The sequence below is a fragment of the Lactuca virosa genome, chromosome 4 (genome assembly GCF_052849685.1).
Source record: "Lactuca virosa cultivar CGN04683 chromosome 4, Lactuca_virosa_CGN04683_v6, whole genome shotgun sequence".
NCBI lineage: Eukaryota > Viridiplantae > Streptophyta > Magnoliopsida > Asterales > Asteraceae > Lactuca > Lactuca virosa.
In genome coordinates, this window is record NC_136429.1 from 247,446,250 (window position 1) to 247,518,338 (window position 72,089).

General features: G+C 38.2%; 1 protein-coding gene across 1 annotated transcript; it reads right to left on the bottom strand.

Moving 5' to 3' along the window:
* Positions 1–39,783: 39,783 nt before the first annotated feature.
* Positions 39,784–40,227, bottom strand: LOC145105790 (uncharacterized). Its single transcript, XM_079042868.1, has one exon. The coding sequence runs from the start codon at positions 40,225–40,227 to the stop codon at positions 39,784–39,786; it is 444 nt and encodes a 147-aa protein (XP_078898994.1).
* Between the last annotated feature and the right edge of the window lie 31,862 nt (positions 40,228–72,089).

Consider the following 72,089-nt stretch of genomic DNA (forward strand, 5'->3'; position numbering starts at 1 on the left):
TGGATTTCTCAAGCTTACACACTTTATTAGGATACTTAGCATCGACAAAACCCTCTGGCTGACTCATGTAAACATCCTCACCGAACTTTCCATTAAGGAAAGCGGTTTTGACATCAATTTGCCATATTTCATAGTCATGACATGGAGCAATGGCTAGTATAATCCTAATAGACTTAATATTCGCCACTAGTGAGAAGGTCTCATCATAGTCAACTCCTGGAGTTTGAGTAAAGCCCTTCGCAACCAATCGTGCCTTATAAGTGTGCACCTTCCCATCCATTTTGGTCTTCTTCTTGAAGATCCATTTGCACTCGACTGTCTTACGACCCGATACATTTTCAACCAAGTTCCAAACTTGGTTGTCATACATGGACTGAATCTCGCTGTCCATAGCCTCTTTCCACTTCGCAGACTCAGGGCCTACCATGGCTTCCTTTTAAGTATTAGGTTCATCCAAATTTACTAGTGTACTATCACTTATAAATGTATCATCTTCTGTAGTAATATAGAAACCATAAAACTCAGGTGAGTTCCTAACTCTTATGGAATGCCTCAGAGGTACAGATTAGTCAATCGGCTCAACAAGAGTTTCTTCCTCAGGGTGATCACTAGTGTTAGAGGTTCCCTCACCGCTTGACTCTTGAAGCTCTTCAAGGTCAATTTGCCTCCCACTATTTCCTTGGCTTATGAATTCTCTCTCACGAAAGACTCCTCTCCTCGCAACGAAGACAACATTGTCGCTCGGTCTGTAGAAGAGATAACCAAAGGATTTATGTGGGTAGCCGATGAAAATACATCGCTCACTCTGAGGTTCAAGTTTGTCATGAGTCTCGCGCCTCACGAAAGCCTCACAACTCCAAACCTTGATGTGTGCTAATGAGGGAACCTTCCATGTCCATATCTCGTGAGGTGTATTGGCAACCTTCTTAGTAGGGACTCGATTAAGGAAGCTCGACTTATCATGGAACGAACCATATCCAATAAAGTTCGATTGCGCCTCTCAGACACACCATTTAGTTGTGGTGTCCTAGGAGGTGTCAATTGTGAAATAATTCCACATTCCTTAAGATAGTCTAGGAACTCGATACTAAGATACTCACCAGCTCGATCGAATCGGAGCATCTTTATCTTCCTGCCCAGGTGGTTCTCTACTTCCTGCTTAAACTCTTTGAATTTCTCAATGGTTTTTGAATTATGCTTGATTAAGTAGATATAGCCATATCTGCTGTAATCATCATTAAAAGTCACATAGAAGCGGTTAGCATCCCTTGTGGACGTTCTAAAAGGTCCACACACATCTGTGTGTATGAGGTCCAAAAAATCTTCACCCCTCTCACAAGTACTAGTGAAGGGTGACTTAGTCATCTTTCCAAGCAAACAAGATTCGCAACCATCATCTGACTTTAAGTCTAGTGATTCCAAGACTCCAGCCTTTTGGAGTTGGCCTATGCACTTCTTGTTGACATGTTCAAGACGACAATGCCACAAGGATGCTTTATCCAAACTAGTGGAAGAATCAATATGCAATACATTATTTCCTAAGTTATCTACAACCATCACAATTTCATATACACCATTACAAGGTAATGCTTTAAACTAAAAAACACCATTATAATAAGAATATATTGCACCAATTTCATTATCAAAAGAAAATGTGAAACCTTGTTTGTACAAACCATGAAAAGAAATAATATTTCTCACCATTTCAGACGAGTAACGACATTTATTCAAATCTAATTTTAACCCACTACAAAGCGATAAAGAATAAACTCCAATCTTGGTGACAAATGAAGCTTTCCTATTCCCCATGATTATGTTTATCTTCCCGTGTTCCACATCCTCACTTCTTTTTAGTCCCTGGAAATCAGTACAAATGTGAATACCACAATCTGTATCAAGGACCCAAGAATTAGTATGTGGTGAGTTATTAGACAATATAGTGTAAATACCTGCATGGGTGGGTTTTACTTTCCCATCCTTAACATCCTGCAAGTACTTTGGGCAGCTTCGCTTCCAGTGCCACTTATCATGACAATAGAAGCACTTTACTTATTTTGGGTTGGAGGAGGAGTAGCAGGACTGACTTTAGTCTTGCTAGAAGAGGACCCATCTAGAGACTTTTGCTTGTGACCCTTGGAAGGGGTCTTCCTCTTCTTTCCCTTGCCTTGCCCGATTGCCAGAACAGGGGCATTAGCAGTAGGAGTGGTTACAAAAGATTTACCTTTGAGACTACTTTCGGTAGTCCTCAAAAGGCCCTGAAGTTTGCTCAGAGTGATTTCCTCCTTGTTCATATGATATGTCATGCAGAACTGATCATATCATGGAGGTAAAGAGTGTAGAATAATGTCTATAGCCAGCTCCTCATCAAAGTTCACATTCAATTGGAGCATACGGTCCACAAACCGTTGCATTTTATGCAAGTGGCCCGTGATGGGTTCACCATCCTTCATCTTTGTTCTAATCATGGAAGAGATGATTTCATACCGCTCTTGACGAGCACTCTGATGGAATCTTTCCATCAGGTCCTGGTGCATTTCAAAAGGGTAGAAGTCCTCATAGGACTTTTGGAGTTCAGGAGACATGGTGGCAAGCATGATACAAGCTACCTTGGTGTCATCTTTCTCATGCACTCTAAAATCAGCAATCTCCTGAGGAATGGCAGAAGACTCATCGGTGTCCTTAAGCTCCTTGTCTAGGACATATTCCTTGTCCTCATAACGAGTGACCATCCTTATGTTCCTAATCCAATCATTGAAATTAGTTCCATCAAAGATGACTCTCCCACAAAGATTCATGAGAGAAAAAGAGCCGATAGGGTTTGAGCCAGAAGCAGCATTGTTGGAAGAAAGACAAAGTTTAGATTAGTTATAGATTCCTTAATATAACACCCAAAATGAAATATTAAGGATAGAACCCAACACAATATTTTACAATTTGGAAGGGGGATGCCGTAATCCAAGCTGCAAAATATTTGAAGGTAGGTACATGACGATTTACCAATTTCCACCATGAAAAACTAAATTGATTTATTAGGTTTTAGATGAATTGAAATTCCTAGATTCTTTTGAGATTCATTGAACTCTTCAATGGCATGTTTAAATCTCGATTATGCCCTTCAATTTTGTGATTGGGATACTGAGGATCACAAACAAGGTGTGAATAACCATACAAATATACTTGGTACTCTTAATGTCATTTATCACCTAATCGATGTGCCGGTTAACCACACACGCTCCATCGATCTATGACAAACATTAATCTACCCTTTCCCACCCTTACTAGTCCATGTTAGTGTGCCGGTTAACCACACATGATCCACTAACGACTTGGTAAGGTACAAAGTGTAATTTTATGGGTTAGCATCAATTTTACATTTTCCTAAAGTAACTAAGATTGGGAATTTATAAAACATTTAGTTACTTTATATTTATCATTATACTTTTAACGAGAATTATAGTCTTTGTCCTACCCGTTCGGCTAACGACTCTCCACCAGTCAAGAAAGCGGTGGGTGAGAGTGGACACCCATTAAGCTGCCATTTTATAGGCAACAACCTTATACCCCCCTTATAGACCGACTTCGTGAATGAGGCCTACTAACGGTAAGACTTACTTGTTCTTATACATATATATATATATATATATATATATATATATATATATATATATATATATATATATATATTATTAAACTTATAATATTATAATAGTATAAGGCTTGAATTTTAAACTTCTAAAATTCTAGTGTTTCGAATTAAAGTTTTAATGTGTGACTTTATAAATTCCAAAACTTGAGGGCAAGTTTTTAAACTCATCAAAACTTTTCAACTTCATAACATATGAGTTTAATGGTCTTTTAAAATGAGACTCTTCATTTTTCTATAACCTATGATTTTTAATGATTCATTTAACTGGAAAAACTTTTGGAATTCCATAACTTGAGGACAAGTTATGGAGTCCATTAAAATCATCAAGAACAACAATTCAACTAACAAGAATGTTCAAGTTCTAGATTAAACTCATATGATCAAGGCAATTCAAATCAAACAAATTCCATGTAATTTAGACTAATCATATAAACTAAAACAAAACATGAAATTTTGACAATCACCTTACAAATGGATTAACATGTTCATTACCATTCTTAAAAACATATTTTTTATGATTCAAAGTAGTTTGGGATAATGATCCTATCCATTTAAGGCCAAAAAATTGTTTTTCTGCACCATGCCCAGCCAACTCGGCGACAACATGAACTGGACTCGTCGAATAGCTCAATTTGTACATGGACTCGTCGAGTCTAGTAGTGGACTCGGAGAGTTCATCAGTCAGGAAGCAAAAAACTCGATTTTTCCAACTTAAAGCAGCAAGTAGAATCAAGTATAATTGAAATCAAGCCTAGGCTCTGATACCACTGAAGGGTTATGAGCATACTAACACTCCTGTTAGGGTCGAATTATGTTGTAATGTGTCGAAGTTTGTTTTACCCTTCGTATGTTTTATAAAGTTTATTTACTAAGGTGTATTTCGTACGAAACTTAATTGTCAATGCCTTAGTATTTTTTGTATGCTTTCACTGTTCCTATAAATATGGAACTTTACTATAGTTAGATAAGAGTCCTTTACAGAACCTGTCTATTTTCTCTGTAAAATTTGGAAGCATAAATGAGCAGAAACCAGATCTTATTTACACCGTTTGTTCAATCTACATTCGTTTAACTCTGATTTTGATTAATACTTGATTTTACGATTCTTCAATTAGTATCAGACCAAGAATCAAGATCTGAGATCTAATTTTCATTCAGTTTCAAAAGGTTTTTGAATCAAAATTTTGGTTCAAAAAGTTTCGCATCTTTTGACGTGAAAAAGTTTTCTAGATCTTGAGTTGTGATTCGATTCTGCAACAGATTTGTTGAATCAAGTATTCTACTTTGTTTTTCTGTTCAGTTCAGCAATTTGCTCTCAAATTCTCTTTTATTCATCATAAATTCTCAAAAAATTTCATCCATACATTAATGGCGAACTTCAATCTCAACTCGATGACTTCATACTCTCATCTGCTAGGATCTTCAACTAAGATTCCTATGCTCATTCCTGAATACTATGATCAGTGGTCTGATCGTATGCAAGATTATTTGAATGGAATCGATGAAGAGCTCTGGACTTGGATCTCTGGGAATGTTACTCTTCCAACGAACCTTCAACCAATTGGATCTTCATCCAGTACTACGAGTGTGGAAAATCAAAATGATCGTATGAAGAAACTTGAAAAACGATGCATAAGGGATTTGCGTGGTGCATTGCCTCCAGTGGTGTATAACTATGTCAGAAGTTGTACAACTGCAAAGGAAATTTGGAATAATCTCAAAGAAAAGTTTCAGGGCAGCGAGAAGACGAAAATCAATTCAGTTAAGCAATGTTTGATTGAATTGAAGGATTTCAAGCACAAAGATGGTGAAACGATTGAAAGTTACTATGATAGGCTGAATGAGCTAATATACAAATGCAATCGTTATGGAATCACAAGGTCTGCCATGGAATTCAATCTCACCTTTGTTATGGGACTCCGTAAAGAATGGAGAAGTGTTAGCATGATGGTGAAAAATCAATAGAGTTTCGACACATCTTCTTTGAATGATTTGTACAATCAACTGAATACTCACGAAAGTGAAGTGAATGAAATGGCAGAAGAGTCGAAGCTCAGTCTGGGAGGTCCATTAGCACTTGTCTCAAAAGTGACTAAAAAGGAAACTGTCGAAAAAGATGATTCTGATGATGAAGAGGGGTTTATAATGAATTCGGATGACGAGGCAATTGCTTTTTACTCTAACAATCGAGTCAAAAAGTTTTTCAAGAAACCGTTTAATTCGAAGGTGAAGCAAAGTGAAGGAAAAGGAAGTTTCGTGAACAAAGCTGCAGGAGAAGAGAAGAAGAAGTATGAGAAGAATGATGTGAAGGGTACTGAGGAAAAGAAAGAGAAGAAATTGAAAGGAGATTCTGGTATGGATTGTCACTATTGCAATGGAGCCAATCATTTAGCAAATGATTGCATGCTTCGAAAGAAAGATGAGAAGAAGAATAGAGTGAAGGATGAGGCATATTATGTGGAGAGGTTGGAAGAAGTACGTACGAAGGCGAAAAATCTGTCTTTGGTGGCTCAAGGCGAACATGAGAATAGTGGCACATATCAAATCTGGTCTTCGGGCTCCGATGATGAGGAAATGCGTAATCCTACGCATGGGGCAATGTATGCGAAGATGGAGGAAGATTCAGACGAAGAGGTCAAGGGCCGTTGCTTTGTGTCAAAATCTGCTGATAAGTCTCCAATGACAACAAAGGTACGTAACATTCTTCAATATTTCAATATTCCGTTAAGTGCATATGATTCTGAAATTGTTGCTTTTGATGATACTGTTGCTTATTTCGATAATTTGGTTGTTTCTGCTAGCAATGAAGCTAAGAAATTAAGCAATCAGTTGTTAGAGACACATAAGAAGTTAGATTCGAAAGTGGTCAAAATAGAATGTTTAGAATTGCAAATAACAGACATTATGTGTGATCGTGATTCATTATCTAGTGATGTAAAACTGTTGTTAGCTCAACAAAATATCTACTGCAATTCTGCTAAACGTCTATATGTGAAATTAACTGCATTGCATCATTCGTGTGATATTAGCAAGGACCAACATAGGAAATTATTACCTTTTCTTACATACGAAAGAGCGAAGGTAGATAATATTTCGTATGATTGTGAGCAAAATATTGTTGAGTTTGATAAAATTCCTGATGATAGATATGCTTATGGAATTGTCAAATTTGATGAATGTCTTGATACAAATAAATTGGTTAACATTGTGAATGATACTTTGACAAAGTCAGAACAAATAAAAATTTTGAAAAAGACTGAGAAGTCGACATCTGATTCTCAATCTAATTTTGCCGATATTGAAGATAACTCTGACAATATTAGCGACATTAGTGATATTGAGGATGTTGATTGTTCTCAGTTGTCTGTCATTAATGTTGCATCAAAATTTAAAGGAAAAGAAAAACTTAAGGATTTGGAAGTTAAGATTGACACTGACAAACCTTCAACTTCAAAAGATTGTGATTCTGAGTTTGTGGATATCCGAGATAGTCAAACGGATAGCAGTGATGACGAAAATGATGATGACGAATCGGACAGAAAGGTCTCTTCAAACAAAGATTCGATAGAAAAAGGAATTCCTCATGTTGTTGTTGATCAAGTATTTTGAGACACTGAAAATTTCGACAAAGTCTTGTCTGAAAAAGGAGCCCATTATTTGGAAACAAATCAAGTGGTGTATCCTAATTTCAAGTGTACTGATGATGTTGTCTTTCCAAATCAAGTGTTTGTTACAACTGGAAATGTTGAAAACATTAAACCAGAATTCACCAAAATGGTCGAAGATGATAACAAGAAGACAACGAATGAATGATTCTTTTCAAATCAAAGCACAGTCGAAAATACCTTAACAAAGAATTCATATGTTTTTCAAAGACAAAAACCACAACGTAAGTAGGTTGAAAAATCGAAAATTGTGAAAGAAGTTACAAAAGAAGTTGTTGTGGAAAAAGAAACGATTGTCAAATTCAATTCCAAAGAATTTAAAGAACAAATTGACAAGTTTTCAAAAGAAAATGCTATTTCAAAAAGACAAGCTTGAAAGAAATTTTTTTGGCAAACCATGGAATTTCGAAAACAACAAAATGGGTTGAATTTGAAAACAACTGAAAACAAAAATACTAAATTTGTTGAAAACAAGTCTTCTCATTCAGAAATTTATTCAGCTCTTAAGCAAAATCCCGTTCAAACAAATAAATCTAAATCTGAATTTCAACCAAAAACAAATTTTTCGAAAGTTTCAAACTCATCATTTTCAAGAGATAACAAAAATACATCAAAGAATGTTCAAAATCAATCATCACATCAACGATTTTATTCTAATCAACAAACAAGGTTTTCTCAAAAGCAAAAATCTCCAAATCGATTTTCTCAAAATCTAAGTGTTGGTAACAATGATGGAAGTCGATACGCTATGGCATTTCGACCTAAATCAAATGTTGATTTCTTTCCAAAAAAACCGAATTTTCCAAATCCTACAGGCAAACAAAACTTAAAAGTTTCATACACAAAAGGGTTGTCTCGTGACAAAAACATCGATCATTGGCTTGAAGGAAAAGGTCGAAAGTATCAATCAAGGAAATATTCTCAACAACAAATTCACGAAGCCTATGAGAGTTATGTGAATTCTTCGTCAACTGCAAGCTCATCTTCAAAAGATTCGAATGTTTCGGTAAAAACTTGGTAACCGGTTTCGAAAGAAAAGCTTGATCATACTCAATCTAAAAGGACGAAGGCATGTGTCAGTGACAATCCTAAACTAACAAAAACTTATGTTTCTGTTTCTTTAAATAATGATGTGGACTTAATTGATAGTCTCAAAACTAAAGTTTGTGATTGGGTTAAAAGTTCTTCATTTCATTCTGTGTTTAAAACTAATTTCCAAGGACCTAAACAGCCTTGGGTACCTAAATTCTTTCAATGATCGCAGGTACTATGTGACGAGCAATATGATGAGAAATGGTATATTGATAGTGGTTGCTCCCGTCACATGACTGGACGAAAGGAAAACCTGAGAGATTTTCGCAGCTTAGAGAATGCAGGAGTTGTGAAGTTTGGCAATAATCACAAATGCCAAGTGAAAGGCTATGGAAAAGTCACGAATGGAAAATTCACTGTTAATCGCGTTGGTTATGTCGAAGGTCTTCAACATAAGTTGATAAGTGTTTCCCAACTTGTTGTGGGCACTGGCAATCAAGTGGTGTTTAACGAAGAAGGTAGCATCATTTCAAATGTTGAAACTAACGAAGTCTTGCTCAAATCCATACGACATGGTGACATGTTTACTCTTGATATCAAACCAATCATCGGCAAACCCTCAGTGTGCTTACTTTCGAAAGCTTCCTCTGACATCAGTTGGTTATGGCATCGATGTTTGTCGCATTTAAACTTTCAAAACTTAAATAAATTGGTTTTTGATGATCATGTTCGTGGTTTACCTGTACTAAAATTCGACAATGATACATTATGTGCAGCTTGTGAACAAGTGAAACAGCACAGGAAAGGCCATCCAATTGTGATAGATTTGAAAATTGTAGAACCGTTGGAACTTCTACACATTGACCTTTGTGGACCATCGACTGTTGGAACACTCAACAAGAAACGGTACATTTTGGTTATTATTGATAATTTTTCACGATTTACTTGGGTATATTTTATCAGGTTAAAATCTGAGGTTGCTCAAACAATGATCGAGTTTATTAAGAAGATTGAGATGAGTCTGAAGAAAAATGTTCGAAAGATCAAAAGTAATAATGGATCTGAGTTTAAGAACAATGTGTTGGATTCGTACTTAACAGAAAAAGGAATTTCACATAATTTCTCTTCGCCTTATACACCGCAGCAAAATGGTGTGGTTGAAAGAAGAAATAGGTCCCTTTGTGAAGCAACAAGAACTATGTTGACATATGCGAATCTTCCTCAATATTTATGGGCTGAAGCAGTTTCAACAGCTTGTTTTACTCAAAATCGATCTTTCATTCATCATCGATTCAATATCACTCCGTATGAAATTATCAATAATCGAAAACCTAATGTCAAATTCCTTCATGTTTTTGGTTGCAGGTGTTTTATCATGAATCTCAAAGATAACCTTTCAAAATTTCAAGCTAAAGCTGACGAAGGCATATTTTTGGGATATTCGCACAATTCGGTTGCTTACAGAGTGTTAAATAAGCGAACACGAAAAGTCCAAGAAACTTTCAATCTTACTTTCGATGATTATTATGTCAAACAAGTTGAAAAGAAATTTGAACAAAAACCAATTATTAATAAATCATCTGATGAAACAGAAGAATCAAATTCATTTGATTTTGATTATGATTTAATTTTTGGTATTCCTGACAGGGTTGTGGATGTTGAAGTTCCTGCGAATGATAATCATCACTTTGAATCTTCGAAGCATAATGATGACTTGGAAATTCCTCAAAATATAGTAGATGTTAATTCAACAACGAATTCTCTTGGACTTGGCGAAAGTATGCTTGATAATCCAGTCGAAGGTGAGCACTTGGATTCGAATACTCTAGTTGAGGGGGATCATTCTTTCGAGGGGGAGAATGGGAGAATGGATGATGTTGTTGAGGGGGAGCATCAAAATGATAGTCGTGTTGAGGAAGAAAATGATACAATAAATTTTAATCGAAATGATGATTTTGATGATCTAAATGATAATGTGTCGGTTGTAGGATCTGAAAATGAAGACATGTACGAAGATGCACCGTTAGATAAATGGACAAAGACTCATCCAATAGATCAAGTCATTGGAAATTGTTGAGAGAAAAACTTTGAGACACACTTGAACAAACGTTAGAACAAGTATAATTGCGGAATAGTTTATCTCGAAGGATCTAAAAGCTCAACAATAATATTAATAAGTTACAGTTAAAAGGTTAGAAAGTCAGTTGCGGAAAAGTAAAGAAATGTAAATGAAAACAATTGTTATATCAAGTATACACATAAGTTGATTTATAATGAGGAATGCATTCAGACCAAGTTAGTAAGTGAGATCAAACTTAGTGATTAAGTCATAAGTGACTTGCTCCGAAGAGAGATTGTATTCAATTATGTTCTAGTGAATTTTGAGAGTAAGGAGAGATGCGTAATTATATAGAGAGATAGAAATGATAGCATCAAAAGTTGTTTTGAATAAGTGAGAATGAGCTCTATTTATAGAGTCTCAAGAATTACACTAGATCACGTCTCTAAGAGTAGCCATGCAAGGCATACTGGACAATAGAGAGTATTACAATAAAAGTAGACAAAGTAAAGTAATCTAGTAGCTAAGAGTGACTGCGGTTGATGATGACTTCGGGTGAGGCTGCTGATGAAACCTTGACTACGGATCCTTGTGGGCTGCGGTAGCTGAAGTTCAAGAGGGTCACTTTTCATGATTCAACAATTTCCTCCTAAGTGACCTCTTTAACTTTTCTTCAGTTGTCAAGTTTTATAAACTTGATCAGTATCCACCAAAATTTCCTGATATTTTCCAACCAGGTGATCCTTCTCAAAATCTCGAAGTTGACTTCGACAGTTGTGTGTTTTGACTTTTCAACTGCGGTTCGACAAACATCAATCTGCTTCCTTGTAAAGCGGTTAACGGCAGTCAACGGAATGAAGTATTTGGTATCATTGAGTTTCCGTTTGAATATGACTCCAAGGTCTGGGAAGTTTGTTGCACCTAGGGATCTTTCTTGGAATCCTTCGGTTATCATGGGTGCGGGGTCAAGTGGTGGAAGATCAAATTTTGTGGCTAGGATGGGGTGAATGTCTGCATAAATTTTGGGAAAGTTGCAGACAGTTTCCTTCAAGAAAATACTTGCCCTTTCAAGTGATATCTTCATCTTCGGATGCTTCTCGGACTTGTTCTGGAATACCTTGGCTACCAGAAAGACTTCTTCAGGGTTCATGCATGGGAAGTCAGCCTGGGTGCGGACATAGTCCTGATTCCTCCTTGTGAGAGTGTATTGGATGAAGTCAGCTTTCATGAACTTCCGGGGTTTGTAGTTCTTGACTGCGGATGGCCTATCATTAGACCATATTTTCTCTATGGAAGACGCATCTTTGGCATATAATCGATTAAGTCTTTCGAATTCCATAGACAGTCTCTTGTGGTCAGGTAGGTTGCGGTCAAATGGCACAAATACTGTGAAGTATTTAGCATTGGAAGAGATTGGAACATCCCAATAACCATCAGAGGGGGGTTCAGCATAGGTAAGGTATGGTTTGTAGTCATCATCTAGGAGTCTGCGGTGGGGATTGATCCAGGAGTTTACTAAGGATTTATCCGTAGTATTTTCGAATCCATTTTCTCTCCAGATGATCTCCTCAAACTTGGCTGCTTCCCAATCTTTTTTCTTTTGTTGTGTTGCAGGGGAGTCATCTGAGTGTTCGGAGGACATGTTGGATGCAAGATTTTTAAAGTGGGGAGGGGTCTCTGGTCGCTCAGGAGAAGGGGTTTTTTGAATGATCTCCTTTTGCGGTAGAGACTGATGCGGTGAGGGAACTCTTTCAGTTATGATTGGGGGACTTTGATGCTGAGAAAGGCTGTTGGAATGATGGTCTTCTTCCTCACTTCCCCCTCTTGAGGAATGCAACACCGGAGCATCCTCAAGCCATTGTCTGAGACCATCGACTTTGGCATATACTTCCTCAAACTTTGCTTTAAGAACATCAGCCAGTTGCTGATTAATGGGAATGGTGATGTTGAAGAGCAACCGGTGAATCTCCTTTGTGAGCTGAAGAATTTTGGGGCCATGGAAGTTTGAAGATAAAGATCGTTGCAGTCTGTTGATGGTAGCTTGAAGGACTGCGATAGTGGACTCATATGCAGTGTGAGTCTCATCGATCAGTTTTTGAGATTGAGTTGACTGGTCCGCAATGGTTGCTTGGAAGTCTTTCTTGATTGCGGACACCTCAGAGATGAGGCGCTCCGCAGCAGCCATGAATTGCTTGTGGTCAGCTTGGCGACTTATATCCAGGGATCGGATTCCCATTTCAACCTTCAGGGAAATACGCTCAGTAGCCAATATTTCACGGGTTTTTAGCCTTTCAATGCGTTCGATCAAGGACTGCGGTCCGAGATTGTCTTCTGGTTGTGGTTGTGTTGGCTTAACCGCAACTAGAATCTGATCGACTTTAGCTTGCAGACTTAAAAATTCCTTTCTGGTCACCGCATTATTCTTCTTCTTCTTTTTTGCTTTTGGCTTGGAGGTTGAGTGTTGGGAACCACTCGATTCTTCATCTTCATCGAAAATCATGAAATCATCATCAGAAGGAGGGGGTTGATTTACCTCATTCATATCAAAATCGTCGAAGCCGAATGTGGGAGTTGAGCTGACTTCGATTGCGGTTCCTTCTTCTTGAGATTCTTGAACAATTTGAGTTGGTGTTGGAGGGACTTTGGAGGGACCTTCACCATCATGAGTGGACTGAGCCTTGCGAACTGTTCCAGCCATTTCAGTCATCCATTCTTGTACTTTCAGGATGGTGGCTACGGTATTGGCATTGTTGATTGCGTCTGCCCAATACTTACTACAAATTGAATTTCCTGTTGTTTTTGTTGCAGTTGCTTGATTTGCTGATCTTTCCTTGCTTGGAATGCTCTACGGAAAGCGGCATACTTCTTGATATCGGACTCAGATACCGGAGTGTAATGTAACCATGAATCATTCGATTCATCACCGTCAAATCCTTGGAATCGCACCGAAGTGTCCTCCGGGTTCACGGACCCTTGCATATTCGTGCTCACCGTGCCTAAACCACCTGGAACAGATGTAAGCAGAGTAGGATTTCCTGAGCTTCCTCGGTCTCCTTGACCCGTGGTCAAGTCTGGCCTCGGCTCAGTTCTGGCAAGGGCGGAAGAATTGCCCTGCGGTTGGGAAGGTGTTTGCAGTTGTAACACCCATAAAATTTGAGCCAAATTAAAACATTTTAAATCATTCAAAAACCATTACGTTCATACAACTCGTTTTCAAAATAGTTTAAACATCAGAGTATCCCCCAGAACCATATCATATAAATCATAAAACATGAGGAGCGGTACGATCACGCCTTCGCCTTGCCACGATCTCCTGAAGTACCTAAAATAATACACTGAAACTGTAAGCCCGAAAGCTTAGTGAGTTACCCCCAAAATACCAACCACATATATCATACTCATAACATATCATAAATAGAATAGCCATGCACATCGGGTCTACTGTGTGACTGGTCCGCCCGCACCGGGCCTTTAGTCCACCTGGTCCACCCTCCGAGTCTAGCCATGTACGTTGAGTCTACAATGTGATTGGTCAGCCCGCACCGGGCCTTCAATCCACCTGGTCCACTCTCTGAGTCTACAGTATGACTGGTCCGCCCGCACCGGGCCTTCAGTCCACCTGGTCCACTCTCCGAGTCTACAGTATGACTGGTCCGCCCTCTTTGGGCCTTCAGCCTATCCGGACCGCTCGCCGGGCCTTCGGTCTAACCGGTCCGCCCTGGGTATGTTGGCGTACAGCACAAAGCAGGACCCGCCTCAACCCAACCCTAGTCCAAACAACCATGTGCACATAAACATATAATCATATAACAATTCACATCTAATCAAACCGATCTAGCAGATCACATATCATAACAACATCCTAACCAGGATACCGACCTAACCGGTCACTAACATAGCATCATCCTATATACCAGGATACCGACCTTAACCAGGTCTCTAACATACTCCATCCTAATAACCAGGATACAGACATAGCAAGCAATAACATATCAAACAGATACCCGAATTTCAATCCGATAAAGGGCCGGCCTTGGTGCCTTAGACCCTGTTGATAGAGTGAGGATAACTCACCTCGCAATTGCCGACTAAAAGGATAAGATGAGCTGCTCCGATCACCGACACGAACTCCACCACCGAACACTACCAAAGAACCAATTCCATAAATACCAAAATCACCAAAATACCCTTGGAAGTCAAACTGGTCAACTCTTGGTCAAAGTCAAAGTCCTCAGTCAAAGTCAACCTTCCTGACTGACTCTACTCGCCGAGTCGACCCATCGACTCGTCGAGTCCATATACTCAGAAATTCCCATAACCCGAGTCTACTCGCCGAGTCACCCCAAGACTCGTCGAGTCCAACGATCTCCGAGTCCCATCCTGTCCAACTCACCGAGTCACCCCTCGACTCACTGATCTATGTCTTAACCAAAAGAGGTTAGGGGTTCTGTGACCAAACTCGCCGAGTCCAAGAACAGACTCGCCGAGTCCACGACAATCTTCAATAGACTCGCCGAGTTGTTCTTCCAACTCGTCGAGTCCAAGCTCATCATCATAAGACTCGCCGAGTCACCCATGTGACTCGCCGAGTTACTACGTGACTCAAAGTCTGATCTCTAGCCCGACTCGCCGAGTCATTCCCAAAATCTCGAGTCACAGAGCTACTCCTTTGGTCCAAACAATAGATCGGGGTCTCTAGAGTCCATTAGCAACATAAAGTTGCTACCTTTACGTGCTTCTTGCCCCATAATACCAAAAACCAAGCTAGAAAGGGACATAACTCTTGGGGAAAGGCTTTTGCATAGCAACCAAAAGGGCTTTCTGCATCTTTGATCCAAATAGAGCTCAGATATGGAGTTTCAACTCCAGATCTAACTTATACACCAAGATCTCATCATATAATCTCCAAAAAAGCCCTAAAACTTCCATGAAAATGGATATAGAAAGGGGAAAGCCAAGGATAACGATTCATTACCTCCAAAACGACCTCCTGCTGAAGAGTAATCTGAATCTCCACAAATCTCCTTGATCCAAGCTTCTTGATCTTCAAGATCTCTTCACAAAACACTTAACAATGATCCAATTTGCTTCCAATGGCTCTCACTCACGATTCTAGGGTTTCTGGGTCTCAAAGGGGGCTAAGGGAGCTGAGGGGAGGACATTAAGTGCTTTAAATAGGGTGCAACCCCGAAGATTAGGGTTTTTCCTCGACCAGCACTGACTCGTCGAGTCCAGCCGCCGACTCGCCGAGTCAGGCCACTTAACCCCGTGCCATGCACCCGCTTCGACTCGGCGATCAAGAGACCTACTCGCCGAGTCCCTTCCTTTATTTTCAGTTAGCACCCTTCAACTTCTTGCTTCCGAACTTGGGATGTTACAGCAGTGTATGGGTGACAATCAAAAGTATGGAGTTCAACTCCTCAGGAGAAAAGAAGTGAAGTCGGGAAGCCCTGGAGACCTTAGTGCGAGAACCAGTGTCATCCTCTTGGGAGTGAACTGGGGGTGAGTCTCCACGATGACATGAAACAGACACACTTTCTGTGTCTGAGTGGTATTCGATTGTGGTAATGAATGGGTCTGCGGCCACCCCAAGGACTACCGGAGCCTTTAGAGAGGCTGCGGTTCCTGTCCGGTCACGCATTTGGCCAGTGGGATCGGCTTTTCTTTTCTTTAGGATGGAGATGGGTAGTGCATCCTCATCAGAATCACTTTCAGAGGATTTGTCATTTGAGGGTACAGTTTGGGTGATTTTGCGTTTCTTTGAGGGTTCAGTAGGTTTGGGAGCATCTTTCTTTGGGGTTCTTTGTTTCTTGGAGACGTTGCGGGGGCCTTGATGGGCAGAGACTAATTGTTTGCATCTTTGAGAGGAGAGAGTGGTGGAAGATGGGACTGCGGTACTACTAGGGATGGTGAGTGCGGATGTGGCTTGTAGAGGCGGGGTAGAAAGGTATAGGCTAATACCTTCTGTAGCCTCTATATGGTCTGTGACATCAGGGGTTTCAAGTCCAAGTGATGTCAGAATGTGGACTGGTAGTCGTTTTATAGGTCCGAAGTTAGACTGATCTTTGGAGGGATTGTACCTTTTGAGGTCTTTGGTGATGAAGAGATTGGTGTCGTTGCCCATGCTAATTCCTGCATCCGCATGAAGATCTGAGATGCACAGAGACCAGAACCTTGCAAATGTGAGTTCGGTAGGGTTTTCTCTTGGGATCTCTTTGGGGATGTACTGCAAGAAATCATCCCACAAGATCTGACCGTAGTTGACGTCGTGGCCAGTGAAAATTCTCCATACCAGCTTCAATAGCTTGAGACCCATATTATCACTGCCTCCGGTTCGGGCTGACAGGCTGCGGATGACAAAGTGACAAACGAATTGCCACACCGCAGGCAGTTGATTCTTCTTGAATTCGCCAATTCCTTTGATCTTTTTCTGGTAACCCATTTGGTAGAGAGCTGAGAGAATGTCAGCCATACTTGGAGTGAAAATCTTGGTTGAAGGATGAACCAACAGATTAAAGGCGTTGAGAAACTTTTCTTTGTTCAGAATGACCAAAGAATCGTTCACTAAGTTCAGATGCACCTCTTGAGGATTCTCGAGGGGTCTGTAAGCAGAGAATGCACACTTGAACAAGGTTGAAAGAGGAACTACGTCTGTGAATGCATCGAAGGGGCCAAACAGAGGGTGATTGGTCAAAAACTTGATCATTAGCTTGATCAGAGCATTGTAGGAGGAATGCTCTTCGAACACAGCCCTAAAATTACTTGAAGCAATCATAGGCATTTGATTTCTTGTTTCAAAATCAGACCCAATTGGGTTTGCAGAGGCATAAGCCTTGGAGATTTTCTTCGAGATGCCTGATTTCACCATTGTTGAGAGTTTGAGAAAGGTTGCAGAAATAGAGTGTAAGAAAGATGGAGAGAAAGTTCAAGGTTCAGAGAGCATAAACTGTTCTTGGGGAAGAAGAAAGGGTTTTATAGGAATGGATTTGAAAGGTAATTGATTTTACCCTAGGTGAAAGTAAATAAGGTAAAAAAAACGTTTGGGCGTTTTTTCTGCGATTTGGAAGGTGAAATCTCAGCCACAGATTATGAAAAGGTTTAAATTATTTTTTGAGATTTACTAAAAAAGGGGTTGCAAGTAATGAAGTGTCAGACGTAAAACATCACGTCTGTGATCGTGTGGTGAGGGTGGAGTTAATCCGTTGTACAAAAGAGAAGTTGTAACAGATTGGACGTGCTGGGGAAATATGAAGGGATAGGTTAAAAGGATTAGTTTATGGGAAAACGCTCTTTTTGTCATCATACCTAAAATAGGTCTGACACAAGGTTTTTCAAAAAGGAGAATGGGACAGTTACTCAAGGAATGTTTTTTTTGTTAATGATTTTCTTATTTAATGAATGATCATTAAATAGCACACCATGAATCAAGAATTAATGAAACAGTTGAGAAACTATCAATGTGGTTGTGGATTGAGACTTCATTGCGGATGGATCGGATGTCATTGCGGATGGATCGGATGTATGACTGCAGTAGAATAACTGAGGAGAACACTTGAGCAAATATTAGTAACAACAAATAGTAAGGACCATTGAAGGATAACTATGATATATGGTTGTGGTAAACAAACTGCGGTACACCGGATATACCAAAATCATCTATCATAAGTAACTTCAGTTAGGACCGCAACAGAGACCAAGGATGGTCTGCGGTACCTATCAATTCAAGAAGAATTGTGGGTCCGCGTTCATCATTCCTAAAATTTGTAAGAAACTGTTGAGTTTTGTAGAGTCAAGTACCTTTGTGAACACATCAGCAATCTCTTCATGAGTATGGACAAAGATGAGTTCAATGTTACCTTTCAAGATGTGGTCTTTGATGAAGTGATACCGTAGTTCAATATGCTTTGTCTTGGAGTGCTGAATTGGATTGTATGAAATAGCTATAGCACTTTCAGAGTCACAGTAAATTGGTATCCACAGCACTCTGTATCTGTAGTCCATAAGTTGTGTTTTCATCCATAGGACTTGTGAACAACAGCTGGTTGCGGCCACATATTCAGCTTCTGCGGTAGACAGTGATACACAACTTTGTTTTCTAGATAACCAGCTGACGAGTCTTCCACCCAGAAATTGACATCCACCTGAGGTGCTTTTTCGATCTAGTCTGCATCCTGCATGATCCGCGTCTGTGACTGCTTGAAGGCTGAAGTCATTGCATGCGGGGTACCATAATCTAAGAGACTTGCTTCCTTTCAGGTATCGTAGTATTTGTTTGGCTGCGGTCATGTGTGACACTTTTGGGTCAGCCTGGTACCTTGCGCATACACCTGTTGCAAAGACAATGTGTGGTCGGCTTGCGGTGAGGTACATCAATGAACCAATGATACCTCTATAAGTCTTGTGATCCACTGATTCACCCGAGGGATTAGCAGATATCTTATATCCGAAGGCCATGGGGACCTTAGCCGAAGAGCAGTTGTCCATAGAATATTTCTTTAACAGTTCAGTGGTGTATTTCTCCTGATGAATGAATATCCCTTGCGGAACTTGTTTCACTTGAAGTCCTAAAAAGAAGTTGATCTCTCTATTCATGGTCATTTGGAACTTGTTGGTCATTAGCTTAGCGAATTCATTCACCATTTTTTCATCAGTTGATCCGAAGATGATATCATCCACATATATTTGTACAAGCATGAGGTGATTACCATTAGCTTTTCTAAATAAAGTGGTATCAATCACTCCTCTTTTGTATCCGGACGAGACAAGAAATTCAGAGAGAGTCTCGTACCATGCTCTTGGGGCTTGCTTTAGACCGTAGACTGCTTTTTCAAGTTTGTAGCAGTGGTCTGGGAATTCAATACTTTCAAAGCCTGGAGGTTGCTGAAGATAAACCTCTTCTTTTAATTCCCCATTGTGAAAGGCACTTTTTACATCCATTTGGTGTACCTTGATGTTCTTGTGGGATGTGTATGCTAAGAAGATTTGGATGGCTTCCATTCGTGCCACCGGAGCATACGTTTCATCATAGTCAATACCTTCAAGTTGACTATAACCCTTTGCAACTAGCCTTGCCTTGTTTCTGACTCCCGCACCAGATTCATCCAGTTTGTTTTTGAACACCCATCTAGTACCAACAATGGTATGACCTTGCGGCTTCGGGACGAGCTGCCATACTTTGTTTCTTTTGAATTCTTCTAGCTCTTCTTGCATTGCGAATATCCAGTCGGGTTCTAGTAATGCTTCTTTGATCATTCGGGGCTCGACCAAGGACATAAATGCTACGTAGTGACAATGATCAGATAAGTCCTTGGAAGATCGAGTCTGGATACCTACGGATGGGTTGCCAATGATTTGTCCTGGTGGGTGGTCTTTCGTCCATACGTGTAGAAGGGGTTGCAGATAATCAGCAGCTGCGGTAGATGGAATGTCTTCGATGTCGGAAGACTCTGTGGTGGGAGATGGAAGTTCCCCCTGGACTTGAGAACATCCTGCTGAATTATCTTGAACTGGGAAGGTGGGATTAAAGTTTTCTTGGGCAGATGGTGCAGGTTCCCCTGGATTGCAGAAGGGAGTTCCCCTTGACCCTTAGAAGGTTCCCCCTGGATTGCGGATGGGAGAGTGATAATTCTTGAGTCTGTTCTTGTGTCAATGTTCTCTATGTTTTCATCATCCGAGTCGGAAGAAACGTTAGATGGTAATGATTCTCTGCGGCTGGGAACTTGAGCTTCATTAAGTACTGGAACCTCGATAGTTGTTGCCTGATCCGGAGTAGAGCTTTCCCCCTCAACCGGCGAGGTGGAAGTATTGAGATATGCTACTTCGGATAGATACTGGCTATAACCAGTATGTATTTCTTGTGATGGATAATGGCTACGGTGGATGGACCGCAGAGATCAATGTGCAAGAGCTCCAGTGGATAGACCGCAGAGATCAATGTGCAAGAGCTCCAGTGGTTCAGAAATTGAAGAGTCAATCACCATGGGGTGACTTGCTTTGGATTGCTTTCCACATTCACATGCAGGACAAAGAGTATCATTTCTGAACATGAGAATATGGAGTCCTCTGACTAGTTCTCTAGTGACCAAATTGTTGATGTATCTGAAGTTGAGATGAGCTAGCTTGCGGTGCCATAGCCAGCTGACTTCGGATACTACTTTAGATAGGAAGCATAACTGCGGTTTGCCTATGATCAGAGAGACATCCAGAGGATACATAGTACCTTCGGATCGGGACTTGATCAGACATGTGTTCCGATCACTTGTCATTACATAGCAAAATTGATCATCAAATTCAACTCGATGGCCTGCCTTACATAGTTGGCCAACACTGATGAGATTGTGTTTAAGGCTTTCTACATAAGCAACCTTTTGAATAGAGAAGTTTCCCGTAGTAAGAACACCATAACCTCGGATTATCCCATTCGCATTGTTGCCGAATGTAACATTTCCATCGTTGCAAATTGGCCTGAAATCCTGAAGGTATTCTAACCTTCCGGTCATGTGCAAGGAGCAGGCACTGTCAATTAACCATTCATTTCCTTGTTCCTCCTTGCACAAGGCCTGAAAATTACACGGTTAGTTTAGGAATCCAAACTAGTTTGGATCCTGGGACAAAAGTTGAATTTCTGATTGGTGCATGAACCGAGGTTGCAGGGACGGGTTTCGTGTCAATGTTTAATCCTAGTCGTAGGTGTTTGTGAGATTTTGGAGTGTTGTGTCTTTTTGAAAAATTACGAGGTTTCTGAATCCAACTAGATTTGACATGGGATGAACCATTTTGGCAACTACACTAACATTGACAGATTGAGATTTTGTCTTTAGCTCTGACACCTTGTTTGGTCAACGGTCTAAAGGATGAGTTGGGCTTGTGACTGGTCCGAGGTCGGTAATATCTGACATTGGTGTTGTTGGACTTTTGAAAAGTTTGTTTTGAAAAAGGTTTAGTGGGTGTAAATCTGTGGGACCTTTTGTTGGATTTGGTAAGATACCCTTTCACTTATTAAAATTCAGATGTGATTTTAAAAGTGTTGGAGTGGGTAAGATACCCTTCCATTTCGGATCGTCTGAGGAATAGATTTGAAAACCATTGCTTCGAAAAGACTGTTCTTTCTTTTGGGTTGTGTCAGATGACTTTGGAATGACTGATGGAACTGTACATTCCCTTTTGCATGTTTTCTTGATAGGAGAGTTTTTCAAAAAATAGTGTGAGAAAACAAATTTTTCTGGCCTCTTTAGATTTTGGAAATCTGATATGCCTTTTGTTTTTCGAAAAGTTTTGTCTATTTGTGCCTCGGGATCGAATTTCTTCTTTGAAAGCCTTTTTAGCTAAGGTTTTTGGCGAACCGCAGTCAATGGTGTTCAGCTGCGGTTTCCTAGAAACCTTTGAAAATTTATGAAAACGAGGGCTTGAGTCATCCGAACTTGAAGATTCAGAGATTTGAGAGCATTGACCCACTTCAAAGTTTTCTATGGGTAATTCATGATGAATTGGTTGAAGAGTCACAGAGCCCTTATTTGAGAACTACGGTAAGGATGATTTGACCACCGCATAGTAAGTCTGTGTTGGGACTTCAGTGGGACTTTTGTGGGACTTCTGTGGCTCATGACTATAATGAGAGACACTGCGGTCTGAGGGCAGAGATGGGAAGTCTTGCGAGACTTCAGGACTTTCAATAACAATTTCTTCATCAACTACGGATGAGGTTTGAGAATTTGGGTAGATTGTGCCATAGATAGGAGTTTGATCAATTGTGTGACCCGAAACCTCAGGCACAATTTCCTCAATGACACAAATATTGCTTAGATTATGAAGTCTACCGATGTGTGTTCTGATGTCTTTGGGAAAAGTCTTGTCATTGACAGGGAAAGGAAATTCTCGGTCCGGAGGGACATACAGTCGATCTTTGTTAAACCGGGGTGATGAATCGATTGCGGTAGGATATCCATTTGACCAACCCCAATTGTATGTATTGTCCACGGTTCCATTATTTACCAAATTTTCAATAGCTTCACTTTCATTGAACATTTTTCTATTATAAGATTTAAGCGTACAATTTCACTCTGAGCTAAATCTCTTTGGTTCAAAGCTATCTCTAGTTGTGTTTCACTTAACACTCTTGCATTTTTTTCTAACTCTAAGTCCTTTTCTAACATAGCCATTTTGAGTCTTTTGTTATCCAATCGTCCTCTCACATGGAACATCTCTTGGGACGCAATGTTCTTCTCATCTAAGGCTTTGTTATAGTCTGTAAGGACGGTAGCACACGTGTCATTAAGATTATCTATGAAGGGTTGATAGTCATGCATGCTATAGTTAAGAGTTTGAATCATGTGTTTTACCTGTTCGACGATGCTTAGAGTTCCATCCTTTGCCATGTATCAGTAGTCCTTTTCCAACTTTGTAGACCCATCATCATCCGCAGTTGCCAGCATGCAGATTTTGCCCTTTCCTTTGATACTGCTGATGGTTTCTTCTTCATCTCTAGATGACCAAACTTGGTGGTCTCCTTTGACATGGGCTACGTATGCCCTTGCCTTTTCCTTATCTTTCAATTCTTGAGCCATTCTAAGGTAGAATGCTCTGTCTTTTACTACATTGGACTTACAATCTCTTGCAAAATGATTCTCTTTGTTGCATTTGTGACAAATCACAACATCAGTTTTGTCTTATGAGGGAGTACCGGAGTCAGTGGTTTGAGTAGACTGCGGTGCCTCCTTTGGTTGAGTATTTTGAGATTGCGGTGGTGGATGAGAACTTTTGGGATAACGAGAATGGTTATTTTGCGGGTTGAAGTTACGGTTGAATGGAGGTTTGTTGAACTGCTGATTCTTGCGAAAGGAAGGACGTGGTAGTTGATTGAACTATTGGCTAACCAGAGCAATAGCCTTCTGAAATTCTTCTTCATCATCATACTCTGAGTCAGCTTCGTATGACTGCGAAGGAGCGTCATACGAGGGAGAGTAGGATTGATTATGTGGGACTTGTGCTATGAGAGCAAGTGGTCCTCCGAAGTCAGCACAGTCTTTCAGTACGGTGGATTCTTGGGCTTGCAGTTCTCCGTAGAGCTTGTAGAAAGACAAAGAGTGAATTTTTCTATCTCCTTGGACTACCATCTTAGCCGTAGTCCAATGTCTTCCCAAACCATTAAGAAACTGAAGATTTGTTTCATGGTTACTGCGGATGGTGTCTGCATTGGATAACTTCGTGACTATCAAGTTAAACCTTTTGAAGGAATCTTCCAAACTTTCTCCAGTAAGAGCTTTGAAATTGTTGAACTCATTGAGTGAGGTTGTAAGCTTCTTATCTTGTGCTTGTTCTGAGCCTTCGTACAAATTATTGAGAACTTCCCAGATCTCTTTTGCTGATTTGCAATTTATGATAATATCGAAGTTGTCAGGAGCCACTCCACAAGAGATTTCATAAAGAGCAACAACATCATTTTCCATTTTATCGAGATCATTCTTGGTGGGACGATTCATGACTGGTTGACCTCCTCCTATTCTGGCTGTAGCGCCGTCAGTTTGGACTGGTGTAAGAACTGGGACATGTGGTCCTTCTTCTACGGATCGCCATACATCTCTACCAAGTCTCCTTAAGTATCTTTCCATTCTCTGAGACCAGTGATGATATTCATTTTCCACCAATATTGGGGCTCTATTAGAACTACCAACACTGTTGGAGACATTCAGAGATAACGATTGTGCCATATTTCCTTGTTTTTCGTTTTTTTGAAAAGTTTTTTTTTAAGAAATGAGCTTCAGTGGTATAGAAGGCCCTTTGAAAATCAGAGTTATGTTTTTCAAAACTCAACCACTATAGATCTGATACCAATTGTTGAGAGAAAAACTTTGAGACACACTTGAACAAACGTTAGAACAAGTATAATTGCGGAATAGTTTATCTCGAAGGATCTAAAAGCTCAACAATAATATTAATAAGTTAGAGTTAGAAGGTTAGAAAGTCAGTTGTGGAAAAGTAAAGAAATGTAAATGACAACAATTGTTATATCAAGTATACAGATAAGTTGATTCATAACGAGGAATGCATCCAAACCAAGTTAGTAAGTGAGATCAAACTTAGTGATTAAGTCATAAGTGACTTGCTCCGAAGAAAGATTGTATTCAGTTATGTTCTAGTGAATTTTGAGAGTAAGGAGAGATGCGTAATTAGATAGAGAGATAGAAATGATAGCATCAAAAGTTGTTTTGAATAAGTGAGAATGAGCTCTATTTATATAGTCTCAAGAATTACACTGGATCACGTCTCTAAGAGTAGCCATCAAAGGCATACTGGACAATATATAGTATTACAATAAAATTAGACAAAGTAAAGTAATCTAGTAGCTAAGAGTGACTGCGGTTGATGATGACTTTGGGTGAGGCTGCTGATGAAACCTTGATTGCGGATCCTTGTGGGTTGCGGTAGCTGAAGTTCAAGAGGGTCACTTTTCATGATTCAACAGAAATCCTAAAGATGGAGTGTTAACGAGAGCTCAGATTGGTGCGAAGAATGAGGTATTAAATACTCATCAGGAATTTTGCATGTTCAATGTTTTCATATCTAAAATTGAACCAAAGACAGTTAAGATGGCAATGGAACACTCGGATTGGGTTGTTGCAATGCAATCAGAACTGGCTGAATTTGAAAGAAACAAGGTTTGGAGATTAATTCCTAAACCTGAAAATGTTTCAATTGTCAGGTTAAAATGGATTTTCAAAAACAAAACCGACAAAGATGGAAATATTGTACGAAATAAAGCACGTTTAGTTGTAAAAGGATATTCGCAACAAGAAGGAATTGATATGAAGAAACCTTTGCCCTTGTTGCAAGACTCGAGGCTGTTTGAATATTCTTAGCATATGCAGCTCATAAGGATTTTGATGTCTATCAAATGGATGTGAAATGTGCCTTTCTCAATGGAGAACTCGAAGAAACTATTTACGTAGAACAACCTCCAGGTTTCGTAAATGAAATGCATCCTGATCATGTATATATTTTAGATAAAGCTGTATATGGGTTAAAACAAGCACCAAGAGCATGGTATGCAACTCTTACCAGTTTCTTAAAACAGTCGAAATTTTAGCAAGGATCAGTTGACCCCACTTTATTTCGAAAGAAAGTTGGGTGTCATCTGATGCTTGTTCAAATTTATGTTGACGATATTATTTATGGATCTACTGACCCTGCTTTGTCTAGAGAATTTGAAAACTTGATGAAAAGCCAATTCAAAATGAGCATGATGGGTAAAATCAATAATTTTCTTGGCTTAAACATATGTCAAAACAGAGAAGGCATATTCATCAATCAAGAAAAATATACAAGGAATTTGCTCGAAAAGAATGGAATGACAAATAGCACGAAGTTAAGAGTACCAATGGCTGTTGGCACAAGGCTAACACCTTCGTTAGAATCGCCTGCAGTTGATATTACTTTATACAGGAGCATGATAGGTTCATTGCTTTATCTTACTGCAAGTAGACCTGATATCATGTTTTCTGTATCTAATTGTGCTAGGTATCAAGCAAATCCTCGAGAACCAAATTTAACAGCTGTGAAGAATATATTTCATTATCTGAAGGGAACAATTTCGTTAGGATTGTGGTATCCTTCGAAAACAGGATTTTTCATTCAGGCATTTTCAGATGCAGATCTAGGAGGGTGTACATTGGATCAATAAAGTACTAGTTGTGCTTGTCAATTTTTGGATGGAAAGTTGGTTAGTTAGCAGTCGAAGAAGCAAACGTGTGTTTCGATCTCTACTGCTGAAGCTGAATATGTAGCAGCTGCTGCTTGTACATCACAAATTATTTGGATTCAAAGTCAGTTGAGGGATTATGCAGTGAATATGAAAAAGATTCCATTGTATTGTGATTCTCAAAGTGCTATACGGTTTTGGGGTGTGACAGATTGGTATCAGAGCATTGTTTATAGTGAGCTCAGTATATCAAATCATAAAAGATATACAACCTATAAATACAATGGGATAAAAACACTCTGACCAATAATTATACTTTAAAATATAACCATATTTTACAAAAGTATAAGAACATCCAGAATATAAACACCCAAACAAGTATCACAAGAAGAATAAGAATAAAAGTCTTTGGATGTTGAGCATTACCGTCAAACCTGGGCAGTTATGTAATCGTAAGCTGGAATAAATGTAACCTGATCAACTACATTTATTCGAGATGCGACTAACGTGTGCTTGGGGGTGATGGTGGTGTTGCAATGAATCTGAAACTTACCAAATAGGAATGCTAGAGCCAAACATAAAGTTTAAAATATTATAGGAGTATTTTAGGATACTAAAAGACTCACAATAAACCCAAAAGCATGTTCAGAAGTTAAGAATCAAACATGTAGTTAAAATACTATAGGGGTATTTTAGGAACCATAAATAACCTTGCGTGAAAACTAAAAGAGATCCTTATTGATAGACGTATGATTACAGAGTGTATACTCCCAAGGTTATGTATAGTGAGGATCTCATAGGCTAAGAATATGTGGTTTCGCTCTACTTCCTTTTCCTTGTTTGGATGTGGATATAGGGTAGTATCACATATTCGAAGGCCTATTAGATCTAATTTATATATGATTTGTGTACACTATGTAATTGTAGCCGGACTCGATATGGATCACCCAGTAAAATGTTTTAATAATCTCTTAAGATTCTTTAGACATTCCCATTCTCGCACAAACCCCTTTAGGAAACCTTATCCACTTCAGTAATCAGCAGAGGAGTCAATAAAGACCCAGAAGAGGTTCATTGAGAAAGATTTCCAAGTAGGAAGTAAACGAACAGTGATGAGGCTATTGAAATCACCATCTGCCTATACCTTTTAGGGACATCGGTGGGGAATTCGCCTAAACTTCTTAGATTCCAGTCATCCATTATGAAGTGATGACACTCAGAATCAGAATCAGAGGTAAGGCGGAGCAGAAATTCAATATGTCTACGAGAGCAGAGAACCCTATATAGATACCCGGAGGAAACCAACGCTTGTTCCAGTCAGGGATAAGAGGTGGACAGAGGGAGCCAACGCATGGGACCCGAGAAGTGCTTCTACCTCTTTAACGTCACGCTAATAATCCATAAAATAATACAATTTAGTGAGTTAGTGATTACACTACTCACACTATGTGCTAGGCAAATCGTCTTTCCCGTCGCGACTAAGATAAATAAATCGGATCCCAAAACCTCAATTGAGAGTGTTTAGCCATAAGTTTTCATGAGCATTTTCTTCCGTAATCTTCGTTCCGAACTTCTCTCAAATCTTTTCAAAGCCGAAGAGTGAACCTCTCCAATATAAAGATAACTTAGTAGGAACGACACCCATTTTATGGCTTTCCGATACACTTACTCCTACTCTGTTAACCAGACTGCATCATAGGGATGTAGGTCGATGCTCAGAGAACCATAAATCAAGGCGCGGGAAAAATTTATGCCTATCATAGTAAAGAAAGATACATCTAGGGTTAACCATCGTTTCTCATCAGGTTGTGTTCTTCTTCGTGTAGGAAAAACCATGCCTCCAAAGAAACGTAACCAACCCGCTGGTAAGACACCGATTCTTCAAATCGATGAAGCTACGTTTCAAGCTGATGTTTCAGCAGCCGTAGCAGCTGTCATGGCTCACCTGAACGCTAACAACACCAATGTTAGCAGGAGCCCTATCGAGAATCCTGATCATAGCAATGGACAGCAGCAACCAGCACCGGTGTGTAAAGCCACCCAAGAACTCCAACCTAACCCACTGAAAAGGAAGTTTGGGAACGAGGAGGGAAGTACCTCGACTCAAGGACCCTCTGAGGGGCAGCAAGCTGAGGTGATCAATACCCCTGTCGACCCGCCTGTCTCGACACCAAGAAGACCATACCTAGGAAACCTCCCCCACTGTAGCAAGTGTAACTACCATCATTATGGAGTCTGTCGAGAACCCTTTTGTGTTAGGTGCAACATGAAGGGGCATACCGCTCACAACTGCCTAGGGGGAAACATCAGGGAACCCGGTAGAATTTTGGTACGTTTATCAATCCTAAGTAGCTAACCGAAAACTTTAATTAATCAATTCTAATTGTAATTACTCCCTCGTTAAGTCGAAAGTCGCAGCATTGTTATAAAACTTGAAAACCCATCAGGTAAAGCTATGATGGCTTAGTATATACGTTAAGGCCATTTATAATTAAGATTGATAGACCTCGAGTGAGTGATGCTGCCTTATCTCATGTTCCTTGTTTGGTTGTGGATTTAGGGCGGAGTCGCTCAGTCAACAGTCCTTTTAATCTTAATTATACATGACTAGTATATACTAGGCGGTTATAGAGAGGACTCGTGAGAAATCCATTCATGAAAAGTACATTATTCCAAAACATCAGGACCCCTAGAGTTCAGCGTCACTCATGTCGGTCCAAGTATCCACGATAGTAATACCGTGGACGAAGCCTGAGACGCTAGGAACTTGTGTGCCCTGTTCAGCACATGGTCCTATCAATCTTCATTCTATATTTTGTCGATGTTTGCTAATTTCGACACTACCGTCAGCCATGGTTCGAATTGATGCGACCATGTGAAAATTCCTAGTGTTGTGTAAAAAGAACTTTTACCTTATCCTAAGCGTCAAATAAAGATTCTTTCGAACCTAATAAGAAAACCTAATGCGAACCGTCAGTCGTCTCTCTCATCCAACCTTCAGAAGTACCCAGGAGAAGGGTACCACACGTTGTTAACCAACCCCGTTAGACTTTAAAACCTAAAGCGAAAGGCACTATAGATATTCCGGAAGACAATAACCGCCCGAGGCTTACTAAGTAGATTCCCCCAGAAAGACCATTTGCACCGCACAACCAGGATCGTGAATCAAGAGAAAGAACTCATGGGATTAACTTACTACTACTAAGTATATGCATTAGGGTGGTATATAATTTAGATCGTTAAGATTTAAGATGGGTGTTTCCTCCCTACTCCCTGTTCCGTGTTTGGTTGAGGGTTTGGGGTGGGGCCACACATCTGAACATCACGTCAATCTCAATTATATACGACTTGCATACACGGAGTAATAGTGATTGAGTTGAGTATGAGGTCTACCACGAACATTATAATAAGACCCTTCATTCTATCCCATAGGGAAGGAGCTGAATTCAAGAGAACCATTGTGGGTTGAGCTACTAACATGACTACTAATTCGAAATTTGTTGTCATCCCGGTTAAGTCTACATAGTAGCTGACACTCTCAGTTAGGAAAAAGTAACTCAAGTCGTAAGCGTCAAAGACATTGACTACGACCATCCATTCACGCTTAAATCCGTAAATTAAGCACCTCAGCAGTGAGCCAAGAAACCTGAAAAGCCGTGAAAGATTAGTATCTGAGAAGAATGGATGAAGAAATTAGAGATTCCGGGTAGCAGAATCCATTTCTATCTAGATTTAATCTAGACAGAGAAACTCAGTAACACCGGAAGAGTAGTTGCATGGGATACTCACACTACTCAGGCACTTCATCCATCCAGATATAGACGAGAAGTGACTAGGACGTTAAACGGATGAGATAGTGCCCCCCTCATGCAAGAAAAGTCACCAGCGCCCTATAGACGATAGATCGCATTCTCCAAAGTTAATACTAGAATTATGAGAACCACATGGTTACCTCCGCGACATAATACTTGAGCAAAGTAGACGGTAAGTTACGTTAAGCTTTATAACCCAGGTCATAAGGGAAATGTGGACGCAACGCCATTTTAGGTGTTAGTCGAAGGGTTATGCAAGAACCTGCGCTTCCTGCAAACTGGAAGGAGCAGACACAATGGAGAGTGGAGCATGTCATAGAGATTTGTTAGACTATTAGGTGTCCCAAAGAATACTATCTCTAAGGAGATAGTAGAACCACCTCCTGAAATAGTCAATCACTTCAGAAAATATCTAAGGGCGAAGCTAGCCCCGATCAGAGACTGCTATCCACGAAACATCGAATCAAGTGAGAGAATAATTCTCTCCGATTAGGGATCATGCTGTGAAAGCATCTATTAGACGATGATGAAAATTGAAATTTTCTAAGCATCGCCTGGTAAAACCCCCTATCATACTGACCTTGAGATATTCCGTTAGGAACACCTCGAGAGTCAGAAGTGTAGGTCCATTTTGCACTAGGTCGAGATAGATGCCACATTACCAATGGGTGCCAGCATATAGTCAACACTTCCAATGATCCAGAAAACCTCCAAAAGCCAATCATTAGGAGATACGAATCCGAAAACAACATGAGCCTTCTAAGAACCAATTAGGAGGACTACACTCCCAGTACGAGAGAACTTTTGGAACTTCAGAATGGCGATCATGCCAAGTGATGATCTAACCATGGAAGTACATTATGTTCTAAGTACTGAAACGTTCTATCTTCCCAAGAACTTGGGACCATCCGAGATTCTTGATAAGAACTGGTCCAACCTCCGTCAGACCTCAACTACTTAGGGATTTCATAAATTCCACCCAAATCCACCCACGTCTCAAACTTGAAAAAGTGCTTGTCCGACGTGACTCTCGAAATCCCAGTCATCGAGATCGAAATCAATGAGAGCCCCCCCTTCGTGTAGGAACCTGTAGAGATCATGGACCGAGAGGTCAAGCGAACAAAGTAAAGCCGTATCACGATAGTGAAGGTTCGCTGGAACGCCGAGCGAAGACCTGAATTCACTTGGGAGCGAGAGGACCAGATGGAACTAAAGTATCTTCATCTTTTGCTTCGCTAAACCGTAACTGCGTTTGTGCTTGAACTCTAATTTCGGGACGAAATTCCCTCTAACGGGGGGATGATGTGACAACCCGAAATTTTCATTTTGTATAAACTCCGCAGTCAAGCACATCTAATAATAGTCAAATTCATCCCAGTACATTTTTGGCCGGTTTTAAGTTTGTTTGGGTGTTTTATTTTAATTTTTCGTCAAACGAACAAATAAGTGGAAGTATCCGTTAGGAGTGTTGTGTAACAAATAAACAATTAACACCTTGACTAGGTGTTTACGGCCAAACAACGGAATTTGGGCCGTAAACTCCCTTTGACCATGAACTCATGCATATAGCATGAGTTTACCCTTCATTCTTTCACTGTTCACTTCCTAACTAAAGAACACCCAAGATTCTCTCTCAAGTATCATATCACATTTCTTCAAATCCTCCAAAAATGTAAGTATTTCCTTCCTTGGTTCGTTCATATAACACTTTATCTAGTGTTTATACTCGATTTCATCCATGGAAATCTCCTCTTTTCTTAGATCTTCAAGTGTTCATCAAAACACCAAGAACACCAACAACACATACTAGTGTTTTTGGCCCTTAAACACTCTTACAAGCTTCCTATAAGTAAGTGCACTCCTCCTAACTAGTTAATTGCTTAGTATACTTGCTAAACTATGGAATAGCATCAAAACCCCCCAAGAACACTTGGGTTTACGGTCAAGGGATATCCTTGAACCGTAAACACCACCAAGTGGTGTTTTGATGCCCCTAACACCTTCTATGGCTTGTATGAAGGACTAGAACATTGCATGCATGAACTAGAAACCCCAAAAAACGAAAATGTAGAAGTGACCAAGAGTTTACAGCCGTAAACTCATGGGTTTACGACCGTAAACTCCCAAGGAGTGGTCCAAGGACCATAAACTCCAAAGAAAGGCCATTTCGAGCCCCAGTCACTTCCTAAGCCTTGGATTCGAGTCTAGCTTACTTCCTTGTGTGGTATAAGACCTTAAAACACCCAATGATACGATTACGATGAGTTTACGGCCATAAACTCATGGGAGAAATGGTCCAAGAACCATAAACCCATATGGTGCTACCATATGGGGAGTAAACTCCAATGTGAGGCCATACTCTCTTTGAATGCAACCCTTTAGTACTCCTAGCACTTGAAACAAAGTGTTTCCATGTATTAGGGTGTCTTTACTTGCTAAATTAGTTGTTAAATGACTAATTAGATACATAAATGTATCATTACATGTTCAATAAGATCCGCATGTGTGTTAAAGTCCTCACTTGACACTTAGCATCCTATACCATCCGTTCATCCGAATCACCCACTACAGGTGAGTTCATACCCCTTAATCAACCTTTGAAATGATTTTAAATGATTTTATGGGGGGGGGGGGAATACAAGTTGAACTGACAAGTTATTATATCAATCACATGTGATTAATAACCGTCAGGCAAATAAATTTTTGCATGATTAAACTGTTTTATTCAGCTAAAGGTTTTCAAACCTTGTTTTCAAGTCTCTTTTAAAATACAAAAATCTCTTTTTAATTTACTAAACTTTTATCAAAGTCTTTTAAACTTATACTCTTGTTAGATTCATGTCTATATAGATATAGTTATATAAGTAGGGTTTGAAGGACTTAGGACTGATAGCCCGCTTTATTTCCTATTCCTTGTTTAGTTGTGGACTTAGAGCATCCAGTTATCTGTCCGAGTGTCGTTGAAGTCCTAGTTATATATTATGTATATCTGGTTAGATATTAAAACTCTTACTCCAGTTCAACACCTTTGGGTAGCAAATGTACCTAGATAACCTCTCAAGTAAACTATAATAGGTATAGTTTAGAAACCAACCATAACTTTCATGAAGGAGAACTTAGTTATATCTATATTCTAAAAACTCGTACTTTTAGTGAAAAGAAAGGTATATAGAAATCAAAACATGAGATACATCCTCATGACGCGGATTTCACCGTTGGCGAGTGGTAACCAGAGTCTCCTGGAGGGAGAGTGGGCATTGTGTGTATAGATCTATACGGGACAGACCATCCCACATCCTGACTGCTAGCTACAGTGCCGACCGACCAAGCCAAGGGGTGACAAATGTCACATTCATTTCGACGCCAGCAGGTCGTCGTCTTTACATCTGTCAATCAGTATGGTTACGAGTATCTTTACATTTACCTTATAATTCATGGCTTTAAGGTAATAAGTGTTATCACGGTATTTTTCTACATATAAAACCCTCATAATATATTTTCCTAGTTATACACTAGGCCACATTTTAAACCATTAAACTAACCTACCTAGGATTAAAGGCTACTTTAGACTCTCCGAGGTGTATTGTTCATTTAATACCACCTGGAGTCTGCATTTCATTCATTTAGACTCTCCGAGGTGTATTATTTATTTAATACTACCTGGAGTCTGTATTTTATTTCTTTATAAACGGCAACATCATTGCTGAAGTAAAGCATTATTTTCCCTATTACTTTTGCTTGTGATCTTCTCACATATGCATTAAAGTATAAACTATATTTTGATAATGATAAGATACTTTTGAGGGAAAATACTCCTTAAAACATAAAACCGTCGAGTTTTGGTAGAAAGCTACTTTTATTAGAAAATATAGGATTTTCTGAGGGAAATTCTAATATTCTGTAAACTTTAATCACCATCCTTTAATGACATTATTTTGATGAATAACATGTATTTATATCAATGTCATTAAAATACTTATGAACTCACCAACATTAAAATGCTGATACTCTCTTTCAAAATAACTTGTATTCTCAGGTCGTCAGTACACAGGTACACTCCGGGAGCTTTTGTGAAGACATCCTTGTACCGAGCTGCATCTTATGTTATCTTCTATATTTACTTTTGATGTTGTTGCTAAATGTAACCTATCTAAAAATTATTACTATTAATGCAATGCTTGTTGTACTTGATTTACTATACTGCATATGTTGTGATACTTGACATGACGTCCTCCACCCGAGAACGTTTCCGCCGTTCCGGTTTTGGGGTGTGACATGTTTTAAGCTTCCGAAGTGGAAAGATATACAACATCCCAATATATGAATTTCATTGTTCGTATGAATATCTGTAAGAAGAATAACGAAGGAGATAAAAAGGAACTGAAGAAGATAATCTCATGGTACACTGAGATTCGAAGAGTTATGTTGTATGGTATACATATACTCTTGAACTGACGAAGGTCGACATGATTACAAAGGGGGAGATTGTTAGGGTCGAATTATGGTGTAATATGTCGAAGTTTGTTTTACCCTTCGTATGCTTTGTAAAGTTTATTTACTAAGGTGTATTTCGTACGAAGTTTAATTTTCAATGCCTTAGTATTTTTTGTATGCTTTCACTGTTCCTATAAATATGGAACTTTACTAGAGTTAGATAAGAGTCCTTTACAGAACCTGTCTATTTTCTCTGTAAAAGTTGGAAGCATAAATGAGCAGAAACCAGATGTTATTTACACAGTTTGTTCAATCTACATTCGTTTAACTCTGATTTTGATTAATACTTGATTTTACGATTCTTCAACTCCTAAGGTGTTCATACAACCCTAAATACCTTGGATCTATGTTTTCACTATTATACATGAAAACTTGAAGTTTCCAAGGTATTACCCTAACTAGCATACAAAACTTTGATACATAGTGAATAAAACAAGTTAGGAAACATACCTTTTGTTGTGGCTAATTGCTTGGAGCTTTAAGAGCTTAGCACCAATAATGTGAATGCCTCAACTTGAATCACAAATCACCACCAACACTTTGAAAACTTGGAAGAGAACTACAATGCTCACAAAATCGGCCTATCCTTATTAAATTACTAGGGTGCCCTTTTCTTGAACCAAAGGGCTTCTTATATAGTGTGCACATTAGGGTTACATCATGTAACTCATGTCTTTCCACATCCCTTATGATCCATGGGTTTTAACCACCATGGAGCACCCATGAGTCACCACATGGGTTAAGCCCATCATAAGGAATCATGGATCACTAGCCCATATTATAAGAATGAATGATTTACACAATCAATCCCTATATATTTAATTAGTCTCTTTTGACCACAAAATTAATTCCAAATTAATTATTGATCAATACTAATTAAATAATATGATTTCATATTAATATATTATAACTAATAATATATTACTAAATCATATATTTCCTCTTCTCAAAGTCCAAATTGTTTCGGTGAAGTGCAACCCAAATGGACCATGCTAAATCGGGTCAAGTACATACCAAATATAGTTATGGACTTAGACACCTTATCCAACACATAGATATAGCATTTTATGGATTTTTATGACCTTTTTGAGGCAGTGGTTGGATTTTTTGGAGAATCTCCAAGTAAAGCTTGCAACTTTATCTACCTAAGATGTCCTTAGAGTGTTTCATCCTTTAGATCTAGAACTTGTGTGTGGTTTGAAGCCATGCATGAGATAAAGATCATATTTTTCCCATTTTGGCCATAAATGGCGAAGGACATGCATGGGGCATGAATTTTTATAAATTTAGGAGTTTTATGCATCATTGGGATGAAAAGAAGTTTTCTAGAAATTATGAGGTGTGGACTTAACAGATTAAGCACTTAATGAAGAAAGTCTCTTTTGACCGAAATTATGATTTGAACAAGGATGGCCTGCGGAATGGTGCTGCGCTGCATCGCGAATGGTTTATCTTGACTTGGCCACAACGCGACCAAGTATTATCCATGGCTAGGCCAAGGGTTTGGCACAACGTGACAGTCGTTTAGCCGGTTGACCGTTGACTTTTGTTGACTATTCACTTTTGAGCAGTTTAACCTTTGGTGAAAGTTGAAGGTTTTGGGTTGTAGACTGAGGTTTGACCTTTATTTGGTGATATTCAGTTTGCGGGTTTAATCGATTCAAGCAGTTGAGAGTGTAGCAATGTTTCTATCGTGCTGTAATTCTGGTGAGTCTTCTCACTTTGCCACGTGTGACATTGTATATCCTTTGTATGGTAGGATAGAAGTATTGTTAGAGTGTATGTATACTACTTGACGAGGATAAATCCTTATTATGAATGTACAATATAGGACACTTGGTGTCATGTTATGCTAAACTGGTAGGGTCTTGCCTGTTGATTGTATGATACTGCTAGGAGTCATGATTGGTTAGGGCAATGATAGTATTGGGTAATCGTTGAGTGGATACCGTAGGGGTTGTATGTAGTTCAAGTTTGATAACATGAGGGTTATTAGTCTTAACCATTATTGTATGGTTCTTGTGTGATTTATTGCTCTTGGGTAGGATCATCTGTTCGAATGTCAATCTGACTCCCGACTATATCGACTATGTATTCATCTTGTGTTTGTCAGCATTAGCATTGGCTCAGTATGGATACAGACAACAATTGTATAAAAGACTAGGATGTAGTCAATTGTATGTTGTGTAGCGGAAACAGTGGTAGTGGACGATACATATGATGATTATGTGTGTTTTTTACATGTTGAAAGAAGAGTTGGCACTCCGGCACTAGACTTGAGAACTTTGGTTATACACATTGTATATATTGTTCAATATGTTGTATATTGGGGAACTCACTAAGCTTTATGCTTAGAGTTATGGATTAAATGTTTTGCAGGTTGTTCGTGATAAGATCCCTGTAGGAGTGTACACTCCCATCGAATATATTGGTTTCTGCTATTTTGCAATTCAACTATGTTAATATTATAGTTTTCAAATAAATGAATGTAACTTAAGGATTTTAAGTGAAGGATTTTAATTGGTTAACTTATTTTATAGGAAAAATATCTTTTGTAGTTTGGGTACATTACAAGTTGGTATCAGAGCCTTAGTTTGAGGGATTCGGGCGCACGTTATGGTGTGTCTGAACCGAAACTGTGGACTGAGAGATTTTCTAAATTAAATGTTTGAGAAAGAATATTTTTATTCAATTAAACTCGAGTAAAATATTTAGGTCAGAAACATGATCTCAATCTTTCTCCATGTTCTTAATTGATTGTTGACTTGAGATCACGAACATGGTTTGTTGATCTAAAATAAATTTATAAAAGGATGATACGATGCGTACAGTTAGCCAGAGCTTAGTAGGTAAGTGATTCCCAATATACCCATATTATTATGTATTTGTGTTATGGATTTATATGCATGCTAGATTATAGGCTAAGGATCTGTTCAGGAATTAAATCCTAGAATTTTCTAATTGTATAGATGCTTCGTATGCTTTATATGTTTTTATTGCAGTATGTGTTGTGGAATCGTTTACTAATACTACTGAATTGCTAATCGAATCCTTTAAGGGTTTTACATAATTGGAATTTGATAAGCCTTAGAATTTATGAATCAGACTCATTACATGTTCTTTTTCAGGTTGTGGTTTTAGCGTAGAATCCTAGAGAGTCTAGGAGGTGTAGTATTATACATATGGCTAGACATATGCACGTGTTCCAGGAAATTAAGGGATAGATGCGAAGTGAATTGGGAGTCTTGGAAAAATCCTTGGAAAAAATATGAATAGGTAGGGAAGGTAGTATGGTCCCTCACAACAGAAAGCACATGATCCATACTTGGTTCAAGGAAGTGTTACAAGGATATCAAGGAACTTGTGGGTGGGTATGGATAATATATGTTAGCTTTACGCATTGATTTTGATATATTTTTGTTATCTTCCAGATTCAGCGTGGTGACCATTTGTGAAGGAGGTTCAGGCTTGAACGAGAGGGTTGATCACAACATTATCGCTGCAGAGGTTTTGAGGTTCACACTAGAAGATATGCCTAACATGATCAGTTTGGTCAAGGATGATTTGACTTCAGTAGTGAACGATTAATTTAAGATTCTTCGGGTTGATTTGTTGGTTGGTCGACTCAAGACACGTGATGTCACCTTCTGGGAGTTTTATGCTTGTAAGGTTCCTCAGTTCATAGGGAGGAGGGAGCCTATCATCAGTATGCGTTGGATCGCCGATGTTGAGAGTGTCTTTCTAGCCATCTTTTGTCTGGCCGAGCTCACAGTCAGATTTGCAGTGTGTTTGCTAAGTGATAGAGCTAACGCTTGGTGGCATGAGGTTGTTTGATATCTCCAACCAGGTGTGGTCAATTCTACTACATGGGGGGATTTTGTTACTAGGTTCAAGATATAGTTTGTAGCAACGATTGAGGTTTAACACTTGCGTAGTGAGTATTTAGCACTTCAACTTCCTATAGAGATGGTAGCTGAGATCACCACCATGTTCAAAAAGAGAGACAATTTCTTTTTCCCATAGTATTTTGCAACATAGGATATGAGGATGAATTACTACCTTGATATCTTGAGGTCGGATATCCATGAGTTCATAAGCATTTCTAGTTGTGGGAATATTTACGGTTTAGTGGAGGTAACCATGGATAGAGATCTAGAGTTTGGAGACCTAGAAATGGAAGAGAAAGCAGGAAGAAGTTCAAGCATCAATATCAACAGTTAACAAGACCAGAGTTACTATCGATCCGTTGGAAAAGAACGTTAAAGGATAGATAGAACCTGGTTATCCTTTGACTTAAGAGAAATACATAGTTATGATTCCCTTAGTTTCGTATGGTCTGGAAGCTTCCGCATGGAAGGATCCTTGATTTAGAAGTTCATCAGATAGGATTCTTGATTACCCATAACTTAGTGAAATTTGTGGAGGATCCATCCTTAGGAATCACTTGGAAATAATTTTGGCTTTGAAAGAAAGTGAGAAGAATCCTGTTTTTGTAACACGGTGATGTTACAAATCTTGCATATTTTCTGGGGGTTATTCGACTTTAGACAACATGATAATGCCATAACTTATAGCAAATCATTGGGGAAAATCCCAATTCTGAATAACACGTTAATGTTACAAACCGTAATAAATTACTGGGGAGAATCCCAACTTGAGATAACATGTCAATGTTATTAATCTTAGGAATTTTCTGGGGAGGATACCAACTTGAGATAACATGTCAATGTTATAAACCTTATGTGTTTTTTTGGGGAAGATCCCAACTTAAGATAACATGTCAATGTTTTAAACCTTAGATTCAAACTTTAGGATCTTAACTTGTGCTCAATAATAAGACGGTTGCCAAGTCATTGAAGTGTGAAATGATCCCCTTATTCACATCCCACAGTAAGATTTCATGCGTCCAAGCGAGGTGTAGAAATCTTAACTCGTATGAAAGAGGTAATTAACTCTTTAAACCTTAGAGGGGATTGCGTACCCTTAGCCGTAGGAGACATGATCAGTCACTATTTGTAGTTATCTGGATATGTACTTATTGCAATCGTCAAGACCAGGTATCTATGGAGATCCTAGGATCCTCGAATGTAAGCATCATCAAATTTTTGGATCCCTACCTGTTAGGATCCTTGGATGTTAGGATCTTTAATTTCCTGCACAAAGAAAAAATTAGCTTAGGGTGGGCATTAGCCTAGCTAACGCCCCTCCGATGCTTAAGTCAGTATTGGTTTTTATAATAATAAAAAGAATCAGAAAAGAGTAGAGGGTAAAGAGAGTGTACCTTGAGTTTTGTTTGAAAATGATCATCATAACTTACATGAAATATGTTTTTAGGGGAATATCATTCCACGATCTTGGCAGGGCATTACCTTCAAGGGTAGCTAGCCAATATGCCTCCTCTCCTGCTTTTGAGTCAATAAGATAAGCTCCTTCCCATTTAGGTGCCAAATTACTGGCAGTAGGACCCTTGTATATGCTTTGGTGATCCTAGATTGATGAGCAGACATGCAGATCCTGGAAAGATCCCTGAGTTCATCAATAGTGTCAAGATCCTTGTGTAAGATCCTATCGTTGTTCTCTTGATCTTGTAGTTGATATCTTGATGTTGGGATCACCACCTCAATAGGGATCACAACTTCTGTCTCAAACACCAAGGAGTATGGAGATTGACCCATGGTTGCCTTCGAAGTGGTCCTATCTGCCCATAGGACGAGAGGAAGTTCCTCTGTCCATCTTCCTTTTTTCTTTAGATTATTGACCATGACGTCATTGTTGGATTCGTCTTGGCCATTAGCTTGAGGGTGAACAGGAGTGGACAGTATCATTTTAATCCCCCAACTAGTGCAAAAGTGTCTAGTCCTTTTCCTTATGAATTGGGATCCATTATTGTATATGATCTCTGCAGGGATCCCGAACCTAGTAAGGATATTACGCTTGATAAATGATACCACTTCCTTAACTCGTACATGAGCAAAGGCTTCAGCCTCTATCCATTTCGAGAAGTAGTCAGTGATTACCATCTTGAAGAATTTTCCTCTTGGTGCCTTAGGTAATTTTCCTACTATATCTATCCCCCACTTCATAAATGGCAAAGGGGAGATGATGGGATGTATAGGTTCCGCTGGTTAGTGCAATATGTTGTTATGTATTTGACAAGCATCACATCTTTGTGCATGTAGGAAATCATCCTTCCTCATTGGTGTCAAGTAGTATCCCGTCCTCAACACCTTAGAGCATAAGGATCTACCCCAAGGATGGTTGCCACAATCTCCTTCGTGTACATCTTTGCGAACTTCTGTAGCCTCGTGATCTTCTAAGCATCCAAGGTATGGACCTGCCATGGATTTCCTGTATAGCTTACCTTGGATCATCACAAAACTTGAGACCCTCATTTTGAATGCCTTGTCACTTTTTTCTTCCTTCAGGATGGTACCATTTTGGAGATATTCGACAATGGGTTGAATCATGGATCTTGATATTGGGGAAGGATCCTTGATATTAGGATCCTGATGAGGAAGTTGAGGATCATGGTCTTTGATTGTAGCGACGTTCGTTGTTTCCTCGTGATGGTCGGGATCCTTCAATTTTTTGGCAGGATCCTCAATTGCTAGGATCAACACGTGGATTATCGGGATCTTGATTTCTGGTGGGATCCTAAGAGAAGATCCTAGATTGGTTAAAGCATCTGCTTCAACATTGTCTTATCTAGGAACTTGGTTTAGGCTGAATGCTTCGAATTCAGTGGCTAAAATTTTGAGGATCTAGAGGTATAGGGCTTGTCTTTCTCCTTTTATTGCGTAGAATCCATTAAAATGGTTAGTTATTAATAAAGAATTGATGGAATACTTGAAGATCCTTGGAAAGCTGTAATCTTGTGATTAATTCTTCGTATTCAACCTTGTTATTGGTTGCGTTGAATTCACAACTAACTGCCTGGGGTATGATGTGTTGAGTTTTATGTACTCTAACATCCCTATGGTGCACATGCAACCCTAACGCATTGGATCTATGTTTTCTCTAGTTATACATGCAACAAAAAAAAAAATATCCAAAGCATGAAACCTATAACTCGCATACAAGTTGATATTTGAAACATAAAAACAGGTTAAGTTACTACCTCTTTGTTGTAGCTTGTAGAGTTTTGGCCTTTCCAGAGATTAGCACCCCAAGTTTGATGCCTCAAATGGTTCAAAAAAACCATGATCAAGAGGACGACAAATGAGAGAGAGGTTGGAGCACACAAAATCGGCTATACTCATGTTACGACACTTGTGTATCGATTTTGGGCTTAAGGGAATACATATATATATATATATATATATATATATATATATATATATATATATATATATATATATATATATACATATATATATATATATATATAGTGTAGAATTCCAAGAGTCATATGTAAACCCTAATTCTTACACTTAGGCTTATGATCCAATAACTCATATGGACTAACTCTTCATGGACTCTCACATAAACTTAGTCCATCATGGATCAATAGCCCAAACCATATGTATCACTGATTTACATAATCAGTCCCCGTTAATTTAGTTAGTCTTTTGATCACTAAATTAATTCAAAATTAATTATTGATCAATACTAATTAAATAATATGATTTCTCAACTAATATATTATACTAATAATATATTAATAAATCACAAATAACCTCTTTCTCAAATATCCATCCTATCAAATTGCTCTGGTGAATGCAATCCAAAATGGACCATGCTAACCTCGGGTCAAGTACATACCAATTATAGTTATGGGCTTAGAAACCTAATCCAACAGTCTCCCACTTGGATAAGTCTAATAACTATAACTGCAAGTACCACTTGAAAAACCGACTAGCAATCATAGCTCTCAAAAGTCGCTGTCGAACTCTGAGGTGTCCATTAGATAAAGGATCATATATTCATCCATTCTATATATCGTATGGACATGAGACATGGATTATAAGCATTCTCTCTGTCCATGTGTTGTTTCCTGATTTCTGATTTACGACGACTGACTAATTGAACAAATCAAATCAGTACAGGCTTGGCCAAGCGCTTAGGGTGTCATCACTAAATCCTCGAGGGGCCCACCGATATCGCTTTTATCCCTCTTAGGTTAAAAGGAACGGATAAAATTTGACTCATATGCTTGCTCTATTTACTCATCAAATCACACACAACAACACGTTTTATAACATCAAGTTACTGGTGCGTTTACGTATCCTGAATGTGCAACCAACTTGTAAACTACAACTATATGTCTCTATTTCAAGAATATAAGATATTATCGTCTCACAATCACTCATGATAAAATCAATGAAGTGATTCAGATGAGCGTGGGTTTAATCCAATACTCAAATCTTATTACATGAGTACTCATGAACACTGCAAGAAACTTGTGCTATGTCTAAACACTGTAGACAATCTACAGACGGATTCATGACAGTCGTACTTCATTACTTACTTCCAAAGTATTAAAGACTGCGGATGTTTGAATAATCTTATTATTCGGGATGTCAAAACATGCAAAGTGAAACACAAGAATAATCGAATTCAATGTGGTCTCAAAACTTTTGAATATAAATAAAATACTTTTTATTTAATCACCACATTGATTACACATTATTCATTATATAATGTTTCTATTAATCAACTTAATACTTGAATTAAAACAATAGTTATCCGATGCTCCAAGCATGCACACTATGTTTATATATGGTCGTTACTTTGTGAAATAGATCAATTGAAAACATTTCATTGATGCTCATTTCACAATTCCAAATCCTTATTACTTAGTGTAAGAATACCTAATTCTTGCCACTATAAGAATGTGTTAGATTCTAAATTATCATGCAATGTATCTTTTGTAATGTCGAGGTACCAAAATCACAGAGACTTTGCCAACGATATTACAAAACTTTCCACTAGAGATTGATAACAAAACAATTCCAAGGAAGCGAAGTTTCAAATTCAAAGTTCATTCCTTTGAACATCCTTCTTGTATAAAGGTTTCTAACCTACACATAGATTCTTAATACCCGACTCCCATTATGAAAACATTTCCATATTTACCATATGACAATGCATTATTAATATAATTCTGTTTAATCATAATAATATCAATATGGTCCATCCATTACTATACTTCCAACTGTCCTTAAGCAACCAATCCTTAGATTGTCCTTGACAGTTGTTTAACCACTTTAGTCATATCCAGTTCTAGTCCTTTTTCCCTCTTAATGCCCTAGGCATTTGGAAAATTAGAGCACGAGAATATTATAGCATATGCAATCAATCCTATATCCGAAGCATATGGGAAATGATTCATAATGTCTTACATAAAGGCATGATACTTGACCTGTCTTTTGCTATAATATTTCCATATATAGTATTTCTAATGTTGAAATATTTCAACATGGTATTCATATATATCTATGACTAAGTTTGATTAATACTTCAATCTAAACTTTTATATTCGAAATAAAGTATCAATATCCTCTCCCTTACTATAGCGAAACAACTTTTCAACCTTTACAACTTTGCAAATTAGAACTTTGCTTCCTATAAATAGTGTTGCTAACTCGCAACACTTACCATAATAATTATGCTCCCACTAGCATAAAAATTGTTTTTGTTACTAGCATAATGTTTATGCTCCCACTAGCTTTGACATGTATCCAAAATCAGCTGGACTTTTAGAAATCAATACTTTATTGACTTTCTTACTAAAGTTCAGATTTCTGATACGAGACGCTTCAATAAGCTTTTATCTAAGGTCATATACCTTTTATTAGAAAGCTCATATGTGTGTCTAAACTATTTCAGAACTTAGGGAAGTAAGTCCCAAATGTTCAAACTATTTTCCATTTCTCACAATTCGAACTATGAAGAGGGATGTCGTAATCATAATCCCATTTGAGAATGCAAATATCACAATTGCCAACTCTTTAAAATCTACTTAGTGAAAGCGTTTCCTCACAATCATTTTCATGAATTGGAGAGAAACCTTACCACTTAGATTTAATGGTGTATATGTTCCTATCCATGTGAATCTGTCATTTCCAACCATTATCATAAGACAAGGTCTATGACAAATTCAAACTCATATGGACTGAACTTGTTCAATCTTAATTTCTTGCCACTTGGCAGCACAATGGCCTAACATGTCTTCCAAGTTGTTAAGAAGATCACCTATACAGATCAATGAACTTTTAATGATCAAGGTCCTTTGCCTTATGCAAACAATTGAGCACTCATAGAATTCACTTGCATAGTTAACTATTAACTGGAATGGGCACAGAAACAAGAATATGTCAACACGATAGGTTACAAACTTCAAGTCGTGAGCTAGTGATACACAATAGGTTTATTCTTGATTATTTCCTGAAACTTTTCAAGATATTTAGGACTCCCACTAACCTCTTGACATATAAGATTCTCTTATCAAGAAACATTCCTCGACAAAACAAATATTCAAGAGTTAGCGCGGATTCTCCTCAAGGAAAAACACTTCATACAATTAGTCTTAGTTGGTCTTTGTTTTATTAAAAACATCACAACTACCAATTTGAAATGCGCAAGAGTGAGAAAACATTTTTCTACTCCACATTTCATGATGTGTTATAAACCTTCTTAAGATTATGTCACTCATGTCATAATATTGGAGTATGACTCTAAGACTTGATTTTGGAACGAAGTATGAATCATCTTCTTGGTTTAACCATTTCAACAATTCGCGATTCCTCTTCTTAGCCATACAAATGCACTAAGATGTCCTTGTTGGATAAGGTGTCTAAGTCCGTAACTATATTTGGTATGACTTGACCCGACCCGGCGTGGTCCATTTGGGTTGCACTTCACCTAACAATTTGTATGGATATATTTTTGAGAATAAGATGTTTATGATCCATTAATATATTATTTGTTATAATATATTAATATTATTTAATTAGTGTTGATCAAGATTTGATTTATGGAATTAATTCAATGATCAAATGGAACTAATTACATATGGACTCTTGTATATATATGGAATGGGTTAAGATTTATTTAGGATGGGCTAAGAGTATATGGAAGTCCATGGATAGTCCATGGAGCTTTTAACCCATGGATCCTAGGTAAATGAAGAGTCATGGGTATTAGGGTGTAACCCTAATCCTCCATACTATATAAAGAGGGATTTGATTCTAGAATTGGCACTAGAGTGTGTGAGAAACAAGGGTGGGCCGATTTTAGCAAGCATCATATTTTTCTCAAGTATTTCCAAGTTGTTTTGGGTGATTTGTGACACCACTTGAGGCATCCACACTATTGGTGCTAGGCTCTAAAACTCCAAGCAATCAACCACAAAATAAAGGTATGTTATTCTACTTAAAGTTTTGTATTACAAGTACCCCATAACATGATAGTTATGTTGTAGACCTTGGAAATCAAATTTGCATGTATTCTAGAGAAAACATAGATCCAAGGTTTCTAGGGTTGGATGTACACCATAGGAGTGTTAGAATGCTCAAAACCTATCAGTGGTATCAGAGCCTAGGCTTGTTTTCTTGATACTTGATGCAAACTTGTTGAAAAAACTCATTTTTTTGCATTCTGAAGCATGAACTCGCTGAGTCCATGGGGGGACTCGACAATTCCATGTGATGATTCATCCTACTCATCGAGTAGGTTCTTGCACTCGACGAGTAGAAGCCCCTGAATGCATATTTTCGAGTTTTGCTGCTGGAAATGGACTAGAAACATTACCCAAAACTGTTTTGGTGTTTTAAAACTTGTTTTAGATGGTGTAATGCTTATGCTAATCCATTTACAATGGCTAATATCAAAATTCCATGTTTTATATGTGTTAATATAATTCTTGAAATTTTGATATGAATGTTCATGTTCTTATGAGTTATGGTTAGATCATAGGAATTATTTGTTGAATTGTTTGATGATTGATTCTTGATCTTAATGCCTAATGATGGAGTCCATAACTTGTCCTCAAGTTATGGATAACCAAAAGTCACTTCTTTAAAATTGTTATTAAAGAATAAGAGGTTACATAAAGTGAAGAGTCTTCACTTTAATGGACCATTAAACTCATAAGTTATGAAATGAAATGTCTTGAATAGTTTCAATAATTGCCCTCAAGTTTGGAATTTGTAAAGTCTCACACATTAATACTTTAAATTCCAAATTGTACCTTAGAGTTTTAAAAGTTTAAAATTCAACCCTTATACTCCTATAATATTAAAAGTTTAATTATTATATATATATGTATAAGAATAGGTCAGTATTACCGTTAGTAGGCCTCATTCACGAAGTCGGTCTATAAGGGGGGTATAAGGTTGTTGTCTATAAAATGGCAGCTTAATGGGTGTCCACTCTCACCCACCGCTTCCTTGACTGGTGGAGGGTCGTTAGCCGAACGGGTAGGATATGACCTTAATCCTCATTAAAAGTATAATGAAATTATAAAGTAACTAAACCTTTATTAATTCCCAGTCTTAGTTACTTTAGGAAAATGTGAAATAGGTGCTAACCCATGAAATTACACTTTCTACCTTACAAAGTCGTTAGTGGAGCGTGTGTGGTTATGCGACACACTAATAAGGACTAGTAAGAGTTGCAAAAGGGTAACTTGATTTTATCATAGATCGGTGGAGCGCGTGTGGTTAACCGGCACATCGATTAGGTGATAAAGTTGACGGTATCAAGTCAATTTTCATGGTTATTCACACCTTGTTTGTGATCCTCGGCATCCCAGTCACAAACTTGAGAGGGCACAATCGAGATTCAAACATGTCATTGAAAGTTCAATGTATCTCAAAAGATCTAGGAGTTTCAAAGCCAATTAAAAACTTAATAATCTTTTTCGTTTTTTCATGGTACAAATTGGTAAATCGTCATTTACCTACCTTCAACTATTTTATAACTTGGATTACGACATCCCTCTTCTAGTTATAAATAGGTTGTCGGGTCCTCGCCTTAATATTTCATTTGGGTGACATATTAAGGACTCTTTATCTAATAAAACGTGTCTTTCTTTCTTTCAGATGTCTTCCAACATTGCTACTGGCTCAAACCCTATAGGCTCCTTTTCCCTAATGAACTTGTGTGGGAGAGTCACTTTTGATGGTTCAAATTTCAATGAATGGATTAGGAACATATGAATGATTACTCGCTATGAGGGAAAGGAGTATGTCCTTGACAGAGAACTGAAGGTTGTTGATGAGTCGACTGCTACTCCTAAGGAGGTTGCTGAGTACATTACCCATAAGAAAGATGCCACTAAGATGTCTTGCATCATGTTAGCCACAATGACAGCAGAACTCCATAAATCCTATGAAGATTTCTACCCTTTTGAGATGCACCAGGATCTGATGGATAGGTACCATCAGAGTGCTCGTCAGGAGAGGTATGAAATCATTTCCTCCATGATTACAGCTAGGATGAAGGAGGGAGAATCCCTCACCGGTCACTTGCAGAAAATGCAAAGGTTCGTGGACCGGTTACTGAAGCTTAATGTGGACTTCCCTGAGGACATGGCGATTGACATCATTCTCCATTCCTTACCTCCAAGTTATGATCAGTTTCGCATGACTTATCATATAAACAAGGAGGAAGTCACACTCAGCAAGCTTCAAGGACTTTTAAGAGCCGCTGAAAGTGGCCTAAAAAGTACATCAACTGCTATTCCTACTCCTACTACTGCCCCTGTTCTGGCAATTGGGCAAGGAAAAGGGAAGAAGAGGAAGACCCTTTCGAAGGGTACCAAGGGAAAGTCCCTTGATGGCTCCTCTTCAAGTGGAACCAAGAAAGGTTCCATTCCTCCTTCTTCAAACCCTAAAGAAGCACAGTGCTTCTACTGCCAGGAAAAGGGGCACTAGAAATGAAGCTGCCCCAAATACTTGCAGGATGTAAGGGATGGGAAAGTTAAACCCACCCATGAGGGTATTTATACTATATTGTCTAATAACTCATTGCGTTCTAACTCTTGGGTACTGGATACAGTTTGTGGTATTCACATTTGTACGTATTTACAGGGCCTAAGAAGAAGTGAAGAAGTGGAGCACATGAAGCCAAACTTAATCATGGGCAATAGGAAAGCATCACCTGTGACCAAGATTGGAGTTTATTCTTTATTGCTTAATAATGGGTTACCTTTAGATTTGAATATATGTTGTTACTCGTCAGAAATGGCGAGAAATATTATTTCCTTTCATAGTTTGTACAAGCAAGGATTCACATTTTCATTTGATAATAAAAATGGTGCTATTCATGCTTTTTATAATGATGTGTTTTATTTTAAAGCATTACCTTGTGATGGTGTATATGAAGTTGTGAATGTTGTAGATAATTTAGGAAATAATGTATTGTGTATTGATTCTTCAAATAGTCTAGATAAAGCATCCTTGTGGCATTGTCGTCTTGGTCATATTAACAAGAAGTGCATAGGCCAACTCCAAAAGGTTGGAGTTTTGGAATCATTTGACCTAAAGTCAGATGATAGTTGCAAGTCTTGTTTACTTGGAAAAATGACAAAGTCACCCTTCACTGGTTCTTGTGAGAGGGGTGAAGGTTTGTTGGACCTCATACGCACAGATGTGTGTGGACCCTTCAAAACCGCCACTAGGGATGCTAATCGCTACTATGTGACTTTTACTGATGATTATAGTAGATATGGACATGTCTACTTAATCAAGCATAAGTCAAAAACCTTTGAAAAGTTCAAAGAGTTCAAGCAGGAAGTGGATAATCAACTGGGCAGTAATATCAAGATGCTCCGATCCGATCGGGGAGGAGAGTATCTTAGTATTGAGTTCCTTGACTATCTTAAGGAATACGGGATTGTCTCACAATTGACACCTCCTAGGACACCACAGCTGAGTGGTGTAGCTGAGAGGCGCAATCGAACCTTGTTGGATATGGTTCGTTCCATGATGAGTCGAGCTTCGTTACCAATCTCATTCTGGGGGTATGCCTTAGAGACTGCCGCCCATATCCTTAATCTAGTCCCGACAAAGAAGGTTCCCAAAACACCTCATGAGATGTGGACCGAAAAAGTTCCCAATCTGGACCACATCAAGATATGGGGTTGCGAGGCTTTCGTGAGGCGCGAGTCTCATGACAAGCTCGAACCTCAAAGCGAGAGATGTATTTTCATCGGCTACCCACAGAAATCCTTTGGTTACCTCTTCTACAGACCCAGTGAGAATGTGGTCTTTGTGGCAAGGATAGGAGTCTTTCGTGAGAGAGAATTTATAAGCCAAGGAGACAGTGGGAGGCAAATTGACCTGAAGAGCTTCAAGAGTCAAGCGGTGAAGGAACCTCAAACACTAGCGACCAACCTGAGGTGGAAACTCATGTTGATCCGATAGATGAGCCCATAGCTCTGAGGCGTTCCACGAGAGTTAGGAATGCAGCTGAGCATTACTATGGTTTCCATATTACTGCGGAAGGTGATACACTTATCAGTGATAGTACACTGGTAAGTCTGGATGAACCTAACAGCTACACGGAAGCCATGGCAGACCCTGAGGCTGCTAAATGGAAAGAGGCTATGGACAGCGAGATACAATCCATGTATAACAATCAAGTTTGGAACTTGGTTGAAAATGTACCAGGTCGTAAGACAGTTGGGTGCAAATGGATCTTCAAGAAGAAGACCGACATGGATGGTAATGTACACACTTATAAGGCGCGACTGGTTGGAAAGGGATTTTCTCAAACTCCGGGAGTTGGTTATGATGAGACCTTTTCACCAGTGGCAAAGATTAAGCCTATTAGGGTTATGCTAGCCATTGCTGCATTTCATGATTATGAAATATGGCAAATGGATGTCAAAATCGCTTTCCTCAATGGAAAGTTGGCTGAGGATGCTTACATGGCTCAGCCAGAGGGTTTTGTTGATGCAAAGTACCCTAATAGAGTGTGCAAGCTTGAGAAATCCATTTATGGAATGAAAACAAGCACCTCGCAAATGGAATCTTTGCTTCGATGAGAAAGTAAAAGAGTTTGGCTTTTCGAGGAGCGAGGATGAGTCCTTTGTATATGTTAGGGCTAGTGGGAGTATAGTTAGCTTTTTGGTGTTGTATGTGGATGACATACTACTCATAGGAAATGGCATCCCAACTTGCAGGAGGTTAAGTCCTGGCTTGGGAAGTGTTTCGCTATGAAGGACCTTGGAGAGGCTGCCTATATCCTAGGGATAAGGATACTGAGAGACAGGAGTAAAAGACTAATTGGAGTTAGTTAGGGTACCTACTTGGATAAAGTGTTGAAGAGGTTCAACATGGAGAATTCCAAGAAAGGAGAGTTACCGATCCAGCACAATGCCAGACTGAGTAAAACTTAGAGTCCGAGTACAGAAGCTGAGATAGCTGAGATGAGTCGATTACCATATGCTTCCGTTGTTGGCTCGATCATGTATGCTATGAATTGTACTCGTCCAGATGTGGCATTTGCTTTAAGCATGGTCAGCAGATATCAGGGAAATCCTGGCAAGGCTCACTGGACTGCGGTAAAGAATATTCTCAAGTACCTACGGAGGACTAAGGACTGGGTTCATACCCTCGGTGGCAGTGAGGACTTGAGAGTGGTTGGGTATAGTGATGCTAGTTTTCAGACTGACAGGGATAATTTCCACTCTCAGTCAAGCTAGGTCTTTACCCTAAATGGAGGAGCGATTACTTGGAAAAGTTCCAAGCAAGAGACAGTAGCTGATTCTACTTGTGAATCAGGGTACATAGCATCAAGTGAAGCGGAAAAGGAGGCAATATGGCTGAAGAACTTCATTGGAGACCTTGGAGTTGTACCAGCTATACAGGAGCCTATGGAGATTTTCTGTGACAGCAATAGTGCGGTTGCCTTAGCCAAGGAACCACGAGATCATGGCAGATTCAGACACATTGACAGAAAATATCACCTCATAAGACACAAGATAAAAGAAGGACTCCTCGTGGCAAAGAGGGTATTGTCAGAAGATAATCCTGCAGATCCCCTCACGAAGGGACTGACTAGGGTTAGGCATTTACAACATGCAAGAAGCATCGGGCTGAGGGACGATATTAGTTTTAATAATTAGATAGTTTTGAAACTTGTAAAATGTAATTGACATTTGATGATTAAATAAAAGTTGTTATTTATTTATGAGTAAAGTGTTACTATCCCATGTTGATCATTTACTATTGTTTCGGTTTTGCATGTTTTGACTTCCAGGATAATTATTTTATTAAAAACTCTCCACAGTCGGTCATACGTTGGAAGTAAGTATAGAATCAAGACTGTCATGAATCTGGCTTGTAAGATTTGTCTAAGGTGCATTAGACATAGCAATTGTTGCTACAACATTCATGATGTCACACCCCAAAACCAAGAACAGCGGAATCGTTCGGGGGTGGAGGACGTCATGTACAGTATCACAACAATGCAAAGTAGTAAACAAGCAACAACATCATCCATTGCATTAATAATATAATTTTAATACAAGTGTGTTCTGTCAAGTTAAATAGACACCAAAATATGAATCAAAATAAAAGATGAGTCTTGAACGAGCTCCATCTTCTCAAAACCTGGCATCGATACCTGTCTACTGGCGACCTAAGGATACATGTTATTTTGAAAGAGAGTATCAGTTTTAAAGCTGGTGAGATCATAAGTATATTAGTTTCTGTATTTGTATGAAAGTATTTGTAAGTAAGTGATGTGTGAATTTGTAAAAAAGTTTGAATCTCCTAGAAAACCCTATGTTTCCTACTAAAAGTAGCCTTCTATCAAGGCATCTAGTATCTGTGTGTGTGTCTCTTGTAAGAGTATGTATTTTCCCAATCTGACTATTATTTACCAAAAATATAGTTTCTACATTACTGTTTATTGTGTGAAGATCACAAAGTGGATGCAATGGGAAAATGAAATAGTACTGTAGTATTGTATTAAGTAACTACTGCTGTACTAACTACCTTAAACCAATTGTAATTTAAAGTACCATGTGATCGGCAAGTACCCTGCTACCGACTATAGAACGCGACAATGTAAGATGTCGGAAGAAATGACGTTTGGAACCCGTAGACTTGCAAGTCCCAATGTAGCGAGCAGCAAGGTGTAGGATAGTCAATCCAGTATAGATCTATACGCAAACTCATACGCTCCCCACTTAAGGAGATTTTGGATACAAAACGGTCATGACAGGTAGTGCCATGCCCTATTACGTGGCTCACATAACCGTAATAGTATTCTTGTATATGTATTGAATGTACTAGCTGTATTGTGTGTTCTCTCTCTGTCTAGTATGTATGTATGTTTTCTCTGTATGGTATTGTATGTTCTCTCTGTATGGTATTGTATGTTCTCTCTCTGTCTAGCATGTATGTTTTCTTGTAAAATGTATAGTATGTACTAGCTGTATTGTAATGTATAGACTCATGTATGAACTGACTCATTGTATGTTCCATTGTTCTAGTAATAGTATTAGTAACTTCCTAAACTACGCCTATTGTATCTTACTAGTAATATGATTTGTATGAATGAACATGACTGTATAACCTTGCTACTCAAGGGTATTGAATAGAAAGAAGGAACTTTTATATCTATATACATATACATGATATATAACTAGGATTCAAACGACCTTCGGACAAATAACCGATACCCTAAGTCCACAACCAAACGAGGAACAGGAGGTAAGGTGAGTTATCAGTCCTAAGTCCTTTCAATCCTACTTATATAACTATATCTATAAAGATATATATTTAACAGAATATAAGTGTAAAAGAGTTTAAGTAAAAGCATTTGGTATGTAAAAGAGTTTGTAAAATAGTTTGAAAAGTAGTTTGTTTGATAACACAGTTTGAAAGTAAGAAATCCACTTGTTTGGTAGCTTTTAATCACATGTGATTGATATAATAACTATAAAAGATCAACTTGTATCCCCCAATAAAAGCATTTAAAAACATTTAAAAGATTGATTAAGGGGTATGAACTCACCTGTAGTGAGTGGTTTGGATGAACGGATTGTATAAGATGCTAAGTGTCAAGTGAAGACTTAAGCACACACAAGGATCCTAGTTAACATATAATGACACATATATGTATCCAATTAGTTATAAAAAACTAATTTACCAAGTTAAGACATCCTAAGACATGTAAAACACTTGATTTAAGTGCTATATGTCCTAAGGATTGCATCTAAGGGTTGTAGGACTTGGCTATTTAGTTTAGGGTTCAAGGGGACCCTCTATTGGAGTTTACGGTTTTGTGACCAACTCCTTTGGAGTTTACGGTCGTAAACCCATGAGTTTATGGCCGTAAACTCATGGCACTTCTACCAGTTTTTGTTTGAAGCTTTTCAAGTCATAAGGAAGCATCCTACTTCAAGTATAAGCCTTAGGAAGTGTTTGTGGCATCATTTCACTCCTAAATGGAGTTTACGGCCCATGGACCATTTCTCCATGTGTTTACGGCCGTAAACCCATATGGTTTAGGTCTTTTTGATGTTTTAAGTCCTAAGCACATCAAGGATGGGATCTAGACTAGTTTACAAGGCTTGGTAAGGGACTAGGGCACACTTTGGCCCCTTCCTTAGGGTTTACGGTCCAAGAACATCTTGGAACGTAAACACCTTTGATCTTGTGTTTCCTTGGTGTTTTCTTGATGATTAGAAGTGTAACAAGTCTTATAATAAGCCTAGGTAAGAGTACTTACTATGTAGAAGCTTGAAAAGGTGCTAAAAGTCCAAGAACACTAGTGTGTGTTCTTGGTGTTCTTGGTGAAACTAAGAACACTTGAAGATCTACACAAATGGTATGATTTCATGGATGAAATCATGTAAGATCACTACATTAGGGTAGATATCAACTAAACAAGGAAGAAAACACTTACTTTCTTGAAGATTTTTGAAGAAATTTGGATGATACTTGAGAGAGAATTGGTTATAGACTTGGAAGTGTGAAAAAAAGTTAAAAATAAACTAAGTGTCACTTATATAGTCATTAGGGTTTACGGCCCTGATACCATTTGGGCCGTAAACTCCAAACTCTTGGAGTTTTTAGAACTTTATTGATGCACAATAAACCCTAGGGCATCCTCTATCCTGTTATCTCTTGAAGTACTATCTTTAAAAAACTCAAACTTATTCCCAAAAAGCTTGAAAGTTAGCAGAAACAGTTCTGGCTCCTATTGAAGTGAATTTTTGTACAGAATAGAAATTTCGGGTTGTCACATCATCCCCCCGTTAGAAGGAATTTCGTCCCGAAATTAGAATTTAAGCAAATAAGTAGTTACAAGAAACTAAGTAGAAGACGAGGATATTTCAGTTTCATTTGATCCTCTCGCTCCCAAGTGAATTCTGGTCCTCGCTTGGCATTCCAGCGAACCTTCACTATCGGGATACGACTTTGTTTCGTTTGCTTGACCTCCCGGTCCATGATCTCTACAGGTTCTTCCACGAAGTTGAGGCCCTCGTTGATCTCGATCTCGTCGAGTGGGATTACAAGAGTCTCGTCGGACAGACACTTTTTCAAGTTCAAGACGTGGAAAGTAGAATGTACTTTACTGAGTTCGCGTGGTAAGTTAAGTTTGTAAGCTACAGGGCTGATTCTTGCAAGAATCTCGAAAGGAACTATGTACCTTGAAATTAGCTTTCCATGTTTTCCGAAGCGTATTAAGCCCTCCCAGGGTAAGACCTTCGATATCATGGTCGCCCACCTGGAATTCCAACGGTTTCCTTCGTTTATCAGCGTAGCTTTTCTGTCGGTCTCTAGAGGCTTTCAATCGTTCAGAAATCTAAACGATCTTCTATGTCGTTTCCCGAATGATTCCCGGACCCGTGAGAGTGCTTTCAGGAACTAGTCCTTTAGGTAACTGGGTATCACCCACCTCAGCCCAGCACAGAGGGGATCTGCACTTTCGGCCATAGAGGGCCTCGAATGGAGCAGCCTTTATGCTCGTGTGATAACTGTTGTTGTAGGAAAATTCGACAAGGGGTAAATAAGTATCCCATGCTTTCTCAAAGTCGATCACACAGGCTCGCAACATATCTTCCAAGGTTTGGATAGTCCTCTTACTTTGACCGTCGGTCTGTGGATGGTAGGCCGTACTCATGTCCAGTCTAGATCCTAGGGAACTTTGTAGCGACTGCCAGAACCTCGAAGTGAACCTACTATCTCTGTCCGAGATAATGGATATGGGAACATCGTGCAGTCGTACAATCTCCCGTATGTAAGTTCTCGTAAGCTTCTCCATCTTGTCTGTTTCTTTGATAGGCAGGAAGTGTGCGGACTTGGTCAATCTGTCGATGATGACCCATATGGTATCAAGTCCACCCGTTGTATTGGGCAACTTGGTTATGAAATCCATAGTGATCCGCTCTCACTTCCATTCTGGTATCTCCGGCTGTTGTAGTAGTCCTGAGGGTTTCTGGTATTCGACCTCGACCTTGGCGTAAGTAAGGCATTTACTCACGAAGGTAGCATCTCTGCTTTTATGACAGGCCACCAGTATAGCTTTTTAAGACCTAGATACAACTTATCTGATCCTGCCGTAGATGCTTACTATGCTCTTCCTTACTACGAGAGTAGATAAGTGTGTCATCTAAGAAGACGATGACTACTGATCCAAGTAAGGATAGCATACCCTATTCATTAATTTCATGAATACTTCGGGCGCATTAGTCAATCTGAATGGTACTACTACAAACCCGTTGCGTCCGTAACGAGTTCGGAAGGCTGTCTTCTTGACGAACAAGACTGGAGCTCCCCAGGGTGAGAAGCTTGGTCTTATAAAGCCATTGCTGAGCAGTTCGTTAAGTTTACAGGACAGTCCTTGCATCTCTGCAGGTTTTAGGCGATAGGGTGATTTGGCTACTGGGGTAGCCCCTAGAACTAAGTCGATTCTGAACTCGACTTGACGTTGCGGAGGTAATCCTGGGCGTTTTCTGTTCTATGTGAATCTATTGCCTCGATTGGTGGGAAAAGCATCTGATTGGGTTCTAAGTTTCTTCACATGGCGGTAGGATCACTCGTAGTCTTGGGCAGTCTCCGTCCTAAAGTTCATATCAGAAGTCATATTTGGTTCATCAATCACCGCTTCATGTATACGAGTCGTATATAATTAAGACTGAAAAGGTAGTCGAATAAATGATTCTTCCTTAAGCTCACATCCAAACAAGGAAAAGAAGTTAAAGCGGAATCATCAATTCTAAGCCTTTAGAACCTTGATTATATACCACCCTTGCGTATACCTTCTCCGGTGATAGATCAATCGTATGGGTCTTCAGGTTGAACATGACGTACTGTACGAGTGGTACTCCGGGGAGTTTTGCTGAAGTGTCTTCGGGAAGGATACGAGACATAAGGTACTCTCTGCATGAGTACCTCGGAGTTCTTGAATAACGGCTTCGCTAGAAAGACGATTTCGGAGGAAAGAATTTACACATGAAACTGGCATTTTGAGGATCGCATTTACTCAAGTTAAACGATAATGTCGGACTACTTGGAATAAAAGGCGTTAGACTAGATCATAAAGGTGTTACAAAACATCACAGTGCAACTTCTACAGTGTTTAAGTACTTTAGGTTTATCTATAAGACTACTGCTGCGAACAGGGTATACCCCAAAAAGCAAGTATACGCAGCACGAGAGTCCCTTGAATGATGGGATCTCGCCAAAAAGATAAGACTCGATTTGCACTAGTTTTTAACAGTTTATAAGTCTAATAAAACGAAACGCCCTAATATTTCAACGTGGGTCCGGAGTAGTTTCTCCTGCGGCTGTGATCCTTAGAATCTTCCCGTCTGCGCCAGAGTTCTTCGTTATTGGACAATCCTTCGTTATTGGCTAGCACCTGCATCGGTGGTGGAAATGATGTGTCGGGTCAGAGTTATGTGGACACGGTTGCTTTCGTTGCTCCTCCTTTTCTAACAATTCCTCTTAAAGTGTCCGACTTCACTGAGACCATAGCAAGCCTGGCTGACTCCGATGTCAAGGACTGGAGTGATGGGTCGTGCCGGTGCTCCACAGCTACGAGCATGGTGCCCTATTTTGTGGCAATTGCAGCATTGCATTTCATGGAAAGGCCCATTATGATGAAAACTACACTTGTCACACTTTGTAAGTTTTCCCTCGTATGGTCTGATCGGTACTGGGATTGCAGGGGTTTCCACTTGTTGCTATTGCATGGCAAGTCTTTGGGATTGCTTTCGCTCCTTTTGGGCTTGGCGCTTTCGTTTTCTATTTTCGGTTTTACGGCTTTGCAAGTCTGTGACTGTTATCATTTGTTGGTTTCCCGGATTGATACAACGATCGGAATCGTCAACCCCCTTGTCAGCCTTGCTTGTGTTGTTAGTGTTGTGGTTTGCAAGGACAGCTGCCACGGCAGCTGATACCGCGGCTTGGAAAGTAGCGGCATCGATATGAAGGATAGTGGTTTCGTTGCTCGGCTGGTTATTTCTGGGTGACGACATTGTTGGGTTTTGATCATCCTAACACTCTTATGGTGTACATGCAACCCTATAAACCTTGGATCTCTGTTTTCTCTATTATACATGCAAATATTAACTATTCCAAGGTTTCATTCTAACCAGCATATTATGAAGCACCTATACTACAAAGTTCTAGTTAGATGACATACCTTTTGATGTAGCTTGATGTCTTCAAGCTTTAAGAGCTTAGCCCCAACAGTGTGGAAGCCTCAAATGGAATCACAAATCACCAAAACACCTTGGAAGAACTTGAGAGAATATTTATGCACACTAAAATCGGCCTACTCTTATTTTCACACACTTGTGCCAATTTTGTGAGCCAAGGACCCCTTTATATATTATGGAGGATTAGGGTTACATCCATGTAAACCCTAATACCCATGAACTTTCATTTACATAGGATCCATGGGTTAAAAGCTCCATGGACCATCCATGAAAGCTTAGCCCAACCTAAATGAACTTGTCCCATTCCATATATATAAGAGTCCATATTTAATTAGTTTTTTTTGATCACTTAATTAATTCTAAATTAATTCTTGATCAATACTAATTAAATAATATGATTCCATATTAATATATTAGAACTTATAATATATTAATATAAATCATAAATATACTATTCTTAAAAGACTATCCATATAAATTGTGCCGGTGAAGTGCAACCCAAATGGACCATGCCGGGTCGGGTCAAGTACATACCAAATATAGTTATGGACTTAGACATTAATCCAACAGTCTCCCACTTGGATAAGTCTAAAACTATTATCGAGTATGACTTCAAAACCTAACCGGCAATCGTAACTCTTAAAGCCGCTGTCGAACTCTGACCTTGTCAATGACTTGTCCATTAGATAAGGGATCATATATTCCTCCATTCTAGATATCATATGGATTGAGACATGGATTATAATCATTCTCTCTGTCCATTTGTTGTTTCTCGATTTTCGATTTATGATGACTGACTGATTGAACAAATCAAATCAGTCCTGGCTTGGCCAAGCACTCACATGTGTCATCGCTAAATCATCGAGGGGCCCACAGATATCGCTTTTATCCCGAAGGTAAAAGGAATGGATAAACTTCGACTCGTATGGCTTGTTCTACTACTTGTTGAATCATACACAAAGGCACGTTTTATAACATCGAGTTACCAATGCGTTTTCGTGCAATCAATGTATAACCAACTCATAGTAACAACTCATATCTCTAGGTTTTAAGAATATAAGATATTATCATCTCATGATCACTCGTGATAAAATCCATGAAGTGATTCAAATGAGCGTGGGTTGAATCCAATACTCAGAACTTATGAGCACTCATGAGTGTTGTAGCACCACTTTGTCCACCAACTTGGACCTCTACAAACCAACCCATGACAGTCTTGATTCATATCTACTTCCAACATATGACCGACTGTGGATGGTTTGAATAACTTAATCATTCAGGAAGAGCGACTTAGTTATTCTGGAAGTCAAAACATGCAAAGTGAAACACAAGAATAAATGAATCAAATATGGTATCAAACCCTATGAATATAAATAAAAACTTTTATTTATCACCATACTGATTACTCATTATTCATTGTTTCGGTTTTATCAACTTTATACTTGAACTAAAAACACTAGTTGTCCCATGCTCCAAGCATGTACACTATGTTTTTCTTAAACAATAGCTTTGCCATACACCAAGTATGCACTCTATGTTTGTCTATGATCCTTACTTTGTGAAATAACCAATTGAACATAATTTCAATGATTCTAATTTCACACTCCCAAATCCTTATCGAAAAATGTGAGAATTTCAAATTCCTATCATTTATCGAAATCTGTTTAGATTTTAAACTTATATGCACTGACCCTCCTGTAATGAATATGTACAAAGTCACAAAGACTTGTCAACAGTCATTATAAGGTAATCTAATGGAGATCAACTCCATGGAAACTAAGTCTCATATTTAAAGTACATTGCTTTGGACATGCTTCTTGCATTAAGTTTTCTAATCTTACACAGATAACTTCCACCTATGGAGACAACTCCATATTCTCATTTTGACTATCACTTCTGAATAAGAGATGCCTCTTTTCAGAATATGTCAATATGGTCCTTCCAAAATTAGCATTATACTTCCAACTGTCCCTGAGCAACCAATCTTTGGTAAACCTCAGATTGTCCTCGACAATTGCTTAATCATTTTAGTCATGTCCAATTCTAGACCTTTTCCCTTCTTAATGCCTCTGGGCATTTGGAAAAATTTAGAGATGACAAATATTATAGCACATGCAATCGATCCTGTACCCAAAGCAAATGGTACACGATTCATGATGTCTCACATAAACACATGATTCTAGACCAGTCTTTTGCTACAATAATTTTATTTGCCATGTTTTCAAAATTTGACTATGAAGAGGGATGCCGTAATCATAATTGAATTTTGAGAACGCAATATATAGAATTTCCTTAAGTTGAACCAATCCAACATGAAATTCATATATATATTCTTGACTAAAGATGATTAAGGTCTTAATCTAAGCCTTTAGAACTGAAATGAAGTATATCCTCTCCCTTAATTATAGCAAAACAACTTTTTCAATCCCTGCAGCCTCACGAATTGAAACTTTTGTTTTCTATAATTAACATTGCTAACTTGCAACACTAACAATAATTATCATGCTCCCACTTACATGATGATTATTAGCATAACACTTATGCTCCCACTAGCTTTGACATGTACTCAGAAATCAGCTGGACTTCTAGAAATCAATACTTTATTGACTTTCTTACCAAAGTTCAGATTTTTGATACGAGATGCTTTGATAAAACTTTATCAAAATCATACACCTTTCCTTTGATAGCAAGCATGTGTGTCTAAACAATTTCAGAACTATGAAAAGGGATGTCGTAATCATAGTCTCAATTATTTAGACCTTTTGCCATCTGCTTCAAATCTACTTGGTGGAAGTGTTTCCTCATCATCATTTTCATGAATCGGAGAGAAACCTGATGACCCTTAGATTTTATGGTGTATGTGTTCTTATCCATGTGAATCGTCAAAACCATAGTCATAAGACAAGGATAATGACAAATCCAAACTCATATGGACTGAACTTATGCAATCTTAACTTCTTGCCACCTGGCAGTACAGGGCCTGCCATTGCTTCCAAGTTGTCATGCAACCAATTGAGAACTTTCAGAACTCCTATGCAAAGCCAACTTTAACTGGAATGGGCACAGAATATGTCAACACGATAGGTTATAAACCTCAAGTCGTGTGCTAGTGAAGAACCTCAGGTTTTATTCTTGATTAGTTCTTGAAATTCTTTTTAGGATCTTTAAGACTCCCACTATCCTCTTGACATATAAGACTATCTTGCCAAATATTCAAGAGATAGTGCAGATTCTTTATCAAGACAAACACTTCACACAATTGGCCTTAGTTGGTCTTTGTTTTATCCAAAACATCACAACTTACCAATTTCAAATGTACAAGAGTAGGACACTTTTACTCTTACATTTGACAAGTGTTTTAAACCTTTCTTTAAGATAGGTCACTCAAGTTACAATCTTGGAGTATGACTCTAAGAATTGTTTTAGAACGAAGTATGACTCATCTTCCTGATCTAACCATTTCAACAATTCATGACTCCTCTTCTTAGTCATAAGAATGCACTAAGATGACCTTTAGAGGACTAATTGTGATATGATTTCTAAATCATTAAGATGATCACAAACATGATACTAAAGTACTCTCCCATCTTTTCAGATTTGAGAAACTTTTATCTTTCTGCCTAATTTGATTCTTCCCATTCGTTCTGCCATACATTGAGACTTTTCCAATGTTTCAGAATTATACTTAAACTTGTAAGTATAACCATATTTACTAAACTTTAGTAAATCAAATAGTCTTAACGAGCTTGATGGTGGACATGACCAGTGCACAAGAATGTGTACTCGATCCCTTTAGTCCTTCACTTGACTCACACATCCATGTGAACAAGTAATTAGTCTTGATTTTCCAATGCTTGAAAGTTCTCATTCATCATACTATTCAACTTGCATGATTCCAAGTTTCGGTCCAATTGAAACTTTGGTGATGAGGAACTTTCCTAATTTGGTAAATTTAGACACTACCACAAATGAAAGAATCAAATCCATTTTCCAATATTGCTGTCAGTGGAATCATATAAGCAACAATTTTCCACAAATGCCATTGTAAGGATACTTCAAATAAATAAAATTAAACAATTTTCTTTTATTTTAAAACTTTGCGGAAAAACTTATCCTTACAATCCATATGGAAAATTGTTGTTATCTATTCCTTAGCAATATATCATAACTTCTTAAGCAACAGCTCAAAATTCTGATGCGATCGAAATCCACCTTCGCGATCAGAATCAACATATACTTCCTTTAAAATTTCTCTCTATTCTTTGATTCTTAAAACATCAACATGTGACCTAGTCACATCATGTAATGAGGATCTCAGAATAGAACTTAATAGAGTTAGATAATGGGCTCTACCTAATGTAGAGTCAAACTTATTGACTTTAACATCCTTAGGTAAATTTGGCAGCTTTGCAATCAACGCCCCTTCCTTTGGCAAAATAAACATATGGACCCTTTGGTAATGGGACTATCTCAGACTTAGCCTTTCTCTTTACCATTTGGTCAACCGGGTTGACTATGGCCAATCCCTTTCCGTTGGGAAGAAAATGTTTTTTCTGGATTTCTAGTGTCACCATTGTCACTGTCCATAAAGTTTTTGGGAAGTTGATCTTCTAATCAAATTTTCTTTACTATCGTTCCAAATCATTGCTGATTCAGCAGCACCAAGCAAATAGATATGATCATTAAGGTTCATGTCATAGTCTGTTTCATAGTAGTCCCAAAGGAACTCACTATGTGACTTAGAAAGTGATTGAACATCCAACTTTCTCAAGACTTTGACACCCAACTCTCCCGGCTTGTCAATATGTGACTTCATCTCTAAGATGTGATCACACATAGACCTTGCTTGCCATTAGGGCTTGAGTGACCTTGAACTTGTGGGTTAGGGAGAATAATTGGAGGAGGTGGAGGAAGAGCAGTATGACTTCCATGAGCCAAACTCGGGAAGTCATATTCATTAGGAAAGCTTGGTTTGGGAAGATCATTGTTGTCTAAACCAGACATCAACAATGGGAGAAATTCACGTAAAGTTGATTTAAGTCCTTAATATAACACCCTATATGATATATTAAGGCTAGGACCCAACAAACTATTTTATAACTTGGAAGAGGGATGCCGTAATCCAAGCTATAAAATATTTGAAGGTTGGTGAATGACGATTCACCAATTTCCACCAAGATAAACGAAATGTATTATTAGGTTTTAATTGGTTTTGAAACTCCTAGATTCTTTTGAGATTCATTGAACTTTTCAATGACATGTTTCAATCTCGAGTGTGCCCTTCAGGTTTTGTGACTGGGATGCCAAGGATCACAAAACAAGGTGTGAAGTAACCATGCAAATATACTTGGTACCCTTAATATTTACCCCTCAATCGATGTGCCGGTTAACCACACACGCTCCAACGATACTATGATAAACATTAAGTTACCCTTTGCCTACCTTGTTAAGTCCAGGTTAGTGTGCCGGTTAACCACACACGCTCCACTAACAGCTTAAACAAAGTGCAAAGTGTAATTTCATGGATTAGCACCTTATTCAAATTTTCCTAAGTAACTAAGATTGGGAATTTATAAGTGTTTAATTACTTAGTATTTATCATTATACTTACAATGAAGGGAGAATTATAGTCCTTGTCCTACCTGTTCGGCTAACGACCCTCCACCGGTCAAGGAAGCGGTGAGTGAGAGTGGACACCCATTAAATTGCAATTTTATAGGCAGTAACCTTATACCCCCCTTATAGACCGACTTCGTGAATGAGGCCTACTAATGGTAAGACGACTTGCTCTTATACATATAATATATTAAACGTTTAATATTATAATAGTATAAGGGTGTATTTTAGACATTTAAAATACTTGGTGGTTTAGTCTATTAATTAAACTAGACTTTTAATTTAATTAAACTCAAACCATATATTTATGGATTAATAATACTCTTTCAATTAAACGCTTTAATTAACTATTAATAAAGTCCATAAGAGTTAATTTGAACTATTCGACAAAACATCATAATTCCAATTATTAAACTCAAAATTAAAACCACTTAATTAATTGTTTAAGTTATGAACCCAAGAGTTTTAGAATTCAATTCTTTTTTTTCATAAAAAACTTTTCTCAAATTCCAAAACTTGAGGGCAAGTTTTGTAATTCTTGAAAACCTTTGGATTTCATAACGTATGGAATTAATGGTGTTTTATGATGAAACTTTCCATGTTCCATAACTTAAGAACAAGTTATGGAATTCTTTAAAACATTAACACCAAATTTTGTAACTCCGTAAAAACTTTGAATCAAATTTTTTTTTTTTAAAAAAAACTTTCATATCCATAACTTATGGAAGTTTCAAAAACCCTTTAGATCACAACTTTAAAAAAAAACTTTTGAGCTCCAAAATTTTATGACAAAATATGTAACTCCTTAAAACATTTAGATCAAACTTTTAAAACTAATAAAATAATCATATCATTTTATCTTTTACTAAATTTGACCTAATTCAACTCATATAACAAATGATTCAAATTTTACAAATAATTCATTTTTCACAAAACAAGTTATTATCTTAAAATTTGACAAACGTCATGTTTTTTTTTCCTTTTTTTTCCAACTTGAAAATAAAACATTTGCATTAATATAACAGAAAACAACCCATGGCTCTAATACCACTGTTGGGTTTTGAGCATTCTAACACTCTTATGGTTTACATGCAACCCTATAAACCTTGGATCTCTGTTTTCTCTATTATACATGCAAATATTAACTATTCCAAGGTTTCATCCTAACTAGCATATTATGAAGCACCTATACTACAAAGTTCTAGTTAGATGACATACCTTTTGATGTAGCTTGATGTCTTCAAGCTTTAAGAGCTTAACCCCAATAGTATGGAAGCCTCAAATGGAATCACAAATCACCAAAACACCTTAGAAGAACTTGAGAGAATATGTATGCACACTAAAATCGGCCCACTCTTATTTTCACACACTTGTGCCAATTTTGTGAGACAAGGACCCCTTTATATATTATGGAGGATTAGGGTTACATCCATGTAAACCCTAATACCCATGACCTTTCATTTACATAGGATCCATGGGTTAAAAGCTCCATGGACCATCCATGAAAGCTTAGCCCAACCTAAATGAACTTGGCCCATTTCATATATATAAGAGTCCATATTTAATTTAGTTCTTTTTGATCACTTAATTAATTGTAAATTAATTCTTGATCAATACTAATTAAATAATATGATTCCATATTAATATATTAGAACTTTTAATATATTAATATAAATCATAAATATACTATTCTCAAAAGACTATCCATATAAATTGTGCCGGTGAAGTGGAACCCAAATGGACCATGCCGGGTCGGGTCAAGTACATACCAAATATAGTTATAGACTTACATATTAATCCAACAGACATGATTCTGTTATGGAAAAGAGAAATGAGTTCGTGAGTGATTATGGTTGAACTTAGGAGTATTTCGACCATTTAGGAAAAGAGTAGGAGTAAGTTCTCGAGGGTTTGACCTACATCCCTATGATGCAGTCCTAGTAACGAGTAGAAGTAAGTTCATAGAATGGTTATAAGACGATTGGTATCCAACCTTTGACAAGGATTGGAAGTGATCTCTGAGCTAACTTACCATAGCTCAATAATTTGACTAGAGTACATTTCGGATAGAATTCTAATGATAGCAAAACGGAAGTATTTGAACAATGATTGGCCTAAAAATTTGCCGACTTTCAATATCATTGATATTTAAGATGTAATATGTTTGGGAAAAATGACCTTGGAGTAGGTCTTACATCATATCCGATGTAACAAAAGTTTTGACAGCAAACTGGTCTAACTAGAAGGTACTTACAGTACCGGAGCTCTATGACTTCAGCTCGAGTTTCAGCTAGCTCTTGCTGCAGGGTCTCATGGTCTACTCTAGATCTGTCACGAGCATCTTCCAGAAGAATGGTACGGATTGTATGCATTCTCGCATTGGTGACAACTTCCATGATTTGATGGAGAGCTGTCCTGCCTTGAATCTCATTTCGGGCCACTCTGCGGACCAGGATTGGCAAGACTCTGTCTGCTGAGCCCCCTTCGCTCAGGTCATAAAAGCTTCGGTCTCCATTAAATGTCATGCGTTGATCCTGCCCTTGGCTCCATGTTTCCAATCTTTCCACCCACGGAGGCGTCGGGCCTTGAAAAGCCGGATGAGGGTTAGGATTTGGAACAAGAGCCATCGGGGGTAGGTTCTCAAATCTGGCTCGGAGTCAGAACCATCTGCAAAGCCTTCAGCCTGGTGACCATCCATAGGGATTGGGTGATCATTTTCTGGCTCTGCTTCAAACCCTCCATCATTACCTTGGTTAGGGAAGTACAAGTTGCCGTGGGGATGGAATCCAACCATGTTATCTACGCGAGAAAAGGGATATAAGAATCTAGCATATAGGTAGTTTATAGTAACACAAAATAGCCCTATAGTATTTTAGGTTTATGTTCTATTCTATTGTTTTCATTGTGGTATTGTTGGTAAGTTTTTAGACTTGTTGCAACCTCACAACCACACTTAGGCACATGCTAGTCACTCCTCGGATAATATAGTTGATCAGGCTATATCTTCCCAGTTTTGACTATATGTCTCTAAGTCTACTTGTGCTGCCCAACAATCGTAATACTTTTGTTCTGTCCTAGTGACACTGATTTTAGTATGAATGCAGGCATGTATACTTATTTAAATATTTTATTATTTAAGAGTATAAACTCTTGGTCAGAGTATTTTAATCCCATTGTATTTATAGTCTGTATATCTTTTACGGGTTGATATACTCAATTCACTATAAACAATGCTCTGATACCAATCTGTCACACCCCAACACCAAGAACGGCGGAATTGTTCGGGGGTGGAGGACCTCATGTACAGTATCACAACAATGCAAAGTAGTAAACAAGCAACAACATCATCCATTGCATTAATAATATAATTTTAATACAAGTATGTTCTGTCAAGTTAAATAGACACCAAAATATGAATCAAAACAAAAGATGAGTCTTGAACGAGCTCCATCTTCTCAAAACCTGGCATCGGTACCTGTCTACTGGCGACCTGAGGATACAAGTTATTTTGAAAGAGAGTATCAGCTTTAAAGCTGGTGAGATCATAAGTATATTAGTGTCTGTATTTGTATGAAAGTATTTGTAAGTGATGTGTGAATTTGTAAAAAGGTTTGAATCTCCTAGAAAACACTATGTTTCCTACTAAAAGTAGCCTTCTACCAAGGCATCTAGTATATGTGTGTGTGTCTCTTGTAAGAGTATATTTTTTCCCAATCTGACTATTATTTACCAAAAATATAGTTTCTACATAGAATTCATGCAATCGGAAAATGAAATAGTACTATAGTATTGTATTAAGTAACTACTGCTATACTAACTACCTTAAACAATTTGTAATTTAAAGTACCATGTGATCGGCCTGTACCCTGCTACAGAATATAGAACGCGACAATGTAAGATGTCGGAAGAAATGACGTTTGGCACCCGTAGACTTGCAAGTCCCACTGTAGCGAGCAACAAGGTGTAGGATAGTCAATCCAGTATAGATCTATACGCAAACTCATACGCTCCCCACTTAAGGAGATTCTGGATACAAAACGGTCATGACAGGTAGTGCCATGCTCCGTTACGTGGCTCACATAACTGTAATAGTATTTGAAATAAGCTACTATAAAAGTAGTCACTATGGTTACCTTTTTAATTATAAGAAATAAGGGTTTTCTTAAAGAACTTTTAATTAGATACAAAGGAACCATCACAACTAACTCCATGAGTAACAAGTGAATACACCAGGGTTATATATGACGACGATCTAACAAACAGTGGGATGTGTGCTATCCGCCTTAAATTCTGTTCCTCGTTTGGTTGTGAGCTTACGGCAGATACGCACAATCGATTGTTTGTTTACTTTGAGTCTTATATAACTTGTACCCACTTAGTACCCATAGAATGGGTTGTAGTGTCATTTTACATAAACTTCCATCAAAGTAGGAAATATATGATTTTCTAGAGGAACATGCAAACTTTTCAAAACAAAACTTACAACTTACACCATTTTTACATATACATTTTTAACAACGCTTTACAACTTACTTACATCACTAAACTATTATGAACTCACCAGCTTAATTCCTGATCAACTCTTTCAAATAACTTGTATTCTCAGGAGAATATTAGACAGGTGCTCGTGCTGGGGATTCAGAAGATGGAGCATTATAGCTTCAAGTCTTGTTTTGTTATTTGTGTATGAATTTTATGTTTTGTGAACACACGCATTGTAAACACTTTCTTTCGAAATGAAATGGTTGTTCATTACTTGCTTACCATATACATATCTCGTGATACTAAACATGATGTCCTCCACCCCCGAACGATTCCGCCGTTCCGGTTTTGGGGTGTGACAGATTGGTATCAGAGCATTGTTTATAGTGAACTAAGTATATCAACCGATAAAAGATATACAACTATAAATACAATGGGGCTTATGTGCTCTGAATAATGATATATTTTTAGAATATAACTATAGGTTATAAAGTAGGAAATATATGATTTTCTAGAGGAACATGTATAAACTAAGGTATTATAGAGTTACTCATGTAAGGTCTTTAAATTGTACTGGTTTAATAAAATGGATTAAACCCTTTACCGGGAAGTTTCTAGTTTTGTATACCAAAAATACTGAAAGTATGTTTTGTACTAGAAAAACTGTGCTTTGACTCTGTGTTCTATAACCTGACCCATACCTGGTACTCTTATGATGACTTAATGTATACTAAGCATACATATATATAGAATCGGGTAGAAAATAGATTGGGTGGATTCGTTCCAAGCCCACAACCAAACAAGGAACAAGAAATGAAGCGGAGGGCACACATCCTATTACCTGTCAGACTCTATTGGTATATATATATCCTGTGATGTATACATTAAGGAATCATAAGACTAGCATTATGGTCCTTTCTTCTAAACGTAACCTTCTACCAAGGCATCTTCTGTTACGTGCTAGATTCGACTGTTCCGTTTGTTGATTGTAAAAATGTATATTTTCCCTAGTTTATAATTATCTTGACTCTAAAATAGTTTGAGTTTGACTTTCAAGTCGTATTGTCACTTTATGAAAGTAATGGGAAATGTAAGTACACAGTTGTCGTTTATAATGACATGCGGATGTACTAATAACCTAAAAACATATTTGTTTTATTACGGTTATAATGTGAAGGCTAGAACCCCTACTAAACGCTCTCCCTGTCAAGAGATTGAGGGAACCAAACGCGACCTCTGCAAATTCTTGAAAGCCGTGTAATTCACATTAAAGTATATGATCATGTAAACCCAATTTAACTATCACCTTTTGTTTAAAACAATGACTTAGTGATTCATTGGTATAATTAACTCATGTATGTGTTCTCATGCTATAGCAACCTAACTTGTTTGTTTTGTATTGTATATTGTACGTTCTGTTTTATTCTCATAATTGTGTGTTCTCTCCTTATGGTATTGTTTGATTCTCTTCACTATATGTTATGTATGGTATTGTTTGATTCATGTAAGAACTGACTCTTTATGTGCTTCATTGTACTAGAAGTAATGAATAGCATTCTCCTAAAGTATACCTATTATAGTTTACTAATGTTCTACTTGGACTGTTACTGGAAAGACTCGTTTATCTACTAAGTTATGTTTGTACTTTAAAAACAGAGTTTTGTATAACTATAAAGTAACATAACTTTTAAAAGAGTTTTTGATATGTTTTGACAACTTATAAATAACATAAGTAACATTTTGAAAGATGTTTATAACAAACATTTACACAATTATCATTGTGTTCAACTTGTATTCCCCCCTTAAAACAGTTAAAATAGTTAAAAGATTCATTACGGGTTATGAACCCACCTAATGTGGGTGATTCAAACGGGTATGTGTGTAAGGATGAGAAGTTCCACGAATGAAGTCCCGAGACATAATAAGTCCTAAATGACATATAAGGACACAGATTGACATGAATATAGTGTTTATAAACAACTATATGAAGGAAAACACCTCCCGGGACTAGGGAACACCTTGATTCAAGTGTTATAAGTACTAAGGATTGCATCTAAGGGTGGTAGGACATTGCTATTGAGTTTAGGGTTCAAGGGTAAACTCCCTTGGAGTTTACGATTTTGTGACCATAACTCATTGAGTTTACGATCGTAAACCCATGAGTTTACGGCCGTAAACTCATGGTACTTTTACCATGTTAAGTTTTGAAGCTTTACAAGTCCGAAAAAGCATTCCTACTTCAAGTCTAGGCCTTTGGAAGAGACTAGGGCACCATTTCACTCCTTTATGGAGTTTACGGTCCTTGGACCATTTGTCTTTGGGTTTACGGCCGTAAACCCAAATGGTTTATGGTCATTTTGACGTTTCAAGCCCCTAGCACATCAAGGATGGTATCAAGACTAGTTTCCAAAGCTTTGTAAGGGACTAGGGCACACTTTGGCCCCTTTGTTAGGGTTTACGGACCAAGAACATCTTGGACCGTAAACACCTTTGATCTAGTGTTTCCTTGGTGTTTTCTTGATGATTAGAAGTGTAACAAGTCTTATAATTAACTAGGGTAAGAGTACTTACTAGGTAGAAGCTTGAAAAGGTGCTAAAAGTCCAAGAATACTAGTGTGTGTTCTTGGTGTTCTTGGTGAAACTTGAAGATCTACACTTTTGGAATGATTTCACGGATTGAATCATGTAAGATCACTAGATTAACTAAGATATCAACTTTTTAGGGTAAGAAACACTTACATAGTTGAAGATCTAGAAGAAAAGTTGGATGATACTTGAGAGGATTTGAGTTTGGATCTTGCAAAAGTGAAAAAGTGGTAAATAATGAGTGTCATATTTATACCCCCTTTTAGGGTTTACGGCCGTAAACACCTTTGTTTAGGCCGTAAACTCCAAACTCTTGGAGTTTTGGGACATTATTGTTGCACAATAAACTCTAGGACATCCCCTCTCCTGATATCTCCCGAAGTACTATCTTTAAAACACTCAAACTTATTCCAAAAAGTTTGAAACTTAACAGAAACTGTTCTGACTTCTATTGAGTTGAATGGTTGTACAGAATAGAAATTTCGGGTTGTCACAGTATTCTTGTATATGTATTGAATGTACTAGTTGTATTGTGTGTTCTCTCTCTGTCTAGTATGTATGTATGTTCTCTCTGTATGGTATTGTATGTTCTCTCTCTGTCTAGCATGTATGTTTTCTTGTAAAATGTATAGTATGTACTAGCTGTATTGTAATGTATAGACTCATGTATGAACTGACTCATTGTATGTTCCATTGTTCTAGTAATAGTATCAGTAACTTCCTAAACTACGCCTATTGTAGCTTACTAGTAATATGATTTGTATGAATGAACATGACTGTATAACCTTGCTACTCAAGGGTATTGAATAGAAAGAAGGAACTTTTATATCTATATACATATACATGATATATAACTAGGATTCAAATGACCTTCGGACAAATAACCGATACCCTAAGTCCACAACCAAATGAGGAATAGGATGTAAGGTGAGTTATCAGTCCTAAGTCCTTTCAATCCTACTTATATAACTATATCTATAAAGATATATATTTAACAGAATAAAAGTGTAAAAGAGTTTAAGTAAAAGCATTTGGTATGTAAAAGAGTTTGTAAAATAGTTTGAAAAGTAATTTGTTTGATAACACAGTTTGAAAGTAAGAAATCCACTTGTTTGGTAGCTATTAATCACATGTGATTGATATAATAACTATAAAAGATCAACTTGTATTCCCCCCCCCCCATAAAAGCATTTAAAAACATTTAAAAGATTGATTAAGGGGTATGAACTCACCTGTAGTGAGTGGTTTGGATGAACGGATTGTATAGGATGCTAAGTGTCAAGTGAAGACTTGAGCACACACAAGGATCCTAGTTAACATATAATGACACATATATGTATCCAGTTAGTTATAAAACAACTAATTTACCAAGTT

Excerpts from the sequence above, each read along its gene's own strand:
- LOC145105790 (XM_079042868.1), bottom strand. The coding sequence starts at position 40,227 with ATGATACTGTCCACTCCTGTTCACCCTCAAGCTAATGGCCAAGACGAA.